This window comes from Phaseolus vulgaris, chromosome 2, assembly GCF_051622355.1.
Source record: "Phaseolus vulgaris cultivar YP4 chromosome 2, ASM5162235v1, whole genome shotgun sequence".
In the NCBI taxonomy this organism is placed as follows: Eukaryota; Viridiplantae; Streptophyta; class Magnoliopsida; order Fabales; family Fabaceae; genus Phaseolus; species Phaseolus vulgaris.
Window position 1 is genome coordinate 27,984,623 of NC_143499.1, and position 72,089 is coordinate 28,056,711.

Genomic DNA, 72,089 nt, shown 5'->3' on the forward strand with positions numbered 1-72,089 from the left:
CAGCAGCAAAATCAAAGTACCATAGACCCCAAAAATTTCAGCAAGGAGACCACAGTTTCTCCCCCAATCTTTTCTTCATCCAGCAATTCAAGTTGGTTAAATGATTGCTCAAGACATGGATTTGGTAGACACATTCTCTCTTCTGTTAAGAGCAAACCTTCCAGATAATCCAAAGATACATTCACAAATATTCATCAACCCCAAGACCACCAATGTGGTTGCCATTCATAAAAAGCTTTGAATTTCAAGGAAAACAAAGAATATATCTCTTTATGATCTAATTCAGAGGCACAAAGAATGCATATTTGACTCATAATGGGCTATGAAAGAAAAGAAACAGTTGTAATCATGCATAAAAAAAAAACATGACAGCTTTATTCAAATGTTCCAGAGGTAAAACAATCGGTTGTTTTTCTGAGACAACAAGAAAATGTTATTTTTCAAAGCAAATCATCTTTCAAAGTGATGGGAAATGCATAATGAAATACATTCATACCTTTGCATTACCTCAAGCATGTTTAGAATCTCATTTGGTCTTATGAAGCCAAAAGCATAGGATGAACATATACAACTTACTTTACATAGGTCATGAATTTTGACTTGTCAAGAATTTGAGTAAGGTGTATGCTCTTGAACCATAAACATTACTTTGATCATTCTTCATCATAACACTTGTACTTGAAAGGTCCTGTAACACATAATTGATGCATATACAAAGCAAGTATAGCAGCAAGATAACAAGACACACACAAACCAGTTTTCTGCATATACAACATTAGCAAAAAAACCAGAAAAATTGAAGTAATCAAGTGCTTTCAAGTGCAGAGAAGCAACAACATAATGCATCAGTTTTAAAGCTATCTTATACAACCAAATCAAGCATAAACAGCTCCCCCTATTTGATCTACAAATAGACAATGAGAAGGGTTGTACAAAGCAGAAATCATAATGATAATAGAGTAGTCCAACAATACAAACAATTTTGACATTTCAAGAATATAACATGTCAAAGAGCTTTCAAGAAAACAAGTGGATATAATCTTTTATTATCATACTCTGAGGCACACTCAATGCATATTTGTCCAAAAGCAAGATTTGAAAAAGAGAAATAGGTTTAATCATGCATAAGCAAACTTGACAGCATTATACAGAGGTACAGAGGAAAAACAATCGGTTGTTTCGAAAAAACAATCGGTTGTTTTACTGTGACAGCAAAAAGAACATTTTTCATAACCAAAAATTACCTTTTAAATTGATGAAAATGCAGTATGCAATTTGTTCATACCTTTGCATAGAGAACCCCAATAGATTCATCTTTTTATTCTTGAAGTTTCTCTCTTAAGCACCCACTATGCATGTGCCAAGATGTCTCTTGACATTCAAAGAACCTTGCAAGACATATACAATTGAAAGTGTAGGTACAAAGATTGACTTTACTCTTGTCACTTTTCCCTTTGACAGTCATTCTTCAAGCCCAAAGGTGATTCTTGGCTGCCAAGGATACCTACAAGAAAAGATTAAGATGCAAGATTTGGTCCCCTTATGAATTTGGGTCCTATGATGTTAGTAGGAGTCTTAGGAACCTTAGAAACCTTAGGAACCCATTTCAAAATACCTTTAGGAACAGAAAACCTTCTTACTCTGCAAAATCTAATAGTGTGGCCCCTTTTCATGCAGTAATGACAAATTTCAACCGGTTGTTTCAATAAAACAACAGGTTGTTTTTCAAAGAAACTTGAAAAGGGTTTTGAAACAGATTTGTTCTTGCTGTTTGGATTAAACCCCAACCCAGCCTTGCCAAAAACACATTTTTGAGAAGCAATAACAGTTTCAAGATTGGATTGGCCTTTGGAAAACTTGTCCATGGTTTTTAAAAGATATTGAACCTTCTTTTGAAGAGATTCACAATTTTCAAAAAAACTTGAATCAACACACTTACAAGAAGAGTTTTGGTAAATCATTTCCAAATTTTCAAAATCAGTTTTTGAATTGTTCAACTCTTCTACCAAGATCTTGACTCTATTTGCCAATGAGTTGTTCAAATCTTTCAACCGTTTATTCAAAAGGGCCAACCTATTAGCTTCTTCATGAGTCTCATTGAAGGCCTCAAGAAGTTGGCTATAGTTTTCAACATTAATGAAAGAGCTTGAACTTACACTGCTTGTGTCACTTTCTTGTCTTGTCATTTGACATAAGATTGCTTCTTCTTCATCACTTGAAGAGGAGCTTGATGAGTCATCATTATAAGCTCTTCTTGATTTTCCTTTCTCCTCATGCTTCTTAAGTTTTTCCTCTTTTTGTTGGGACATTCAGTTTTAATATGACCCTGTTCACCACATCCAAAGCATGTATATTTGTTAGTGTTAAACTCAGTAGGTTTCTTATTATCATACCTGTTGAATGAGTCACTTTTGTTGTTTCTCTTCTTTAGGGACTTGTTGAATTTCTTAAACAGCAACCTAAATGTTTCCTCTTCACTCTCATCACTTGAGTATTGACAGTTTTTGTTCCCTGCAGCTTGACTTGATCCAGATTCTTCTTTTGTCATAAGACAAACCTCTTTTCTGGATTTTGAAGAGAAAGATTCAACAAAAGATTCTTCTTTGTCCATCAAGGCACTCCTTGGATTCTTGTGATACTCTTCAAGGGTATTCCACATTTCTTTGGCAGAACTACATTCTGAAACCTTGAGCAATTCATTAGAATCAAGTGCAGATACAATGATGTTCATAGCTACACAATCAAGATGTTCTCTTTCAGAAGAAACATTTTCAGATATAGGCATGAGATAGCTATTTGTAATAACATTCCAGATTTTTCTATCTATAGATTCAACAAAGAATTTCATTCTTATGCACCACAATTCATATTTCATACCACAAAACAAAGGTGGTTTGCTTAAACATGCACCTTCCCCAAAAGAAAACTTTTCAGCCATTTAAAAAAGATTTAGGATCAAAACTTGAATATCTTTCAAGAACTTAGCTCTTGATGTCAATTGTTAGAATATATGGCCTTAAACAAGAGGGGGGTGAATTGTTTAAGAGAGATTTTCGCAAACTTTGAAGGTATAATGAAAATCAATTCTGAATTACAGAGAAAGAAATCAAAGAAACAAAGAACCAAAACTGTTTCAAGATGATATCAGAAAAACAATCGGTTGTTTCTTCGAAACAATCGGTTGTTTTTATCAGCAGTTTATAAAAACAACTTAAAAACAAAATTTAAAGAGTAAAGGGTAAGAGATAAGCACGCAAGCAATTTATACTGGTTCACTCTTACACCAAGAGCTACATCCAGTCCCCAAAAACCACTGGGTATTCCATTATGCAATCAAAACCAGATTACAAACACCACACACCAAAGTAGTGACCTTGAACCCCTCAAGGAACACATTACCTTTGGCAAACCACACCAAGAATGTTGATCTTGAACACCTCAAGAACACACAACATTCCTTGGCAACACAACTACAGAAATACAGTAATCAAGGAAGAAGGGAATAGAATACACCTGGGTATTACAAAGCTTAAAGATAAAAAATACAACTCAATCTTATTCCACACACTTAAGAATGATCCAAAGCTCTTTTCAAATCTTGGAAAAACTGTTTTGATAAACTCTTTCTGTTACTCCAAGATTAGGAGCGTAAAACCACCTTTATATAGACCCAACAAGTGGTCAAAAGCATTTAATAAAGGAGCCAAGTTAGTTAGGATCATTTAAAACATATTAAAACCGCTTAATAGAATTTTGTTAAGGTTTGCAGGAAAACAATCGGTTGTTTTGTCGAAACAATCGATTGTTTTGGTTTGACAGCAAAGTCAACCAAGTTTTTCAAAAACAGCTAAGGCAAAACAACCTGTTGTTAGGTAAAACAACCTGTTGAATTTTTGACAGCTTTTTAGAAAACACATCTCTTCAAAAGGTTAAAGATTCAAATGAACTTGGATCATCTTAAGGAGTGAATTAACAAGTTTCAAACAACTAGACAACACACACACCCAGCAGCAAGGTCTTCAAGCTTTCCTCTTGGATTTGGAGACATCAAAGCATCTTGTTCAACAATAGGTAGTAAGTAAGATGCAAGTTATAAACACGCCGGAGAAGGATGTCTGAGGCGCTTGTGCCATAAATCAGGGTCGGTCGAAATTTGAGATGCGTGGGCTTGGTTTGGAAAAAGCATGCGTGTTGTTTACCCAAGCCAATCATCCTCCCCGTAGCCAAGTCCTGCAAAACGCAACCATGTACAACAATTTAGTGAACTGGTTATCTCACTAACGGACATGAGATTTAAATTAAAAGAAGGAATGCAAAGAACATCTTTGAGAATGATATTGTCATTGAATTTAATTGTGCCCGTAGATGAGATGGACGACGCAGTTGAGTCTGTGGGCAGATTAACATTTGGAATAAAGGATGATGAAGTGTGTGTGAAAAATTGTGAATCAAATGCAAAATGATTGGTTGCTCCGTTATCCAAAATCCATGGTTTCGTAAAAGCAGAATTAATAGACGAGTTATGGGCGAGCAGACCTGCAGCGCTAACAAACGTGTCACTTTTACCGTTATTGTTAAGCGAGTAAATAGCATTTGTCAATTGCTGAATTTGCTCGGCGGTGAAGCCTCGTATGAGGTTTCTATCGGACTCATTACTGGTGTCTTTTTTTCCATACATGATCTCTTATTTAGCGGATAAAAATGGAGAGGCTGTCAGAGCACCAAGATCGATGCTCTGATACCATATCTTCATGTATAGGAAATATATAGGGAGACTTTCTCTCTCCAAATTACAATCTAATTAGTACACTAATCATGATTCTATCATTATTAAATTAATTGTATATAGTTGGGTACAATATCGTACAATATTACATATAATAAGTGCATATAATTTTATAATTATTATTTCCTTAATAATGCCAGCACTAAAAAGCAGAAAAGTATGGCTCCCTTGGCAGTGTAAGCGGCTACAACTTCGACAACCCTTTAGACATTAAAATCAACAAATTATGCATAAATAGACCACCAGTGATGATATATGATATACTGCTACCGACAAACACCCTTCCAAATCAAATCTACATAATTTTGAACCCAACATGACAGATACATCAACATACATATATTGAGTTGTTGAATTAAGGTCCTATTTGACAAAAAGATCACACCTCTGGACCCTTTATAATGCAATAACTAGAGAAATATTACAAACATAGCAGCAACTACCAATTAAAAAGCACCTAGCACATAGCACCTAACAAAAAGAACCGGATCAGATGGTGAGGTTTGGTTTAGGACATTTTATCTGCAGCTCACAGCTCCAAAACTACTTCCAGCCCCTACCTTGTTGTTACAAACCAGCACCTAAAAACCAACACTTACTACATCTTGGGCTGCTACTATAACTTTTGGAAGAAGGCTAGCTAAACCAGAGCTTGTAAGTCATCACAAAAACTGCCTTTCCTGCTAGACCTGCATCAGCAACTCCGACACCCATCAAAACTGAATTGGCATCAAAGTAGTTGAAAATATCCCCTTCAGAGGTTTAGTTACTCATTAGGACGTCTGAGACCCACAACACCTGCTTCAAGGACTGAAGCTTAAGCCACAAAAGCAACACAGACCAAAGCATAAAATATGCTCCATTCAAATGACCTTTGTGCATTCAGCTTCCTATAAGACTACACCATCCCTAGATTGTAAATGATTAATTAATCTTGATTAAATTAATATATATTTTATATTATAATTGAAATGATATTTATTATAACTATTTTTATATATTAGGCATAAGGAAGTATTCCTAACGAAGAAACAAATGATCAACATCAAGAATCATAGCCGAAAAATGTTATTAGTAGGAATTGTTTTATTATTTACTTTCTCATATTTCATAGGTTTTAGTTATTTGTGGGCACTCTTTTGTTTGTATGGTACACAAACAAGGTACTTTACTTTTTCTTCCATTTTGCATAGTCACTTGAGAGAAAAATGAGACAAAAGTCTCTTTAAGGTAGAAGACAATTTCAACTTTCCTTTTTTCTAATTTTAAAATAAAGTATCATGCTTCTTTGAAGTACTAGCTCATTCAGTTATTCGGCTCAATGGATTCACTTTTCTAAAGAAATCTTAATCCCAAAATAAAGATTCAGATCATTGGTATATAAATAAAAGAAAGATTATGAAGGCGAGTTGAGAATAAATTTGTTGTCCACTAAATCAGCAACGTAAGACATTACCTCAACTTTCAAATATCCGTATTGTTCAAGTTACTTGGGAGCATCATTAATAATAGGATAACTATTACAATTTCCTTATTACAATGATATTAGTTAAGTGTGTTTAACAGGTTTATTTAACAACATGGCTTGTAGAGGAAAATTATTGGGCTATTTTAATTTACTATTTTTATTATTTGTCACCTACCTTTTATATATGCACATGCTAAAAGTATTGGGGTTTTCAAACTGCTAAAAATAGCAGGGATTTTCAAACTGTCGAGAATAACGAAGATTTTCAAACCATCGGAAATAACGGTGGTTCAAAACTGTCGGAAATAACGAGGGTTTCAAAACCGACAGAAAGTGATTATTTTCAAACTAGCGAGACTGGATCTATCAAGAAAAAACAAATTGTGGATAATGCATTTAACGGGATTAAAATCGCTAATAACGCCAAATATAAGTCCCCTTAAAAATATATTTTTTAATAATAAAATCTTCCTAACGGTATTCCACAATTTTGAACATATTCTACTTTATCAAAAATTATGAACTAGGACATGATACTTTAACCACCCTCAATTTTATTATTTTAATAATTTTTTACTATGTAAATCACTTTTAATACGATTCGTTTAAGAAAAAAAAAGCATATATTTCGGGGAGTTGTAGACAATTTTAATAAAATTATTTTAATAAAAAAATTATAATTAAATAAAAGAAAATATGGTTAAAATAATAATATTTTAGACTTGTTACTAAGTGTAAAAAAGAAATGGGTTATTAATGTATTTTAATATATATATATATATATATATATATATATATATATATATATATTAAAGTATTTATGTATAATTAGATGAGGTAAAAGATTTATTAAAATAATAGTAACAAGAGTTTTTGAGTGGATGTGAAAAAGAAAGGGTTATTAATGAAAGAAGGTCCAATGTGAATGGTAATATAAACTTTTGTAAAATTGCATGGATAAACGCGACAATTTATGGTGAAGTCTAGCGTGCACCTTTAAATTTTCAGTCCAATATAAATAACATTTCCAATATTAATTAACAACTGTGGATATATGCAAAAAAAATATTTAACTAAAATATAAATTGAGTTATTGGATATAAAAGTAATAAAAAAAAGGTCGTAGAGTGAGAGTAAAAAGATATATAAGATGTCTAATAGTTTTTATGGTTGTTTGGAACGAGGAGAAAGATCGAAAGAGTGATTTGGGAGAAAAATATGAATAAAGGGAAGTTGGTTGAATTTAAGTATGTTAAAATGAATATTTGAAAAAAATTATTGAAGTTTGTGAGTGATGTAGTGATTGTGGAAGAATTTTTAATTTTTTTTAAAAATTTAAAATTTAAATTTACAAATTTATCTTTGTCCTTAAAAATATTTGAATAATAAAAATAAATATTATTTATATATTTATATATCTATTTTTATAATTAATAATAATATTTATTATATAAATTTATTTATTTTATATAAATAATTATATTTATTTTATTAATATATACTTTTATTAATAATATTAGTGGTATTTTATCAAACTGGATTGTGTTAGTTTAAAAATTAAAAATTAAAAAACTACACGTTGTTTTGATCTTTGTGTGAATATTCAAAAGTAACAAACATCGATTATGTAGTCCAAAAAATCGATTTTCAACATAAAGGTTAATCGATTTTGCATGGGGATAATTGATTGTCCCTACAAATTTGTATCGAAATTGATTATGCATTCCTTCATCACGGATTCTCCATTCAAAATACATTGAGAATCGATTTTTCTTCAAGAATATCGAATGTCTGATTGAACGATAACTTCGTAAAAGTGCTCCTATATTTCTTCGTTATTCATGGCACATACGTGAAGATTAGAAATTTCAGTTTTTTTTGTCATTCCGTGTCACCAATTTCATGCCAATATCTTGACCTAAACACGCACATCAATCGCATTTCCATCCGAATGAATAGTAATAGTTATTCAAACACAATAACACAATGTTAATAATTATTGTGTAAGTGAATACAACATTTACTGTTTTTAGTAATATTTTCCTAATTACATTATATATTATAATAACATCTTTCAAATAAATTTTACCATAAATAATATTTATAGTAAAAAGTAAATGTCACTATAGATTAAAATAAATTTATTGTATAATATCATATTAATAAAATGTTATTAAAGATTATTATTTTCTTAAATCATAATATTATTAATTTTTTTAACAATAATACTAAGTCATTTATTCCTTCAAACGATTTATTTATTAGTCAAATAAAGTAATTAAAGAACTTAAACAAAATTACCACTTCCTTTTTTTTTCGTTTCTAGTTTATTCTCTCTCGTATTTGACACTTCACTCATATTTAAACATTAAAAAAAATATGACAAACACCTCACTCATATTTAAACATTAATAAAAAGGACAAGATAGATTAGAGTTTACGGAAAAGGAGAGGATTATTTATTGATTTGATTAATTTACTAATTAAAATAATGGATCAAATTTTTTAAAAATTCAATTTAGATTAAAATTGTTGGATATTTTTCAAAAAGACAAGTGTAAAAATAATCTCTAAAGAATTTCTTTTTGCCTTTCTCTTCTCACCAAATCCTCATACATGAAATTAACAATATCTACTATAGATTGTTCAGACGTGTCACTAATTTTTACAGTGAATACGTGTTGAAAGAATTTAACGTTTTTCGTGTATACTACACTATTACGTTCAATTATAATATTATTATGAACAATAAACATATAGATAACATTCTATTCATCATAGTCTAAAAACATACAATCAAACGTTTTAGAACTTATTTTTCTTTTTTTTACCATGTCACTTTAGCTAGACATCCTCAAATTCTTTGGTATTAATGAGGTTGATAATCTTTCTACAACTCATAGGGTGTTTTAACGAGTTTTCTTATGTGATATCATATTTTGTAAAAAACCATGTTGTAAGAAGTGTTTCACCCCAAAAATTATTTGGAGCACTAGAACTAATAAGTATAACATTCATCATTTCTTTAAGAGTTCTATTTTTTCTTTTAACTACTCCATTAAATTCAGGTGAATATGATGAGGTTACTTCATTAATAATACATTCTTTAACACAATAATTGTTAAAAAAAACATATTCACCATTTTTATCTGATCTAATCCTTTTAATTTTCTTATTTAATTGATTTTCAACTTTCGTTAAGTTAGAAACATATCAAACACTTCATCTTTATGTTTGATTAAGTACACTTTGGTGTATCTATATAATAATCATGTACAAAAGTTACAAAATAACTTTTACCACTTCTAGTCATGGTTTGTTTTAAGTCAGCAGGATAAGAATGAATTAAACCTAGAAGCTCGATTTGACTATCTACAAAATGACATGTTTTCTTTATTATTTTAGATTATACACATATATTACATTTACTACTTTGTTTGTCATGCAAATTAGTTAATCCTTGTCGTAATTTAATAACATACAAAGAATTTACATGCCCTAATCTAGCATGTCACACATAATAAGAATCAACAATATAAGTAGAAAACCCATATATAATAATTCCAAAAATGTTAAGTACAAAGAGACCTTGATCACAATATCTATTCCCCATCAAAAAACATTATTATTTTTTCATAACAATGTTGTCAGATTCAAATGATACTTTAACCACAACCTTTCCCAACAGTGCTACGAAGTTAGATTCTTCCCATATGTGAGCCTTAAAAGAACTTTTCCTTTTTATAGGACAAGAGTTGTCCTATAATCATCGAGATAAACTTGTTTTTCTCCATCCCCCACACTCGTGTAGGAGGAAAACACATTTCTATTTGCACATATGTGTTTGGTAGTCCCAGAGTCTACTACTCATCTGCTCACATTGGTCAAAAGGTTCATTTGTGAAACAATCACAACAATTGTATTCCCCCCTTCAATTATATTTGCTTTAGGAACATTGTCATTCTTGACCATATGTTTGCACTGAGGTGCATGATGACCTGACCTTCCAAGATAAAACAAATTCCTTTTTTCTTGAAGGTGGGGTTAGATCCATTGGAACCGATAAATTTATATTTGTTTTTGTGAACAAGTTTTTTCTCATACCTTTTTGGAGTTGGTTTATCTTTTACCATATTTACCTCAACAGATAAAGCCTTAGCCCTTGTAGCAGCACATTCCTTTCTATTGGTGCCTTCAATGATGATATGAGTGATAAGACTTGACAGTGACATTTGTTTATGTATGTGCTTTATAGTTGTTGTTTGTAGTTAGTTCTGGATTGCAGAAGTTTTTCAATCAGAAGTTCTGAAACAAATTCATTAGGTAAGACTATGTTCTCTGCTTTAATATCTTCAAGCAACTTGTGATATTCATTGATTTGAATCTTGATGTCCTTGTTTTTTATCATCTCCCAACTGTAGTAGTTTCTGATAACAAACATTTATCTGCCGAACGATAGTATATTTGAGAATAAGATAATTTCAAATAGTTTTTGCTTCTTTGTAGGAGCAATAGACATCAAACAAATTGTTAAGCAAAGTGTGACGACATACCTTATTTTCATGAGTCCAATCTTCAATTTTTTTATAGGAGTACTAGAGTTGGGTTTGCAAGTCATAAGAACAAAAACAACTCCATACATATATAACAAAATACACACACATTCTTGTCAACGTCGAAATTTTGACATGTGAAAACTTTAATTTTTGAAACATGTATATCAATATGTGCATCTCTCATTCTTTTTTTTCTCCATTTTCTCAACCATAATCACCACACAAAAATTCAAGAATTTAAAATCATCACAAACCAACCAAAATCAGCAAAAGAATTTAAAAAGCAAAAACATTTCAAGAATACTACTAAAAAACATTAAAGTTGCTCACAAATATAAAAGCAAACATTCAGACGGTTCAAATATTAATATTAATAAAAGCAAAAAAGACACTTAAGATCCTTTGGTAATGACTAAATTTTCTTCTTCTCCTTGGATTCTTGTCTCTACAACTTAATATGCTTATTCTTCTTCTTCTTCAATGAGCTTTTCAATTTATTCCATTTTTCTCTGTTGAGCTTCTTCTCTACTTCTCAACCATTATCCCATTATCCTTCTTCATTGTATTTCAACGTTGTTTCCTTTAGTGGGCTTGGGAGAAGAGAATGACATTAAATAAGAAAATAAATTAAATAATATATAATTAAGAGAATAACGTTAAATCACATTAAAACACACTGAAAACGAATAAGGGCACGAATCAATAACATGACAGTAAATTTAAATTCACTTTACTTTTAAAAATTTAATAAAACATAAAATAAAATCATTCTCCATTTTTTCTCTAATACTTTCATGACCTAAAACCCTAATTATCGCTTCTTCCTCTTTCATTGCCCGATTAGCTTCCGTTGTCGCTGCTGTCGGATTCCCCGGTTGGAATACATGGAAACCAATATACTTCTCCACGATCTCCTCCACCGAAGCTTGTGCGAGGTTCTCACAGGACAACCTTAGATCTAGAGGATTTGTGCACATCTCCAACTCGTACACAAAATACTTGAGCTTATATCTGTCGGCGTGGTTCCGGAAATCGACAAAGGTGTGGTTAAGATCGTTTATGAAAGTACGAAAATCAGTTTCAGATATTAGCTTCTTGCTTCTAGTTCTGTAAAACTATAAAACGTAAAATAGTATAAAACATAAAACAAACTAAAATCCATAGATGAAACTTCACCTCTATGATTGAGAAATGATATGAAACTGAAAATTCCTCTCACTGAAGATCCATGTGTAAATTTAAAACATGAATAAACGTAAATTGAACACATACAATAATGTTCACATATAGATCTTATCATATCATGATTCTCACACAATCATACAATCAAGAAGGAATAGGCACTTACCTTGATCCATGAGTGATCATAATTGAGCAGTTACTTTATCTCCTTTGTCCCAATCTATCTCTTAGCAATTTCGTTCTTGTCACACACTTTTGTGATGGTTATCAGTGAGACAACTATTATTTGCAGAGACAGAACCCTATAGTCTTTAGTTCCTAATCTCCATCAGATGTCGGTTTTTCATTAGGTATATCATCAGATATATATTTCTCACGTTAACCAATGGGCCCTTTATTCTATTATTATTATTAAATCATATTTGGGCCCAAAACCCAAACTCTAAGTCATGTGAGTCACTTTATAGAAATTAATTTACATAATTTCTTACATTCTCCCACTTGATTCATATGAGTTATAATACTTTCATGATTTAATAATTACATAAATGCGCATTTAAAAGGCCTTACGTAAATTGGTTCTATCATTAATCAAGATCAAGGATACAAAAATAATAAGAGTCATGGCGGTTACATGTCATTTCAATCAACACATTTCCTTCCATGTACTACTATATCATTCTTTCTCCTTAATATGACTTTATAGTGAGAAATCCATAATAGGTTCAAACATAATGTCATTTTTCATCAATAACAACATAATTTATTTTCCACAACATAATTTACATGCATATACATAAAGTAGAAAACATAAATTTCAGAAAATTTATTTATTCAATGAGCTCAGAGTGTCAAATAAGCATTAATAACAACATTCATCATTCACTAGTAGACATAATGCCCATATTTACAACATGACCAGTAAATGTTTTGGGCGGTAACCCTTTTGTTAAAGGGTCAGCAATCATAAGATCAGTGCTAATATGTTCTATTGACACTCTATGTTTCTGAACTTCTTCTTTAACGACAAAGTATTTCAATTCCATATGTTTAGCACCTTTGGAATACTTGTCGTTTTTAGAAAAGAAGACAGCTGCGGAGTTATCACAATAAATTCTCAGCGGCTTGGCAATACTGTCAACAATTCCAAGTCCTGAAACAAAATTCCACAACCAATTAGCCGGAATTGTGGCCTCAAAGCATGCCACAAATTCAGCCTCCATGGTGGATGCAGCAATGCCTGTCTGCTTCGCACTTTTCCATGAAATCGCTCCTCCGACTAAAGAGATACACATAATCAAAAGTAGACTTTCGTGTATCCACACAACCAGCAAAATCTGAATCTGTATATCCAATCACCTCAAGATGATCAGATCTTTTATAAGTAAGCATGTGATCCTTCGTTCCTTGCAAGTATTTTAAAACTTTCTTTGCAGCTTTCCAATGATCCAATTTTGGATTACTCTGGTATCTACCAAGCATACCAACTGCAAAACTAATATTTGGTCGTGTACAAGTTTGAGCATACATTAAACTCCCAACAATAGATGCATAAGGTATATTCTCCATCTGTTTTCGTTCCAAGTCATTCTTTGGACATTGCATGAGACTAAATTTGTCTCCTTTCTGTATAGGAACAGGAGATGTCGAACATTTATCCATTCTGAATCTCTCTAAAACTTTATTAATATATGCTTTCTGAGACAAACCTGACAGTCCTTGTGATCTATCACGGAATATTTCAATTCCTATCACATAGTATGCCTCACCCATATCTTTCATCTCAAAGTTATTAGAGAGAAACTTCTTAGTCTCACTTAATAGACCAAGATCATTAGTTGCAAGCAAGATATCATCAATATACAGAATCAGGAATATAAACTTGCTCCCACTGACCTTCAGGTATATATACCGATCAACGATGTTTTCCTTAAACCCAAAGGACACAATAGTATCATTGAACTTAAGATACCATTGCCTAGAAGCCTGTTTAAGCTCGTATATTGATTTCTTAAGTTTACACACCATGTGTTCCTTTCCTTCTTCAATGAACCCCACTGGTTGGTCCATATAAACATCCTCTTCTAAATCCCCATTCAGAAAGGCAGTTTTGACATTCATCTGATGCAACTCAAGATCATAATGAGCTACTAATGCCATGATAATTCTAAAGGAATCTTTCTTAGAAACAGGTGAAAATGTTTCCTTATAATTAATGTCATCCTTTTGAGTAAAACCTTTGGGAACAAGTCGGGCCTTGTAACGTTCGATATTTCCTTGAGAGTCACGCTTAGTCTTAAAGACCCATTTACACCCGACTCTCTTGCATCCTTCTAGCAATTCTATAAGGTCCCATACATCATTCTGTGCCATTGATTTAAGCTCATCTTTCATGGCATCTAACCACTTATCAGAATTATCATCATTGATGGCGTCTGAAAATGAAACTGGATCATTATCAATACCTAAGTCATTTTCTGACTCTTGTAGATAAACCACATAATCATTCAAAATAGCAGACTTTCTTTCTCTTTGAGATCTTCTTAATACTATTTCTTGTGGTTGTTCTACTACAGGTTCATTGTTAACTTCACGATCATTAATTTGTTGTTCTTCTTCATCGTTGAGTGACTCAACTACATTAGGAACAACAATACTTGAAGTAAAGGTACTAGTTAAAGGAACTTGTACTCTAACTTCCTTAATCTCCACATTTTGTGAAGTATCACTCCCACTGGTTTCACCATTTTCAATGAACCATGCATTTCCAAATTCAACAATTCTTGTGCTATGGGTAGGACAGTAAAACATATACCCTTTTGACTTTGTTGGATAACCAATGAAATATCCACTGATTGTTCTTGCATCCAATTTCTTTTCTTGCGGATTGTATATTCTGACTTTTGCCTGACATCCCCAAACATGCAGGTGTGTCAAACTGAGTTTCCTTCCTGTCCACAATTCAAAAGGTGTCTTTTGAACTGCCTTACTAGGAACCCTGTTCAACAGATACATGACAGTTTTTAAAGCATACATCCACAATGAAATAGGTATAGTTGACTTACTTAACATGCTCCTAACCATATCCATTAAGGTTCGATTATGCCTTTCTGAAACACCATTTTGTTGTGGTGTACCTAGCATTGTGTATTAAGCACACATACCACGTCTCTCAAGGAACTTAGCAAATGGACCAGGGTGTTGTCCACTTTCATCATACTTTCCATAATATTCACCACCTCTATTTGACCTGACAATTTTCACCTTTCTGACTAATTGCCTTTCCACTTCATTTATATAAACTTCTAAGGCATTCACTGCTTGCGATTTTTCATGCAGTAAATAAACATAACCATAACGTGAAAAATCATCAATAAAGGTGATAAAGTACCTTTCTTTATTAAAAGAACTTGCATCAAAAGGTCCACATATATCAGTGTGTATAATTTCAAGAAGCTGAGTACTTCTTGTGGCTCCCTTCTTTGTGTGTTTTTTTTGTTTGCCTTTAATACAATCCACACATACATTCAGATCAGTAAAATCCAAACTTGGAAGTATTTCATTCTTTACCAATCTCTCCATCCTCTCTTTGGAAATATGTCCCAAACGTTTGTGCCACAAGAAAGCAGAACATTCATTCACTAAACTACGTTTAGTGCCAACATTATGATGCAAGGTCATAAGAGTTTCAGCATATAAATTATCGAGATTCAATCTATATAATCCATCATAAAGAGTACCAGATCCAATCAAATAGGTACGCTGATATAAACTGAAACATCCATTCTCAAATTTAAAAGAGTATCCGACAACATCAAGTTTAGACAATGAAACTAAATTCCTAGATATACTAGGTACATAAAAAGTATCCATCAAGTCTAAATAAAATCCAGTGTCGAGGATTAAAGGATAAGTCCGGACTGCTTCCACTAGAACCTTCTCTTTTTTCCCCATGAAGACAAACTTTTCATTTGGCTTTATGGTTCGGGTTGAAAGGAATCCTTGCACCATGTTAGAAACATGAGTTGTGCATCCAAAATCAATCCACCAAGAATTATGTGGAACTTCAGTTAAGTTTGATTCAAAAGATACATAATAAGCATTCATGGTGGTTGTTGTACTCATTAATGTCTCAGCAAGAGACTTATCATTTGTTTGGGAGCGCTCTTCCACATACTTCATGAATTCTTTTGCATTCTCGGTTTCGGGAAGAGCAGACTTAATATTGTTTACTATGCTCATCCGCATAAACATCAGGCTAAGTCTGTTTGACTTTTCCCAAGCCCTATAATGAGTTTTCTCCTCATTGCTACTATCATCAGTAATAGCAGCAGGTTTCTCAATTCGAATGACCAAATCAAGATCCAATACACCTAAGTGAAATTGGACTTTTTCACTCCAGTCAGAAAAATTTAGACCATTAAAGACTGGAACAGACATAGCTTGCGAATGTAAGGCTACAGGAACAGATACTGCAATCACACATGCTTAACATTAATACTTCGAGTCATAAACTAAACATACAATACAGATTCAGAAAACATTCTATGTATATTAATGTTCTCCTTTGGGAGATTCATTAATACACAAAACATAATGATGCTAATAGTATTAACTTTATTTGGCAAGATATATGCATTAACTAGAAACACTTGTTATCTTTGGATATACAAGCAAAACTAAAAACACATACTCACTACCAACAATCATATCCATTAATTATAAGGACAACTAATCAACATTTGGGCGATCCAAAAATGTCTTATAATAACGAATTTCCATTTACCCATATTTAAATAATTTAGCATCCATTCTATAGGTAATTGAAATAAAATTTATCAGTAATCTGAAATTAAATAAAACTTAAAGATTTGATCACTTTGGTGATTAACAAATCTATCATACAAATAATTTCAGAAATTATATCATTAATTGAGAGAAAAAAAATCATCCATAATTTGGAATTAAATAAAACATAAAGATTTGATCACTTTGGTGATTACAAATCTATCATACAAATAATTCCAAAATCATATCATTAATTGAAATAAAATTCATCCATAATTTAGAATTAAATAAAACATAAAGATTTGATCACTTTGGTGATTACAAATCTATCATACAAATAATTCAAAAAATTTAATTTAAAGAAAAATAATACATAAAGCGGAAAAAATTAATTTTCCATTCCTCACTTTTCAATCAATTAATTAAACTTTAATTTAATGAACATAATAAAATTTCATTAAAACTTTAATTTAATGAACATAATAAAATTTCATTAAAACTTTAATTTAATGTAAATTAAATTACATTAAAAAATAATAATACATAAAACTCTTCGCTTTTCGTTCTCTCTTTCTTGCTAAAAAGCTAATTCTATTATTCATCCATCATAGTCGCCATCACCCTGCACCACGTAATCTCCTTGCCGCGTCGCGCAACCTCCTCGTCGCCGCACCCCACGACGCGAACCACCGCTCCGCGCGCAGGTAAGAAAACGTAGTCGCACCGCGCCGCACCACTAGCACTGTTGTAGTCATGGGTGGTGACAGAAAAACGCAGGTTGACAGCAGCGACGTTTCCACTAATAGGTTCATAGGGTGCTTAACGCCGTTAATGGCATTGGGTGCAGATTAGGGTTCTTGAGGAATGAAAACTTTGATCCATAAACCCTAATTTTAAAATTAGGGTTCTTTAATTGGGATTAATTAAATTGGGAACCGAATTAGGGTTCTTAAAATTATGGAAAAACATTAATGGAGAATCACAAAAATGAGCAACAAGGCTCTGATACCACATGTAAATTTAAAACATGAATAAACTTAAATTGAACACATACAATAATGTTCACATATAGATCTTATCATATCATGATTCTCACACAATCATACAATCAAGAAGGAATAGGCACTTACCTTGATCCATGAGTGATCATAATTGAGCAGTTACTTTATCTCCTTTGTCCCAATCTATCTCTTAGCAATTTCGTTCTTGTCACATACTTTTGTGATGGTTATCAGTGAGACAACTATTATTTGCAGAGAGAGAACCCTATAGTCTTTAGTTTCCAATCTCCATCAGATGTCGGTTTTTTATTAGGTATATCATCAGATATATATTTTTCACGTTAACCAATGGACCCTTTATTCTATTATTATTATTAAATCATATTTATGTCCAAACTCTAAGTCATGTGAATCACTTTATAGAAATTAATTTACATAATTTCTTTCACTATGTATATTGAAAACTTAAGTTCAAATTTCAAATTCAAATTTCAATAGACTCATGTTTTCTGCATCTCTTAGTTCATTGTTTATAATGTAAAAAAGTGTTTTTTCATAATAATGTCAGAGAAAAAAAACCTCACAGTGAACAGAGAAGCAAAAGCCGACAGTGTGGGTGAGAGAGAAAGTGTAACCTAAACAAAAGTGTCAAAAAAAAAAGCTACAATAAAACCCTATAGATTAAGCTACATAACAAAATGTTTAAACCGTACAAAAAATGGAGTCAAAAACTCTAATACTGAAATTGACTCTAACAAGAAAAAAGTTAACTTAATCACTCAAAAAATTATTAAAAGCAAATATTAACTCTAATAAGAAGAGATCTATAAGAGAAACACTTCGAAATACGATTAAAAAGCCGATTAAGGTACTGCAAAAATGTCTAGAACAAAAAAAACTAAAAAAAAAATGAATGATTATGAACCAGAAAGATCTTACTGCAAAGAAACACCTAGAAAATATGTAACACAGTCTGGGTACCGTGTGTTGACACGTGTCAAAAATTTCTCTAGAAAAGAGCTTCATTTGTAGTATAGATAAATAATATATTTTTAATTCCATATACTTTGTCATATCCCTCTATTAATATATTATTTCTTTACTAATAAAATATTATTAAAAAATATTTTTTAACTCATTAAATCTTCAAATACCTGAATAAAGAAAGAATCTTTTGGAGTGGGAAGGGAGTAAGTGAAAGAAGGAAGAAGAGATGGGAGACATCTTGAGTTTATTATCACTTCGGAAACAATAGAAAATTGATAATTTTTTCTAGTTTTCCTTATTTTTCCTATTTCTGCTATATATATATCATGCAATGTTTTTTAATTGAGTTATTAAAATATTTAGAGCCGTCACAAATGGTATTGTGATGATTTTTAAAATAAATTTCAAAGATTTATTATTTTTGTTTAAGATTTCAATTAAAAAAACAGTTCCAGGACGTGTGAGAATAATTCTGAAGGAACAAAAAAAATTCAGGAACTTCAGTAATTAAACCTTAATTATCTATCTTTTTTTAATTAGATGAAAACCAAAAAGAAAAATAATGAGTAAGTTAACTTCTGTTAGATTTTTCATTTGGCCAACCAGGCACGATTTTAAAGACAAAAATGTCGAGATTATTTAATATGCATAAATTATGTGACAGGGTTAACTAGTTTTATTTTCTTTGAATATAAAACTCCATTCCCAATACAAATTATTTTAAAATAATACTTATGTTAATGAAATAGAAAACAAAATACGTTAAATGACACAGTGATTTTATTAGAAGGATAATTATATTTATTTAAAAAATTTACTACATTTTTTATAATTAATAAATAACAAAATGACAAAAGCAGAGTAAGAATAAAAATATAATAAAATAATTATAATCTTCGTAATTTCATTAGAAGAATAATGAATTATTATAATTTATTGCAGTTCACGAGACTTGTTTTTTCCCAGGTAAAAGTCAACGTACTACTTGTTTTATTGAAATAAAAAAACAAGTTACCATATGAAAGGAGAAAATTACGAGAAATGATGCAGATTAGTAGATAAACACTATTCTGATTCCCTAATAAACATTAAGTTTAAAATTTAAAATTCATCCTTTCACAGTTTAAGAGGTATATTAAAAAAAAAAGAGCTATACAAGTTGTTAATTTAAAAACCTTCGGTTTAACTTTATTTCTACCTAAACATTGACCCACGCGTGCGACACAAGCGTGACTAATAAATTAACGATGATTAATACCCATACACTTCTTATTGAGTATTTAAAAGTGTAGAGTTTTATTTATATAATATTTATTAGTTCTATAATGTTAGATTCATAAAAATATATATTAAATACGTTCTTTTTAATAATTATAATAAAAGTAGTTTATTTATATTTAGTTAGATGACAAAAGTAAAAAGTGCTTACTATATAATAACTTACAAAGTAGAAGTTAGTAACACGGGACAGTTAAAAATAATGAATGTTACTTTGTCATTATAAATTATAAATTAGAATAACAATTATTAGTGCTTTATCTCAAGACTCAGTACATAAATCCTGTTTTTTATAGGCCCAATTTCTCTTACAAAATAATCCACTAGTTTTGGGTTTATTGGTTTTGTAATGAAAAACTTTACTGTGTGTTATTAGTTTTGTATATTTCATTAAAGAAAAAGAAAATGTACTCACTTACATTTTATTATTGAGTGTCTTATTTATATAGCACATAAAAGATAAAAATTAAAGATAACTAATATTATGTTACAACTCAAAATCTAAAATATTATATGAAATCATATTTATATTTTAATATACATAGCTTGACTCGAAGAGTTCAATTATATATTTTGGGTCCATGTCTGAGTGGATAGAAAATTTATAGCACAGTTGAATTGATCAGATTATTAATAGTGAGATTGATAATATATACGTACCATGTGTGAGCCAGTTGCACCACTTGCAATAGTAAAACCATGTTTGTCTTTAACTCCACACTTGTTCTTTTTTTAAATATTTATTAAAATTAAATTCTGATAATTTAATGAAAGAAGTACTAGGTTGTTCCTCCAGCCTGTCTCCTATTTAATGAAAATCTCAAAACTATGTTATTTAAAAAATTGCAATTTTTTTGGCTTCATTCAATTCGTACAAGTGATCTGAATTATCTAATATTTAGCATCACATATAGATTATCCGTCATATTAAAAAAACGAAAAGGTTTTTTTAAAAAGTAAATAAATAATCCTTAACATAAAAATAACTTTATTGCAAAACGATTAAATTCAAAAGCTCCTTAATATGTCATGTTTCAAAATAGATCTGGACTATAAAATTAGGATCCAAATTAATTTGGCCTGACACATAATAAACTAAACAGGGCAAGCAAAATTAGTAAAATTCAGATTCAAAGATTATCGACCATGTTTGATTCATATGTTTTTTAACTTTTGTTCCTTTTAAAATTAATACGACAAATTTAAACAGTAGTGAGACAAGTTATCCTATACGGTAGACAAAGAAAAGTAGAAATGGAGACGATTGCAAGACTAAACAGGATAATGAAAAGAAATTCCTGTTTCAATGGATCATGGTTCCTGTTTTGGGAAGATAAATGGAACGAGGAAAACATTGGTGGTAAGGTATACAAGGATATTTAGTAATAGTGATTGCAAGTAAAGGAAAACTTTAGATATGGATCCTAGGAGAATCACAGGTGGGTATGGAAGAGATAGTGGTTCTAATGGGACTTACAACTACTGAGTACTAGTGATGGTTTAGAATTATGCAGAAAACTTTTTCTGCAGAGGGGAATATCTTCTTCTTCTGCAGAAAACCAGTTAAAATCTTGCTTTAGATTTTAAAACTTTCTCCAAGATTTAAATATGGCAACCATATTGTGCTAAATCTAACATAAAAGATTTTAAATCTTGCTAATTGCAATGTCAAAAGAATGGAATTTTAAAAACTTGACTTGACTTTCCTTTTTGCCAGGTAAACGTTAAGTATATATGTTACTTATTTTATTGAATTAATAAAACAACTTACCAGACGAAAGAAAAAAAAGAGAGGAGAAATGGTGCAGGATTAGCATATGATCACGAATAATCTGGATCCATACCAAACATCAAGGTTAATTATTTAAAAAAACCATTTTTTCACACGTTAAGATGTGAACTAATTGTAAATTAGAGTGACAACTGCATCCTCATAAATATGTTTTCAAAGTATATATTATCATAAACCTTTTTATTTAACTTCATTTTCGAGCAAGCATGCCACGTGATCGTGTTTAATAAATTTTGAAGTTTAACTGAAAAGTAAACTAAGAAGAATGTATAGTAGAGTATACCATGTTAGAACTCCTCTCAACTATTTACAGAAAGACCAAGCTTCTCATATCCTATATAATATAAGCTCACACTCTTCTTCCCACATTAGACTCCAAGCCACTCAAATCTTTGTTCTTTCTTCTTTCTAGTTCCATTTTCCCGACCTTTCTTCTTTGTTTGCATTCCACTGGGAAAAAAATGATACTGTCCAAAATCAAGAGGGCTGCGGGGAAGCTCGAAAAAAGACCAGCTGAGGCGCCCAAAACTTCAATGGACATGGTCTTCACCTTAGCAGAAGCCATGAGGTTCGGTTATGCAGAGACACTTGGCAAATGGAACCTCTTGGACTTGCCCAGGGCCATCCTTTACTCTATCATGGAAAAGGTACATCCATTTCCAACTTTCCCTTCTTTCAAGGTTTCTTCATTAGTTAATGTCCCTACTGGGTTCTTATAGGGTAAGAAAACAGTTGTAATCGAATGTAAAGAAAGAGATGATTGTGTACAACTGACAGACCCCGAAATATTAAAGGAGTTGTATGAGCTCAAAAAATGCTTGACACGCACCATGCTCTTCAGCAAAAAACGCTTTCGTGCCTTTCTATTTGCTGCTGGATACGTTAAGGGTGATGTTCTCCTAAGGAAGAGAAAAGCTCGGGTATTTACGTTTGGCTTCTTAATTGTTTTACCTTAGTTATACTCTTCAGAGGAGGCAAATCTATCAAATGCCACTTTAGCTAACAGTATTTTTTTTGGCAGATTCTGAAGCCTGCTTTCACAGTGATACGTGATAAAGAATCAAAATGTTTGTTTGTGTTCATCCGGGGAACTCGTAGCATAAAAGACACTCTGACAGATGCAATCGGTGCTCCCGTTTCCTTCAATCATTTCATTTGCAGTGATGGTGAGCTGAAGAAGAACAACGTGATTTCAGGACATGGGCACCGTGGTATGGTTGCTGCAGCTGGTTGGATCAAAAAGCACTGCACTCCTAAACTTCTTGATGAACTTCGTCAATACCCCGATTTCCAAATCAAGGTATTTATTAGCCTCTTACTCAGTTTTTTTGGAAGAACATTAATATTATAATGTTCCTTTTTCATCCAATACCCAGATTTCTAAATCAAGGTATCATGTTTTACTTTCCACACTGCTTCAATTTTTTCATGAACTGAAATTATATATTGTTTTTATTTAATCATGCATGTCAACAAATATTTGACCTTTTTCTATTGTTATACCTATAATAATATTTATTTAATAGATAGTTGGACACTCACTTGGTGGTGGTACCGCTGCACTGTTGACATACATGCTTAGAGAAATAAAGCAGTTCTCTTCATGCACTTGCGTCACCTTTGGCCCAGGCATGTGGATATATGACTTCTTCTTTAGTTCGCATCTAAAGTTTTTTTCTTGTCTTGATTAAGTAATTAATTTTCAATAGGTTTTTGTTATAGGTGAATTTATCATCTCATGATCTTTAGTTTAACCAGATGTAGAATAGTATGAGTTTTAAATTCCAGATCTCTTCATATTTGGTTTTAATGCAACAAAGTGTTAGTAAATTTATATCTATATTTATAAAATAAGTGAAACTTTGAGGTATTTATTAAAAAAGAGATGTAGATAATATTTCAACCCTAAGCATGAGGTACATAAGTTTTCATGTCTTTTATCTGTCATTGTTGATTAATTAATTAGTTGTTTTGCTGTTTCAATAATATTTTCATGCAGCTGCTTGTATGTCACTGGACTTGGCGGAATTCGGGAAGTCCTTTGTCACTTCCATTATAAATGGTTATGACATGGTGCCTACACTGTCAGCTTGTTCTGTTCATGATTTCATTTCCGAGGTGCTCAAATTAGTTCTTTCAACATTACATGGTTTTGGCAAATGTGTTTTTTTATATGTTGTCAATATTTTTTTGTTAATGGTGGTTGGTTCTTTGTTGAAGTTGGCTACTCCATAATAAATACTGATTGCATGATTTACAGGGTCTGATTAAGCGTAAAAAATTCATAAATTCTGCTTTCAGTGCAATTGGATCTCGCATACCATTTGCATCTGGTGCAAAAGCCATTGCAGATCGTGCAGTATCCCGTGGCACCGAGGTACCTACCTTCAACCTCCCTTGTTTATGTTTAACCGTGGTTTTACATTGTGGTTGTGATCATTATGCTGTTACAGTAATGAAAAATAACTTTGCATTACAACAAAATTAATTACTGTTGCATACGAGCGAACCATAATAATGAGGGAACCATATTTGAACCATTGATCTTAACAAACACACTTTTTTATACGAATTTCTCATATAATAATTATCTTAATTACATTGAGATATTTCTTTATACCTAAAGGTTGTGATGAAGAGTAAACAAAGAACTCGGTCACTGATAACCTGGCCCCGACGTGAGAATGCTGCGGCATTGTCAAGTTCTAAATCTGCAGACTTGGCTGAAGCCTCTCAATCATCAGACACAAGTTATGAAGTGACTGAAGAGTTAATAATCTCCGAGTTTACGAGTGATGAAGACGATGGATCTAAATCCTCCAGTGAAGGATCTGATAATGATGACATGGATGAAGAAGAGGAGCAAATCATATCTGCTACTCACAACATCGCTAACGATGAATTGAATCAATATTTGAAGGAGATTCAACTTGAGGCACAAGATGACTATCCTAACACTAATGGCGCCAAGGAAAAAGAAGCAGCCACAAAAGAAGGCGCCACAGAAGCAGAAATGAATGATGAGGTTGTTCACATTGAAGAAAGAGAAGGTAGTACAGCGGCAACATCAGACAAGCTGGTCAGACATCATCTTTATCCACCAGGAAGGATCTTGCATATTGTCCCTGTACTTTCCCATGAAAATTCTAAATCAAACCACAATGATGATGGTGATGAGAAACATGTCGTCTTGTATGAAACGGGTAGAGAGGTGTATGGAAAACTCAGACTTTCAAGAAGGATGCTATTTGATCATATGACAGGGAAGTATCTGAAGGTGCTACAACAATTAATCAATCAACTAGAGAAAGAGAAGTCCCATTATGGTGCCTGAAAATCCAAATAATCAATATCAAAGGTTATAGCTAACAGGTTTGTGGAGCCGCAGAATTAAAATTGGCCTCTCTATGTTTGTTGTGTGTATTGAAGTTGTAATAAATCTGAACTCTGACATTTTTATATGCAATATTCGTTGAATGGTGAGGTTGATGATACTAGGACAAGTGATACTAGAACAAGTGTGTTGGGTGGTTATGTCTTTTTCAAGTATGACAACTTATGACTTCTTATCACTATCATATATCATCCAACAATTAAGGGATAAAGTTTTTTTTTTTATAAAAAAAAGTTATATAATAAGAAAACACAAGGTGTTTCAACCCATTAAAAAAATAAAAGGAGGGTGAGAAGAATTTAAATTGTGTATTGGGTCAAATATTTCTGTAAAATATAATTCAATCAATGGAACTAGATGGAATTAATGGTTGATATAATCAAATTCACGAAAACTAACTCTTGGATCAATACTATTCTACTTTTAAGAAGCATTAGAAGAATATTACAATATTTTATTTGTGTTAGATATTTTACATTGACTAAAGATAAATACTTTTTATAGTATATAATTTGGTGAAAATCTCAACTTATAAGACGATTTTGTAAGATTGAATTATTTTTAAAGTCTACTTCTTAATATAGTATGAGAGTCATTTAAAGTTTATTATAACAAGAGTTATATGTATGAAAAGACTAAAATTTGAAATTAATTAAGGTATGGAATAGAGAACTTTTTGGGAATGTAAACCAACAAGGTGAGTCTATAAAAAAAAGGGTGTTTAAGCTTAATGGAAAAGACGATGAGAATCTGTTAAGTGATGAAAAATGTGAAGAGAGGAAGACTTTATTAGCTGAATTGAGTAGGATTAGACTTAAGCAAGAGGCTTTAGCGTTGCAAAAAGCTAGGAATAACTGATTAAGGTAGGGGGATTTGAATACAAAGTTTTATCACTCCGTGATTAAATGGAGAAGGTCACTTAATGGACTTAAAGGTCTCAAGTTAAATAGTCTGTGGTGTGAGGACCCGCCAATTATTAAAGAGATGGTTAAAGATTTCTTTATGGATAGGTTTAGAACTAAACACTGAGTACTTATTAGACTAGATAATGTGCACTTTAAGTCTATTTCGTGTGAGGAAAATGCCTTGCTAATGGGAAGAATATTAGAGAAAGAGATAAATGAGGCAGTTTGGAACTGCGAAGTAAGAATCCCAGACCGGATGGGTTTGATTTTGGGTTTACTAAATGATGTTGGGAGGAGTTAAAGGGCAGTATATTAGGTGTAGTAAGAGACTTCGAGGAAGGAGGGAAGTGGCCAAAGGGGGCGAACGTTTCCTTTATTACTTTAGTTCCAAAGTGTGAGAATTCACAACATTTAAATGAGTATAGACCTATCTCCTTGGTCGATTGCATTTATAAGATCATAACTAAAATTTTGTCTATAAAACTGAAAAAGGTTTTGAATAAGGTTTTTTTTTTTATCAGCAATGAATAAATAAAATTAAAGGGGATACTTCAGGGGTATCCCAACCCATATACAGTACCCAGAAGTGGACTTCCTATAAAATCCACAAGCGAAACTCTTCTTTATGGTTGGAGCAGAACAACCTTAAAGTGAGAAAACCCTACCCGAAAAAAAACCAACATCGGCGACCACCGATTACACAATGGTGAACGCCGCTTCATCGATCGGCGATCATATAGATCTTTGCATGCCTACGGCGACCACCGACTACGCACATGGAGATCGCTGTTTCTTAGACCGGCGATCATATTGACCTATGGAGAACGCCGATTCATACCAGCGATCATGTTGATCTTTGCATACCGACTACGCACACATGGAGATCGCCGTTTCAAATCGACGACCACCGATTACGCACTCATGGAGATGGCCGTTTCATCGACCGGCGGTCATGTTGACCTTTGCAACCCTTCAACGACCACCGACTACGCCCGTGTGGAGATCGCCGTTTCAGCAGGGCAGCCAAGGCCATTTCCGCTATCCTTCTGCTATCTACCATGCCTACGCTCTTCATACTACAGCACCCTCCGCTGGGATTTTCATCCAGTTGCCATCAGTTTTGGCCCTCCTTCCTTCTCTCATTACAGCTACTCATACACAACCTTGGATTCATCATCCAGTCCGCAAAACAGCAAGCACCAACCTGTTCTTTATGTTTAAGCCATAACCAAGATTTGAGTTGTGCCTTGTGGAAGATTTCTTCCGCGTCTGCCACTCCATTATCAAACACGATCAAGTTCCTTTGTTCCCAAATGCACCGAACTATAGCTGCCCATACTCCTCTCCAAATCAGATTATGTTTGTTGCTGCCTTGAGCCAAGTAGAAGCTTTCAAAGTGAGTCATAATCTCATTATGTTGAACAGATAAAATCCCAATCCATCCGTGGCACAGATTCCACACTCGTATGGCATGATCACACTCCATGAATAGATGATGGCATGATTCTTCTATTGTTTGACACAAGGCACATAGAGTGTTCTGCATCACCACCCCTCTCCTATTTAAGCTCACTCTAGTAGGAATTCTACCTAAAAGTACCCTCCAGGCTGTTATCATCACATTGGGAAAAGCCTTAGCCTTCCAGAGATTCTTAAAAGCTTGACACTGAGGGCCCCTATCAGGTTTGTCTATGAGATCATAAGCTGATCTCACAGAGTAACTTCCTGATACATCACCCGTCCATACCTGGGCATCGTTGACTTCCTTGACAACATGAGCACTAGCCAAAAGCCCTCCGAGCTCAAGTTCTAAAGGGATTTCCCACTCAAATCTATCTCGCCTCCACCTTAGGGACCACCTCCACTCCAGATCATCCCATACTCCAACCTTTTGTACCTTCTGGCCTTGGTTTAGAGATAAGGAATACAGTCTAGGAAACAAAGATTTGAGGTTGGCTCGACCAACCCATGTATCCTCCCAGAACCTAGCTTTGTCCCCAGCCCCTACTTTCCAAACAACTGCGTCCTAAAACCACCCAACTCCACCTTCCTCCCCACATACTTTCCTTAAATCTCTCCACCACCATGATTGATACTTCAGGGGTATTTGTACAGCGTCTTGCTCCGTTCCGTACTTTGAATCCAGGCACTCCTTCCATTTCCCTTTCTCACTTGATATGCACCGCCATTTCCACTTAGCCAGGAGAGCTACATTGAACTTGCGGATGTCTCTTATGCCTAGACCTCCCTCTTCCTTTGGTTTACATAAGTCTTTCCACCTAACCCAAGATATTGGTCTTGTCTCCTTGCCCCAGCCCCACAAAAATCTCCTTTGGACACTGATGATAATTTTACAGACCGAATCTGGCACTTTAAACAGGGATAGGTAGTAGAGAGGCAGCGTTGATATAACAGATTTTATTAGACATATTCTGCTTGCCATAGACAGGAATCTTCCTTTCCACATACTAAGCCTGGATTTCAGCTTGTTTATAACAGGTTCCCAAAACTTTTTCTTCCTTGGATTGCCCCCCACTTCTAGACCCAAGTACAGGAACGGAATACCCATCTGTGCACAATTCAAAGTCTTTGTGTAGCACTCGATATTTCTACTAAGGACATTAATACCAGCTAAATTTGACTTATTGAAGTTAATCTTCAAACCCGATGCCAGCTCAAAGCCCCTAAGGATAGCCTTCAGAGTAACCACATTGGCATAGGAATCCTCGCACAGGAACAGGGTATCATCGGCAAACTGGAGAAGGCTCACCTCGACCTCCTTCCTTCCTATTTTTAGTCCGCTTAACAGATGGGCTTTCACTGATTGCCTTACAAGCCCCGCCAGACCTTCAGCTACTACTAAAAAGAGAAACGGTGCCACAGGGTCACCCTGCCTCAGTCCCCTAGACGGAATAAACTCATCCGTAGGACTCCCATTAACTAACACTGAGACTGTAGCACTTTCAAGGCATCCTTTGACCCACATAATCCACCTACTATGAAACCCCAGCCTTTGCAGCATATAATAGAGGAAATCCCATCTTACAGAATCGCATGCCTTTTCAAAGTCTACTTTTAGGCACAAACCTCTTCTCCCATCCCTCCTTAGGTCCTCCACCATCTCATTAGCCGTGAGCACACTATCTAAAATACCTCTGCCTCTAAGGAAAGTCGACTGACTTTCATCTATAACAGACGATAACACTTTTTTGATCCTTTCCGCCAACACCTTTGCTATGATTTTGTACATGGCACCCACGAGGGAGATAGGTCTATATTGCTCTAGATATGCCGGATCCCTTACTTTTGGTACCAAGGCTATGAAGGAGGCATTACACCCTTTTGGAATATACCCCGTTTCCTGGAAGAGAATCACTGCTTCCACTATGTCAACCTTAATGGTTTCCCAACAGCTCTTTAGGAAGTTAAAATTAAAGCCATCAGGACCTGGGCTCTTCGTGCCTTCACACTGCCACACCGCATTCCTTATTTCTTCTTCAGAGAAAACAACAATTAGACTCAAATTTTCTTCATCAGAGAGAGATTTGAATTCCACCCCATCGAGTATGACTCCATAATCCCTTGTCGCTTTGAACCTTTTTTCAAAAAGGTTCTTTGCTTCTAACCGAACTGTACCAGGCTCCTCACACCATAGACCCCCAACCTCCACCCCTTTTACTTCGTTCCTCAGCCTTCTCCATCTCAGGGTCGAATGATAAAACTTAGTACATGAATCCCCATTCTTAAGCCATTTAATTCTAGCTTTCTGACACATAAGAGAGTCTAGTTTCTTGTCAATTTCCCGCAGATCACAGATCAACTCATATCTCTTCACCTTATCGCAATCCGAAAGGCTACCAACACAGTCTTGGTCGTCTAGATCCTTGATAGCCTCCAAAATATTCTTCTTCCTAGTGTGAATGTTACCAAACACATCCCTATTCCAGACTTTTAAATCACTCTTCAGCCTCTTAAGCTTCTCCTTAAGCCTAGAGAAACCACTACCTTTAATAGAATAAGCGAACCATTTGTCTCTCACCATCTCACAGAAGCCCTTCTCCGACAACCAGGCATCAATAGAACAAAAAGGCCTAGGACCCCAGTCTTTGACCACAGATTTCACTACAAGTGCACAATGGTCCGACACCTCCCTTTGTTGCACATATTGTTTACAACAAGGCCACTGAACCAGCCATTCCTCAGAAACAAGAACTCTATCCAGTCTACTCTTCGCCAAACCATTAGAATTAAACCAAGTGAACCTTTTCCCCACAGAAGGGATTTCAAACAACTTATTAGATTCGATGAAATTGTTGAACCCTTCAATCTCTTTTGACTGGTCACCCCGTACCATACTACCCTTCCTTTCACTTGGACTTCTGACAGCATTAAAGTCACCGCACAAACACTACACAACTTTCCTGGAAGGAAGGGCTCCTGGACAGTGTGTTGGTGACAAATGAGTTGATTGAGGAAAGAAAAATGTGTATATCTTAAAGTGGACTATGAAAAGGTCCATGACTCTATTAGGTGGGATTTTATTTATTATATGTTAGGAAGATTAGGCTTTTGTAAAAAGTGGATTGGGTGGATTAAAAACTGTTTAAAAATGTCTTCAGTCTCGATTTTGGTGAATGGTAGCCCAACGTCTGAGTTCTTTCCAGAGAAGGGGTTGAGACAAGGTGATCATTTGACACTATTTTTCTTCCTTATTGTTGCAGAGGGTTTGGTAGAAGTGGTAAGACAGGTAGACGAGAAGGCCCTGCTAGGCAGTATTGAGATTGGTGATATGAAGATTAAGGTGAGTATGTTGTAATATGTGGAGAATACATTATTTTTCAGTAAAGTGAATATGCAGAGTGTGATGGTAGTTAAGGCTATTTTGATGTGCTTTGAGTTTGCTTATGGGCTTAAAGTGAATTATTCTAAGAGTATAGTAGGTGGGGAGGGTATTAGCTCTAATCATCTTTTCAGGTTTTCCTCACTTCTAAATTGTGGTATTATGAAAGCCTCTTTTACTTATTTTGGGTATGAAAGTAGGTGGAAACCATAAGAGACTGGGTTTTTGGGATGTGGTGTTTGAAAAGATTGGGAGAGATTGGGGAGGTGGAAATGAATTTTTTTGTCAATGGCAGGGAGAATTTGTGTGATTAAATATGTCATGACTTCTATCCCCTTGTGTTTATATCTCCTATTTTTATATGCCCATGTCGATTTTGAAGGATCTGAAAAAATATAATGAAAAATTTCTTGTGGGGATGAAGATCGGAAGTGCATAAAATAGCTTGGGTGTCTTGGAATAGGATTTGTGCGTTTAAAGAGGAAGGTGGACTTGGGGTAAGAGATCTAAGATCATTTAATATTTCGTTACTAAGTAAATGGATCTCACATCTCAAAACATATGAAAGTGGTCTTTGGAAAGAAATTTTGGAATTGTTGGAGGGTGTTAAAAAGTACAACTACAAATAATAAGGAATCTCTCTAGGTGATTTTTAACCGGTTTTGTTTTTCCGTAGGATGTTTAGAAAAGTTATTCTAATTCTTTCATGTATAAGGTTTGAACACTCCTTTGTGTTTGTTTATATTATATTTATTTGTTGATTAAAAAATAAATAAACTCAAGAAGTTGTCTACATATGGTTAATTTCATGCAGATTGATATTTCTTTAATCTTCTTTTATGTTACTTTATCCTTATTATAATAACTTTCTCACCAACTATTCAGCTTCAACTAAAGTTTGTTTTGTAGATCATGGATGGACTGATAACTTTGCTGAAGAATTGGCTTGAGCCACTCCCTGATGGAAGCTTGCCGAATATAACTATACCCGCAGAAATATTTGAAGATTTTGAATGATGTAATTTGAGTTTACACCACTATAATATCTCAGGTGATTATTTTTATCAAGATTATTCAGAATCTCATTTATTTGTCTCTTATACAGTTTCCTATAGACCTAGAACAGTATGATAGAAGAGAACAACTGAAGAAGAGTGGCCTTGGAAAGGTAGGGTTTCCTTTGATCATGCGAGTAATTTTCTTTTCTAGTAGAGCCTAAAATATGCCCTCAAATATTTGTAACCTATTGATAATTTGAACCTTTTTACTGTGTTGACAGGTAATTATGTTTTTATCAAATTCTGATGAAGAAATCAGTGTAAACAGAGTCAAAGAACTGGTTGACAAGTGAGTAAGTAAAAACACGATTCAAATTTTGCTCCATCGTATATTTACTTTTCTTTAAACCTTCTTGATAAAAATCTAGTCATGTACTGTTTTAAATGCCCAAGTAAAAAACTGATAGTTTTGTATATTGTGTCTGGGCACTATGGTTTGATAAGTTACTAAATATGACAAATTTTGGAAGGCATTACTTTTTTGTGCATATTTTTTGGTCCTATGACTAGTTAATCTACTTTAAATATGTTGAGTTTTACGTTGTTCTATCTTTACAAATAACCACTTTTGACCAACAAACTTTCGTTCCGTCTTGTTTCTCCAAGCATATTGAACAGAGTAATGTCGCCTTCTGGTGCAAATAAATGGCTGGAAAGAAAACACTAGAATTCTATAGTCATTTCATAGCAAACTATCATAAAAATTTTAATATCTTCTGTGGTGTCTTCCTCTAATAATTAATATGAAAGGAACTGATGCTAGGATGACATTAATGTACAGCATTAAAATGTAGGACTATTGCTATGCTGTCTTCGTACAAGTCTTTAATTAACAGTCTGGAGCACATGGAAGTAGTAAATGTTTAAAACATGAAATTTGAGAGATAAAGGGGAGATGTGAATGCTATTATAAAATACGTCTGTCTTTAATTTGATTCCTATGATTTTTTGTGAAATAACAAATGTAAAATAATTGTAATCAATGAATACATTGTTTTTTCGATAATATAAAAAAAATCCATACTCTAAAATGGATAAACCATTTTACAGAGGGCTACAGTTTTATAACTGCATGGGAATTGGGTACTTGTTTCTCCTCTTATGACTCTGTCGTAGCTTTCATCAAATTTAAAATCTGAAAATCAAAACATTCTAATATCAGCACAGTGTGTACATTTTACACAAAGGGAGAGAGAGAATTGGAAAGAAGAAAAAATGAGTAACATGGATTCAATTTAGCCGACACGGTAATCACTTAACAAATTATTAAAGTTTAGAAATTCCTCTTAGATGATTTTAGAGATGTAAAACACACATACTTATCCAATATTGAATACCGTTGTAAGATACGTATTGAAATATCAATGATTTTAACATAGTTTCAACATAATTTTAAAAAAACAAATACATTAATTTTTTAAAAACTCAAATTTATTGTATAAATTTTTATTATGATTATAAAAATAAAAAATAATTTATTTTAATGAATCAATAATTCGATTGGGTCAATACACAAAGATTTAAAAGTATTTTTTCAAATTGTTCTCTATTTCTAAGTTCGTAGTTTTCGCAGGAGCTTCATCGATATTATCTACCAAATAAAAGGCTAGTTTGGAAGATCGTCTAATTCTCCTGAAAAAAAATTAAACCCTCTACTTGTTTCTACATACTAACATATTTTCCAGCCGAACCGAATGAAAATTATTTTTCTGTCCCAACAAAACTAAAAACTGAGACATAAGTATAATGTAAGTATAATGTGTACATTCATATTCTCCTGTGTCATAGATATTATTCTATATCATATTCATGATATTGAAGAATCCGTTTGCGTAACTTACCAGTACCAGTGTCCCTGGACGATTGTGAGTGAGCATATTGATAACTTTTCTTTAGAATGATATCTTTGATATGACCAATTTGTGGCCAATCATCCCCCGTTTCAGGTTGACACCTTGGCGTTAACAGGGGGCAGTCCGTAATGGACAACGTATATAAAGACTTGATCTTTTCTATTCCTTTTGGCAGCGAATCCAAGTTTTCACATTTAAAAATAACTAGTTTAGTAAGGGAAGTGAGGTTGCTTATGGTTTCGGGTAGATTAGTCAAGGCAGGGCATTCATGAAGCTGGAGCTCTTCCAGAGAGATAACATCCTCAACACCCCATGGAAGGGATTTGAGCTTCGGAATTTCCTTTATGGTCAGAACACGTAGGTGTTTCAGACCCTCCCATTCACTCTTGGATCTGTCAAGATCAAGTTCCGCACATCTCTCAATGGTAAGACTCTGGAGTGAGCTCAAAGACTTGAAACCTTGGGGTAGAGACACTAATTTAGAGCAATCACGAATTTTAAGGGTCTCAAGGGAAATGAAGTTTTTAAGCCATCTCTCTGGTGGAGATTGAGTGATACGTGCAATTATCGTGGTCTTCAATTTGGATAAAGGAAGGAAGTCCTCTGAAGTTCTTGCATGCACTGTATCCCTCATTGACTTTACGCTTGAATCCACAAGGACCAACTCTTCACCCAGATAAGGGTACAAAGGCATGCAATGCAACTCAGGGCAACATTGGACGTCAAGTTTAGAAATGCGAGTAAAGAACGGTCTGTTGTCTTCCCACTTGGCAGTTTCCCACCAGCTTTGGAGTTTAGGGCAGTCAGAGATTGTGAGTTCCTTTAACGATGGAAAAAATTGTGTACTAGAGGAAGAGGAGGCTTCGGTGTCAGCACTAGTTTGGTCACTGTTCTTTGAAACGAATTCAAGGGACTCCTATCTCCTTAGTTCAAGAACCCTGAGGTGTGGGAGGCGATCCAGTGGTGGGAGATATTGGCATTTGTAACAATCATTTAACCTAAACTTAACAAGGCATTCAATTAAAGAAAGCCAGTGAGAAAACGTTTTACCATAGTACCCCACAACGGATAACACTGCCAGATTTGGATTTGGATCAAGACATTCCAGTGTTTCCTTGTCTTTTTCAGCAATACCATTCCTTTTCTTCTCCTCTTCCTCCTCATGATCCCATCTTAAAGTCAAACAATGAAGGTGCTTTTTATCTCTCAAATATTTATCTTCGGCTTCCAATGGTGCACAAAAATTCAATTGCTCCAGATGCAAAATTTCCAAGTGTCCTCTGAGGTCATCGAGATCTGTGAGTTCCCCAAGACCTCCCTTATGGTAGTTCTTGCTGGCCACAAAAAGTGACAATGTCTGCAGAGAACCCAGCTTACCTATCCCGCGAGGCATGTGAGTGAGATCAAGACACCCCTCTAAGTAAAGATGCATGAGGCAACTTAGATTCTCCAAGTCTTTTTGCAATTCCTTGAGAACATGACATTGGGAAAGTTTCAATGTCTGCAAGTGGAAGAGCTTGGTGATTGAACTAGGAAGCTTCTCTATGTTATTATGGGAAAGATCGAGAAGCCTCAAGTGCTTCACGTCCCCAATAGAGCTCGGAACCATCTTGATCCCCAGGTCATGGAGATCCAGCACTCGCAAATACTTGAAAGTTTCCAATATTTTTTCACAAGTTGATAAGGTCATCTTCACCTCGTGTGGAAGCCGCGATTTGATAGTCTTCCCCACCAAGAGAATGCTCCTCAGTTTCTTCGCTTTCTCAAACAAAGCATTTGGGATTCCACACTGAACATCCAACGCAAAATCAAACGAGGATCGCACCACTCTCTCGTGAACTCTAACCCCTTCGGAGTCCACTATGATATTCTCTCCCAGGCCACAGTCCTTGCTAGTTCATGCATTAAACGGTTCATCTTGTACCTCTTCACAACACAAAAATCGTCACTCCCCATTTCCTGGAAAACAAAAGGAACAAAGTCGTTGAAACACGCTAAGCCAAATTCTTCTGGATCGGAATATAGGTTCCTAGAGAGAAACCCTTCTGCCATCCAGAGATGAATCAATCTCCCAGCGTCTATCTCGTGTTCTTGAGGAAACAAAGAACAATAAGCAAAACATAGCTTTTGTTGCGTGGAAAGTTCGTCGTAATAGGTAAACCTTATCTTTCGTAGAAACTTCTCCTTCAACTCTATTTCTGAAACCGGTGAATCAAAATCTTCTAACAACCTTGCTATGGCTATTATCTTCATAGGGACTCCTCCACAATATTCTCCAACTACCCTCCGTTCCACATCTTCTTTGATTTTTCTCAAACCTGGTCCTTGAATTTTCTGAAACAGATACCATGATTCCTCTTGGTTAAGCCCTTGCAAAACACAGGGTTTAAGTTTAACCGTGCCACTTTCAGCAATCTTGTTTGCAACAAGATTGCTACGTGTAGTTACAACCACTGCCCCACCAGCTTCAGCTTCCGTTAACTTGTCCTGTAACATCTCGAGACATCCCTCACCGTTCTCAACTCTCAAATCATCAAGTACAAGAAGAAAGCGTTTACCATTGTTAGCTGTTTCAGTAACATGTGTAGCAATGGACTCCACGTTGAATGTTTCACGGTTTACCCAAATCCGTGACGCAAAAAGAGCTTTGACTTCCTCATCCCCATAGACGAGACGAGCAAGTTTAGTCTTCCCTATTCCTGCAACACCAACAATGGTAATCACAGGAACAGATACAGCAATGCTGTTCACGAACAACTTGAGTTGATCTATAATATCCTTCTTCACATTTTCTCTACCAACCACTTCAACATTCTCAAATTCCTCACTTATACGAGTCAACTTTCTCTCATTCTCCCTGGCTTCTTCAGAGATGACAAACTTTTCTGCCTCCTGTAAGAGGCGTATGAGCTTCTCAGTGGCTTCCTTGATTTGGTGCTTGAATTTGTGGCGACGCGCCATGTTTTGGCTGGCTTTGATGAGAGATAATACGGCGGTATTTGTCTCCTTGTTGTGACGAAGATCCTCCATGAAATCGTTCAAATCGTTGATGACGTCTTTGACCTTTTTCAACCAGAGTGAAAGAACCGAGGCGTCTTGGATGTAGCTGTGCATGGCCTTCTTAACAATGTGGAGTATTCTTTTGAGACTGTCTTCAAAGTTTCGAATGTCATCTGAGGAGAGACGAGTCGCTGGTGGTGGTAGGAAGGTGGTGGCGCATTGAAGGATGTGGGATATGGCTTCCGAAAGAATAGCTATGTCCATTGATTCAACTATGGTGTTTGGAACAAGGCAGAAGAACTCAAAGTATTGTGTGTTGATGAGAAGAAGAGAACTCAAAGTATTAAGTTTTATAAAAATATTCATAATTACTTACTTTTAAAATTGAATTATTAAAGACATATTTATTATATTATTAAAATAAAGTTTTCAAGTCTTCATTTTATATTACAGCAAGCATGAATGTGAGTGTTCAGACAAATGTGGTCCAGAAAAAAGTATTCAAACTAATCTAGTACGGAACGAAAATATTACAGTAAAAATTGTCAATGGAAAATGTGTAAAAATATCATCACCCTTATTTTAATTTTAATTGAAATTTGACATAGACATCACATGTGCCAGTTGCTCTATAAATTGGAAAAAGGTTTGTTAACACTATCACTATTTGCTTCAATAAAGGAATCAAAATCAAGCACCTTAAGAAGTTTAGTCTTCTAAATAAAGGAATCTGGAACCTGCAAAAATCACTCACAAGAAGCATGGTGCAGAAGTAAAAGTCTTTTAATCATTCTTCAGGGGTGCACGAAGCATGTCGAGGCTTATGCATCATGTATCAAAGCTAGTGTTCTCATGCAGATTCTTTCGGGAGTATAGCTAAGAGGAGGGGACCATGGAAAACAGAATTGGAGGTAGAAGATGTAGGAGCAGGGGAGGTTCTGTTTTTTCTGATGATGCAAGTTTTATCTGTAATGTATAACGCATATTTATGCACATCTGATATGCAGCGTGCACTCCTTGGAAGAATTTGTAGCATGATCATGTGGGAATTTTAGTCATGAATCAATACATGGAACAACCCCTTTAGGAACCTTAACCCGTGAAGTAAAATAGAAGGGTGCAGGGCTCTCTGGTTTGGTGCAATCTCTGGTGACTGAACCCTTCAAAGATATGCACCAATAATCAACTTTCTTATGCATAATATGAATGTAGAACCGTGCAGAATTTGTGTGCTTATTATGCAGCATGAATCTTAAGCATAGATGGGTTGTTTCTATTTTATAAGAGTTGGGAAATCTGAAATGTACTTTTTAATTTTATTTATTTATTTTTGATAAAAAAAATCAAACACTTAACATCCTAATAAATTAATATTTTTAGTATTTTTATTTTATATTTTTAATTAAAAATATTATTATATTATTATAACAAGCTGTCGGTGTTTGATTGATTTTAACTATTTGGAGTGCCAAAAGAAAAGTTTTCCATATTCCTATTTTAGTTTGATGTTGACCCGTCAAATAGGGACCATCATTCATTTTTATTAGAAATGGTCATGTCATTATATCCCTCCTAAATACCCATTTCTAACCTCAAAAGACCTATTATTGCTTATGGCCCTACAAATTGGTCCTAGAATCCAAACCTTAGCCATTGCAATTGCTGACATTCAAATTGTACAAGGTCTGCCTAAGAGTCTCACAAGAGATGATAATGTGATGATTGCTGTAAAAACTTTTTGTAGTAATGTAAAAAATAATTTTAACTAAAAGGTTTTTATTTTTTTATTTTTTTATTTCGTTAACATAAAATTATTACTTTATTAGATTTTGTAAAAACTTTTAATTTTAAAAAATTAACTAAACGGAGTCATTCCTTATTTCTTTAACTTAAAGATTAATGTTATTAGGAAATTTAATATTTTCATATGTGGGACTAATAAATCACTAGTAAATAATAACTCTTTAACATTAGAAATACAGAACTTATTTTTTCAAAACTATAGTGGCATGACACTACTTGTACATTATAAATACACGACAATTTTTACTTTCTTCGTTGGAATATATATATATATATTAATTTCGTTATTTACTCAACGAAGATAAATTCAGTATTCTACCTTAATAACCATAAAATCGAATTCGAATACTTTACATATGTAAGTATTTAGATTGATTCTAAGATAAATGTAAAATGTAATGAACTTTTGTTATAAGATTTTTTAAATCGCATTGCAAAATGTAACTGATATAACATTCTCGTGATTCTCAATCCTAATCTCTGAGGCATCCAAGTATATATAAATGCGCTTGATCTAACTGAACCTTCTCTCCATATAGGTCTCAACATGCAAGCTTTTCAAATTAGTTAGATCATTTTTCTTTTCCTATTCATTTTCTGGTGCCAAAGTTCCTGCAAGGTAAATGCTTATCTTTATTTTTATTTTCAACAATAATAAAAGAGTTGAAAGGGACTGTCTCAACCCTTACCCAAACTCCACGATAAAGTGCCAAAAAAGTGTAGGCTTTTATAACACACCTATCATAGCATATTTATGCTGCAGATTCTGCTTTTTGCACTTACAGTTATATACCCCAAATCCATTACAGCACCACTTTCCTACTTATCCTTACATTTGCAAACCCAATTTCCTTCCCAAAAAGAGTTCTGTTGTTGATGCTAAGAGATTCCAAAAATAATACTGCAAAAAAGTTTCTCCATGTCCTGCATCAGGAAACCAGAAGCTTTGTCCTTCTCTACATAGTGCAGAGACAAACTTTGCTGGCCTCTATATCTATAGACCACGAACTCTAACACCTCCATTCTTGAACTTTGACTTTCTTCCACTGATCTGCTTGCTCCATTCTCCTTTTTTCTTAGGTCTCTATCCTCATCTTTTCCTAGTGCTTTCTTCTAGCCCTTCTTCTTCTGAACTTCTTTTCTTTCTCACTTTTCCTGATCTCTCTCCTTTTCAAATGCTTACCTTCATATACTCTTCTTTCCCATTTTCATTTCTCAATTAATTAGTTTTTATGTTCAGGTTGTGGAAGGTGAAGTTTGAATGGCAGTAATAGGTGGTGCAGCGAGTGGAATAGTTCTGGAAGCACTCACAAGAGACAATTACGAGAACTGGAGTGCTCTTGTGAGAAATTATCTGATGGGTCAAGGTTTGTGGGGTTTTGTGACTTTTGTTCCTGAGATTGGTGTGAAACCTAAAACCGTTTCTGTCTCATGGAAGAAGAAGAATGCCAAGGCTTTGCATATCATCCAGTTAGCATGTGGAAGGGAGATTCTAAGTCAGATTAGAGATGTTAAAACGGCCAAAGAAGCTTGGAACAGATTGGGAGCCTTGTACAGTTCACAGTTAAAAGCTGATTCAGATATTGAACAAGGTAATCACTTCCATTCGTGCTTAGTTAAGAAACTTCACTTCTATGTTTCAAGAACAAAACTCTTTTTTTTAAACGAACAAGAATTTTATGAGATAAAATCAATTTAATTTTGCAAATCATTATTTGAGATTTTGTTCATATATATTTCTAAAAAAAATAAACATTAGCTACCTTTAGATTTTTTTTTCCGCATTGAATGTATAACCTTTTTGTGTGATTGCGGATAAAAAAACTGTTTAAATGATTAATATTTGTCCAATGAATGGAAGGATATTTTTGTACATTTCTCAAAAAGGATATTTTTACTCCTTTGAAAACTTAGTATACTGCAAAATAATTCGAAGTTGGTTGTACCAAACTGTTTTTATTATAACTTTATTATTAATGAAAATAGAAGTAGCATAAGTTTCTCACATTATATACGTGCTTGCCAACGCATACACTATTTTATTTTAACAAATAATTGTTTCTCCAAAACGTGTACTCATAATCTTGTAGTTATCCGTCTTTAATATATATAATATAATAATCAAAATAGGTCATTTAATATTACTGTGGATCAAATAAAGTAAAATCATAACAACATGTATAAGTTAACAATTTATTTTAATACATAAGCTAGGCTAATAAACTCGTATACGGATTAAGTTGTTAAATGGAATACTTCACAAGTTGGTCAAATAAATTATGATATGCTAAAATTGAGTTATCAAATAAATACTGGTAAAACTAGTTTCAATAAGTTAGTTTGTTAAACTATAATAAAGTTAAAAGATTAAAGTTCATACAATTCTCAATTAAACTAGATAAAAAGGCACGAAAAAATTTACGTGAGACAGGAAGATTCATCAATGAGTCCCTCTCGTGTGTTGGGATCTTTTTAGGAAGAAACACTGCAAAGATTTTACCGAAATGAGTAAGATGGTTTGTGTGGCAGGTGTACTTGTGGAGCATAGTCTCCTTCAAAATAAACCGTTGTACAGATATGTGGAGAGCGATGAGTGGAATGATGCAAAAGCAATAATCAACAATGACGACACCGCCATATTTTCCACCTCCTTTACAGGAAAAACCGTTCTTCATGTTGCAGTAATAGCTGGCCACCTACACATTGTGAAGAATTTGGTCAAGTTAGGGAAAGATAAGTTAGTTAAAATGCAAGACAACTTCGATTACACGCTCTTTCTCTCGCCGCGGAATTAACTGGAAACGTAGAGATTGCAAAGTGCATGGTAGAGAGGAAGGGAGGGCAGAAGCTTTTAATTATGAAGACCAAAGGTGGTGAAATTCCTATTCTTCTTTCTGCTGCTAAGGGCTACAAAGAGATGACTCGCTATCTCTACTCTCAGACTCCGTTGGAAGCGTTTGTGGACAAAAATTCCCACACTGGAGTTTTGCTTCTTGCACGATGCATCACTGCTGAAATATTTGGTAAGCAATAACTCTTAGTTAACTATATATAATGGAGTTTCTCACACTATTGAACGTGTGGTTGGTGTTGGTTTGATGGAATAGATGTGGCTTTGAGTTTAATCCATCGCATCCCACACCTCCCTCTAACCCATGAATCCGATGATGGACTAAGGCCCTTATATGCATTGGCACACATGCCTTCTGCATTCCCTAGTGGCACTGGATTTGGACGTCTACAACAACTCATTTATGACAGTAAGTTTTATCATTCTATTCCTCTCTTCTCTGTTCTTATCTTTGAAGTTTCTCACAATTTTGAGCACTTGAGCATGCGATCATGAAGTAACATGGGAGAGGTAGCGGAAGTAAGTAATGCTAATTATCCACTTCAATCCATTTTCAGCTTTAAGATTAGAAAGATTAGAGGTGCAAAACTTTCGTAGAGTAAGAGTTAACTTGTTCGGAATAAGCATTGACTATTGCGGAAAGAGCATTGGGATAGTGGCAGATGATACTGAAGTAGAAGGCCTTCGTGTTGCTCAAGAGGAACACCAATTTAAAACATCCATTACAGGTCTGTATGAATATAATTGCACTCTTTCTCTTTTTTAAGAGTAATAAACAAGAGAGGAAATTCTGTATTTGAAATATATGTCTATTTGGGACTTATTTGAAACAGTTATTTTATTTAAATTTAATAAAATTATTTACATGAGTTATTTTCAATTTATTTTGACAAAATTTCTCTTTAAAAGTTTACTTAAAATAAACTGTTTTCATTTTTCACCGAATTAGTATAAATGCTTACCTAATGAGGAGACCCATTTTTCCAATTCATGTTTGTTTTACTATTGTTAAAATCAATTGAAAACCAGAAAAGAAACTCTTCTCATATCTCGATTTCTTACAATTTTACATTAATTTAATTATTTTTATTTTCTACATTAATTTTTTATTATCAATGAACATAAATTTATTATAATTTAAAGCTAATTATTTTTACATGTTTAGTTTGAACTTCTGTACGTATTTTGAATGTTATAAATCTATAAATAATAATTTATTTATTTATAGTGTTATAAAAACTATGATGTTATATTTAATTTAAATTATTTGATGTATTTACTTATTATTATTATTATTGTTATTTTACTTATACTGATTCTACTGTGATTCAATTACGAAGTATTAAATTTTCAACTATAGTGTTTAATTAACTAATTTTTAAAAGTATAACTCACATGTATCATTCTCCCTCCTCATTTCTTCTTTCCATTCACAGACTTAAAAAGTAGTTCGATCATTACTCAGTCTATTTCCTCAATTGTTTCTTTAGGAAGACTCTGTGAACTGGCTTTGAATTTTCCTCCCATAAGGCTTTTAGGTACGTGTGTCCCATTTCTTTCAGGGATCCTGTGCCCTAGCATCAAATATATAAGTGTTTTAGTTCTTTCTTTCTTTGTTTTGCAGGTCGAGTGCTTATATTCGTTTATCTGTTATTTCAAAATCACATACTGTTAAAGTTCTCAGCTGGTACGTCAGCATACATTGAATTTATTTTGTTTCTCATGTTTTCTCCTCATTTTATTAAATTGCAAGGCAAAAATGTTCTTTCATCTTGTATTATTTATTTAAAAAGATTCCTTTTAATTAATATCTTATTCTTATATAATGACTTGATTATCCCAGGAATCAGAGAAATATACCAACAGAAAAAGACCCACCTTGTAGTTCTTGAAATTCTGAACTGCATGTGCGATAGAGTTTCAGAGTACGAGGAATCTCAGCTGCGAGAGGCTTCAGCGTACGATGCAATGTTGCAGGCCGCGAAGTTTGGAATTATTGAGTTCATAGATAAGATGAGGAAGACGAACCCTGACCTCTTGTGGGCCATTGATAGAAACAAGAGAGGCATATTTTCGCATGCAATTCTGAACCGTAGAAAAGACGTGTTCCGACTCATAAACAGTCTCAATGGACGGAAGGAGATAATCAGATGCAGTGCAGACGTGTTTGGCAACACCCTCTTGCACTTGGCAGCGTATTTAGGGCCTTCCTCTGATCTTGATAAGAGAGCCGGTGATGCTCTCCAAATGCAAAGAGAACTTCAATGGTTCAAGGTTATTTTATTATTCACTTCCTCTATTTCATAACTTGATGGAAGGAAGAGATAGATAGAAAACTGATAAATACAATAAATAATGTGAAAAAAGTGAAAAATTAGTCAAATATGTTTGATTATTATAATATGATGATGATAATTTATTAACGCAGGTTGTTGAGGAAATTGTGCACCCCAAGTGCAAGGAAGAGAAAAATGGAGACGGTAAGAAGCCCCGTGAGATCTTCAGTGAAAGTCACGGGGAGATGTTGAAAGCTGGTGAAAAATGGGCCAAGGACACAGCTAGTTCTTTCACCCTCGTAGGTACTCTGATAATCACTATCATGTTCGCTGCGGCTTTCAGTGTCCCCGGAGGAAGCAACCAAGACACTGGGGTACCTATCTTCTTTCGCGACCAGATATTCACTTTATTCATCATAGCAGATGCTGTCTCGCTCTTTACATCTTCCACCTCGGTCCTCCTTTTCATTGGGATCCTTACCTCTCGTTATGCTCAGAAGGATTTCCTGAAGACGTTGCCTTTGAAGTTACTTTGCGGTCTCGTGGCCCTTTTCTCGTCTGTGGTGTCAATGATGGTAGCATTTTGTGCTTCGCTTGCTATGATGCTGCAGGGTAATCAGCGGTTGGTAATAGTAGCTATGTCGCTTGGGACTATTCCTGTTATTGTCCTAGTACCCTCACAGCTTCGCCTCTTTCTTGAGATTTTCAATTCTACAATGCATGCAAGATATATCAAGGGAAGGAAACCTTCATTGTAAGTGCCAAATTAACTGATCTGGGTCGTTGGAGCTGAGTCCTTTAGTGTCTTCACAGATATCATGAAGGGAACCTCCGCTTGAGTACTAAATTTTTTGGTTTCATAATCATGCAAATTGGACCAGCTCAGGTATTTGTTTGGAGTGATTAATTCCGAAACCCAACAATCATTTATCATTATGTTAAAAAATATTATTAAAGAAAAACAAAATATATAGTACACGCAATATGATATATTAGGTCAAAACTCATACATTATAATAAAACATTTGTGTTGTTTCATAAATACATGGTTTGATCTTAATGTTTATTTTTCTTTATAGAGTTTAAAATGATATCAAACTTTTACAAACCTTTCTTCTAAATTTATTTTCATTGTTTCTTCTCTTAGTTTTTTTAGCTCGATAAACCCATTGTTCGGAGGATTTTTTTTGTGTGTAAAACCTTTCTCCTAGGTTCGCTTATACTATCTCAATGCCATCTTTTAAGGTTTTTTTCCCTCTTAGCTATTTTACTTCCACTATTGAGTCACCTAGTGGTCTTCTATTCTCGACTAATTTATCTCTAGAAACATTTGAATTTATCAAATGGTGTCCAACACACGGATCAACTAGTAACTATTTGTCTCTCACTACAATAAATTGTCCATTTACAAATCGAATATTAGATACAAATCCAAATTTGTATGTAAAGTGAACATTATATACAAGTATTTACATATGAATTAAATCCGTATGTAAAAATAAATATGCTTACATACAAAGAATAAAAATATTACATACAGATTTTTCCGTAAGTCAAAAGTGATTATATATGGATATTTAATTCAGTATGTATATAGACATTACATATAATTTTTTTTATGTAAGCCAATAGCGATTACATACAGATTTAATCGGTATGCAATTTTGGTGTCATACGAAAATAATTACATACGAATTGTATCCGTATATAAAGTATTACATACAAAATATTTTTAATAATTGTAATAATAATAATATTGATATTAATGATAATATTGATATTAATATTTTTATTAATATTAATGATAATAATATTAATATTAATGAAAATATCTTGAACGCTAGAGTTCTTGCGAGGTGTATCTGATATGCTGATTTGCTATCACTTTTTTTTTAAGAATACTGATGTTAAAGAGCAGCCTATTAGTGGATCCCGGAACTTGCTGGTTGGGAAAGATAATTGTAGTGTAAATTGGGTGGAAACCGGTTGGGATGAGTGCAAACTTCAAAGCACACTCAAGGCTTATGTTATGTGAAGTTTTGTAGGATACACTTATCTCAATATGGATGTGAGATTGCTATAGAAGTCTTTGGAGTGGAGTCAAGCGGAAGGAGAATAGGCGCTTAATCTGCTTATGGCAGGTTAATTAACCTCAAGTTTGGAGATGCTGGCACAGGAATAAAGCAGTAGAAAAACATGTTTATAGGTTTTTATGTAGTCTGGAGTAGGCTCTGTTGTATTCCCCTGCAATGTCAAGCTCTGTTGAAGGGAACTGGGTAGGAGAGGCATCGTGTGGTCTTGCTTTATCTGGTGATTGGAAGATGAAGGAAGTAAGTGAATCCGTGGGCAGGTGCTAAGCTTTTAAGCAGATAGTTGCAACTACACTTCTGGTTTTGTGTTTTTTAGCAGCACGCTGCAACTGTCCGGTTGGTTATGATTCAGGATAAGCTCTGTTTATTGTTGCAGATAAAGAAACCTTTTCTGCCTTTGGCTTCTGGGATTTTTGTGCCTTTATTGTTGCTTCCAGCTACAAACATTTTGTTGAACTCTATATTATGGACCGGCTATTCTGTAAATGCACCTATTTAGCGATGGTAGCAGTATCCGGTGGCTGCAGCATTATTCATAATTGTTAGTTGGGATTTTTCTCCAATCACATACTTTTATATTCTGCAGAAAGTGCAATCTGGTGTGTACAAGGTAATTATTGAGTAGTTAAGTAGGGAGAGGTGTTGGTGGTTTGGCACGTTCCAGCATCCGTGTTTTGATAATAATCATAATTGTTTTTTTGGCACAAGAGGTGAGACAATTAGAATGAAGACCTATGATGCACTCAAGCTGCATAACTATTGTGTGGTGTCTACGAATTAATGCTAGGTAGCTATTGTCCAATTGGGTTGGTAGAAGCTAATCAAGGGGAATCACGATTGTATAAGTTATAGATCACATTGATATTGTTTCCTTTCACATGTTGCGTTTTAAAAGTCCTAAGCCTTGTATATGTGGAGATGTTACGTATATATGTAAATTAAAACATGAATAAAAGTACAATTAAACAATTACAATAATGTTCACATACAAATCTTATCATATCATGATTCTCACACAATCAAGAAGGAATATGCACTTACTTTGATCCATGAGTGATCCTATTTGAGCAGTTACTTTATCTCCTTTGTCTCAATCTATCTCTTAACAATTCCTTTCTTGTCACACACTTCCGTGATGGTTAACACTGAGACAACTATTATTTGCAGAGACAGAACCCTATTGACCTTAATTCCCAATCTCCATCATCAGATGTTAGGTTTTCATTAGGTATATCATCAGATATATATTTCTCGCATTAACCGATGGACCTTTAATTCTATCATTATTATTAAATCATATTCGGGTCCAAAGCCCAAACTTTAAGTCATGTGAGTTACTTTATAGAAATTAATTTATATAATTTCTTACCTTCTCCCACTTGACTCATATGAGTTATAATACTTTCATGATTTAATAATTACATAAATGCGCATTTAAAATGTCTTATGTAAATTGGTTCTATCATTAATGCACATTTCCTTCCATGTACTACTATATCATTATTTTTCTCCTTAATATGACTTTATAGTGAGAAATCCATAATATGTTCAAACATAATGTCATTTTCATCAATAACAACACAATTTGTTTTCCACAACATAATTTACATGCATATACATAAAGTAGAAAACATAAATTTCAGAAACTTTATTTATCAATGAGCTCAGAGTGTCAAATAAGCATTAATAACAACATTCATCATTCAGTAGTAGACATAATGCCCATATTTACAACATGACCAATAAATGTTTTGAGCGGTAACCATTTTGTTAAAGGGTCGCAATCATAAGATCAGTGCTAATATGTTCTATTGACACTCTATGTTTATAAACTTCTTTAACGACAAAGTAGTTCAATTCCGTATGTTTAGCACCTTTGGAATACTTGTCGTTTTTAGAAAAGAAGACAGTTGTGGAGTTATCACAATAAATTCTCAGCGGCTTGGCAATACTATCAACTATTCCAAGTCCTGAAACAAAATTTCGCAACCAATTAGCATAAATTGTGGCCTCAAAGCATGCCACAAATTCAGCCTCCATGGTGGATGCAACAATGACTGTCTGCTTCGCACTTTTCCATAAAATCGCTTCGGCTAAAAGATACACATAACCAAATGTAGACTTTCGTGTATCCACACAGCCAGCAAAATCTGAACATGTATATCCAATCACCTTAAGATGATCATATCTTTTATAAGTAAGCATGTGATCCTTCGTTCCTTGTAGGTATCTTAAAACTTTCTTTGTAGTTTTTCAATGACCCAATCCTGGATTACTCTGGTATCTACCAAGCATACCAACTGCTAAACTAATATTTGGTCATGTACAAGTTTGAGCATACATTAAACTCCCAACAATAGATGCATAAGGTATATTCTCCATTTGTTTCCGTTCCAAATCATTCTTTGGACATTGCATAGACTAAATTTGTCTCATTTTTGTATTGGAACAGGAGATGTTGAACATTTATCCATTCTGAATCTCTTTAAAACTTTATTAATATATGCTTTCTGAGACAAACATAGAAGTCCTTGTGATCTATCACGAAATATTTCTATTCCTATCACATAGTATGCCTCACCCATAACTTTCATCTCAAAGTTATTAGAGAGAAACTTCTTAGTCTCACTTAATAGACCAAGATCATTAGTTGCAAGCAAGATATCATCAACATACAGAATCAAGAATATAAACTTGCTCCCACTGACCTTCAGATATATACACCGATCAACGATGTTTTCCTTAAATCCAAATGACACAATAGTATCATTGAACTTAAGATACCATTGTCTAGAAGCCTGTTTAAGCCCGTATATTGATTTCTTAAGTTTACACACCATGTGTTCTTTTCCTTCTTCAATGAACCCCAATGGTTGGTCCATATAAACATCATCTTCTAAATCCCCATTCAAAAAGGCAGTTTTGACATCCATCTGATGCAACTCAAGATCATATTGAGCTACTAACGCCATGATAATTCTAAAGGAATCTTTCTTAGAAATAGGTGAAAATGTTTCCTTATAACCAATGCCATCCTTTTGAGTAAAACCTTCGGCAACAAGTCGAGTCTTGTAACGTTCGATATTGCCATGAGAGTCACGTTTAGTCTTAAAGACCCTTTTACACCCGACTCTCTTGCATCCTTCTGGCAATTCTATAAGGTCTCATACATCATTATTTGCCATTGATTTAAGCTCATCTTTCATGGCATCTAATCACTTATCAGAATTATCATCATTGATGGCGTCTGAAAATGAAACTGGATCATTATCAATACTTAAGTCATTTTTTGACTCTTATAGATAAACCACATAATCATTCGAAATAGCTTACCTTCTTTCTCTTTGAGATCTTCTTAATTCTATTTCTTGAGGTTGTTCTACTACAGGTTCATTGTTAACCTCGTGATCATTAATTTGTTGTTCTTCATCCTCGTTGAGTGGTTCAACTACATTAGGAACAACAATACTTGAAGTTGAAGTACTAGTCAAAGGAACTTGTACTCTGACTTCCTTAATCTCCACATTTCGTGAAGTATCACTCCCACTGGTTTCACCATTTTCAATGAACCGTGCATTTTCAGATTCTACAATTCTTGTGCTATGGGTAGGACATTAAAACATATACCATTTTGACTTTGCTGGATAACCAATGAAATATCCACTGATTGTTCTTGCATCCAATTTCTTTTCTTGCGGGTTGTATCTTCTAACTTCTGCCTGACATCCCCAAACATGCTGGTGTCTCAAACTGAGTTTCCTTTCTGTCCACGATTCAAAAGGTGTCTTTTGAACTGCCTTACTAGGAACCATATTCAACAGATACATGACAGTTTTTAAAGCATACATCCACAATGAAACAAGTACAGTTGACTTACTTAACATGCTCCTAACCATATTCATTAAGGTTCGATTACGCCTTTCTGAAACACAATTTTTTTGTGGTGTACCTAGCATTATGTATTGAGCACAAATACCACGTCTCTCAAGGAACTTAGCAAACGGATCAGGATGTTGTCCACTTTCATCATACTTTCCATAATATCCACCACCTCTATCTGACCTGACAATTTTCACCTTTCTGTCTAATTGCCTTTCCACTTCATTTATATAAACTTCCAAGGCATTCACTGCTTGCGATTTTTCATTGCAGTAAATAGACATAACCATAATGTGAAAAATCATCAATAAAGGTGATAAAATATCTTTTTTTATTGAAAGAACTTGCATCAAAAAGTCCACATATATCAGTGTGTATAATTTCAATAAGTTGAGTACTTCTTGTGGCTCCCTTCTTTGTGTGTTTTTGTTTGTCTGCCTTTAATGCAATCAACACATACATTCAGATCAGTAAAATCCAAACTTGGAAGAATTTCATTCTTTACCAATCTCTTCATCCTTTCTTTGGAAATATGTCCCAAACGTTTGTGCCACAAGAAAACAAAACATTCATGCACTAAACTACGTTTAGTGCCAAGATTATGATGCGAGGTCATAAGAGTTTCAAAATATAAATTATCAAGATTCAATCTATATAATCCATCATAAAGAGTACCAGATCCAATAAAATAGGTACGCTGATATATACTGAAACATCCATTTCCAAATTTAAAAGAGTATCCAGCAACATCAAGTTTAGACAATGAAACTAAATTCCTAGATATAATAGGTACATAAAAAGTATCCATCAAGTCTAAATAAAATCCAGTGTCGAGGATTAAACGATAAGTCCCGACTGCTTCCACTGGAACCTTCTCTCTATTTCCCATGAAGACAAACTTTTCATTTGGCTTTATGATTCGGGTTGAAAGGAAACCTTGCATCATGTTAGAAACATGAGTTGTGCATCCAGAATCAATCCACCAAGAATTATGTGGAACTTCAGTTATGTTTGATTCAAAACATACATAATAATTATTCATGGTGGTTGATGTACTCATTAATGTCTCAACAAGAGACTTATCATCTTTTTGAGAGCGCTCTTCCACAAATTTCATAAATTCTTTTGCATTCTCGATTTTGGGAAGAGCAGACTTAATATTGTTTGTTATGCTCATTCGCATAAACATCATGCTAAGTCTATTTGACTTTTCCCAAGCCCTATAATGAGCTTTCTCCTCATTGTTATTATCATCAGTAATAGCAACAAGTTTCTCAATTCGAATGGCCAAATCAAGATCCAATACATCTAAATGAAATTGGACTTTTTCACTCCAGTCAAAAAAATTTAGACCATTAAAGACTGAAACAGACGTAGCTTGCGAATGTAAGCTGCAATCACACATGCTTAACATTAATACTTCGAGTCATAAACTAAACATACAATACAGATTCAGAAAACATCCTGATGCTAATACACATATGTATACTAATGTTCTCCTTTGGGAGATTCATTAATACACAAAACATAATGATGCTAATAGTATTAACTTTATTTGGCAAGATATATGCATTAACTAGAAACACTTGTTATCTTTGGATATACAAGCAAAACTAATAACACATACTCACTACCAACAATCATATCTATTAATTATACGGACAACTAATCAACCTTTGGGTGATCCAAAAATGTCTTATAATAATGAATTTTCATTTACCCATATTTAAATAATTGAAATAAAATTTATCAATAATATGGAATTAAATAAAACTTAAAGATTTGATTGTGATTAACAAACCTATCATACAAATAATTCCAAAAATTATATCATTAATTGAAATAAAATTCATCCATAATTTGGAATTAAATAAAACATAAAGATTTGATCACTTTGGTGATTACAAATCTATCATACAAATAATTCCAAAATTTCAATTTAAAATTGAATGCTTTCAATTTAAAATTGAATGCATAAAGAAAAAAATTAATTTTCCATTTCTCACTAATTAAATTACATTATAATATAATAAAACTTTAATTAAAATTTGATAAAATCATTAATAAAATAAATGACGACGTAAGGTGCAGGAATGAATTCATGCATTTCATTAATTGAATTCTTTTCATACATTCATTTCATTATTTTATATTATAATATAATAAAATTTGGAAAATAATTTAATTAAACTTTAACAAAAACATTAATAAAATTGATAACGTAAAGTTGAAGGAATTAATAACCTAAGGTGCAGATAATTCATACATGAATTTAATTATATTATATTATAATATTTTGAATCCAACATTTGGTCACATTCCAATTCCGTGAGAACCTGGACCCTCCCTGCCATTACATCATCCATGCCAAGGCTGATATTTCCACACACCAAAAAAAAAACTGATGACATAAGGTGCGGTGAATTAGCGGTGAATTAATTCATACATGCATGAGTCAAGTGCACCATCATTCACCGTATTGCAAACCTAGAACCATTCTTGAGTCAAGTGCACCATCATTCACCGTATTGCAAACCTAGAACCATTCTTTTGGAAGACAATCATGCAACCAAAAGCATATGTTTCTACATTAGCGTAAAGGGTTCACTTTCCCTCTTCAACCCCAACGTCGCACCAGGCCGTTTAGGGAGACCACCATCGCGCCTCCCGCCACGAACCATCGCGTTAGCCACTACACGAACAATCGTGCGAACCACCGTGCCGCACCAGACTTCAACCCCAATGTCATCGTGTCCTAAGCCACGTTCACTGCACCCTGGGCTTAACTCGATCCTTACACATCCACGGTCACCGCACGAACCACTATGTTCCTTGACGACAACCAGGTCGCGGCCACCTGCGTTGTCGACTACAAATATGGGTGGTGATGGAGAGGTGCACGCCGACAACGAGAGAGGCTGCGCGAGCGACGGTGCCTTGCGGTTCCGCGTCGACAACGACTCCAATAATGGGTTCGAGTACAGGGTGTTAACGTCGTTAATAGCGTTGGGTGCATATTAGGTTCTGTTATTGAAGAATGAAAACTTTGATCCATAAACCCTAGTTTTAAAATTAGGGTTCTTCAATTGGGATTAATTAAATTAGGAACAAAATTAGGGTTCTTAAAATTATGGAAAAACATTAATGGAGAATCACAAAATGAGCAATTTGACTCTGATACCATATGTAAATTAAAACATGAATAAACGTACAATTGAACACATACAATAATGTTCATGTAAAGAACTTATCATATCATGATTCTCACACAATCAAGAAGGAATATGCACTTACCCTGATCCATGAGTGATCCTATTTGAGCAATTACTTTATCTCCTTTGTCCTAATATATCTCTTAGTAATTCCTTTCTTGTCACACACTTTCGTGATGGTTAACACTGAGACAACTATTATTTGCAGAGACAAAACCCTATTGACCTTAATTCCCAATCTCCATCATCAGATGTTAGGTTTTCATTAGGTATATCATCATATATATATTTCTCACATTAACCAATGGGCCTTTAATTCTATCATTATTATTAAATCATATTCGGGTCCAAAGCCCAAACTCTAAGTCATGTGAGTTACTTTATAGAAATTAATTTACATAATTGCTTACAATATAAAGTGAGTTTTAGATGTAAAGTGAGTTGTTAATGTGACCCATGAGTTTTAGACGTAAAGTGAGCAGTGAGTGTAACCCACTGCTTTCACCACTTAGCTACATACATATAAATACATATTGTAATCATGGAAAGAAATAATGATAATACACATTTTACTCACCTCTAGATTCTTCCTCTTTTTTCTCTTCTATATGCCAAACCGATTCTCGATTCTTCTCCTCTTCTCTGTGCGGAAACCCTGATTGGGTTTTCTTCCTGCAATCTTTATCTTCAGTGCCCTTTGCAAGGAACCCTAGATCCTATTTTGTTTCTATCAATTGGTATCAGGTTGGTCTTTTGGAGGACTTGTGACTATGGTCGATGCTACACGTTCCGCTCAGGCCATGAAAGACATGGAAGATCGTTTGTCAACACGCATGGATTCTCAGTTTATCGAATTAGCTAAGTCAGACACCATCCAAGATTTGATGAAACAAAATAAGGATGCCAAAAACCTCAATTTGGAACCAGAGTTAGCCGCGCACATAGGGCGTCATTCTTCTTCTTCATACGTCTGCGGTACCTGTTTGGCTAGAATCGACTTTCCTAGATTTAATGGAGATAACGTCATCCCTTGGATCCATCAATGCGACAATTATTTCTTGATCGATAATACCCCGGACGAATTTAAAGTGAAATTGGCTATTGTTCATTTGGAAGGTAAAGCTTTGCAGTGGCACACGACTTTAACTAAGACTTTTCCCCATTCTTCTTTATTGTCGTGGTCTGATTTTACTAAACGATTGATCAAACGATTTGGCAATATATGTGATAATGGCAGAACTCATGAGGCTACGATAAAGGAATTTCGTGACTGAGTATCATGAAGAATTTGATTCAATTATTACAATATTGAATCTTTCTTATACTTATGTTTTAAGATGTTTTCTTGGTGGTCTCAAGAAAGATATACAAATGATTGTCAGAATGTTTCAGCCTCCAACTGTGAGTCGGGCTTTTGCCCTTGCAAGGATGTATGAGGTTGCTACTTTTGTCTTTAATTCTAACAAGAATCCAAGAGGAGTATTGGGTCCTGCACCGACGTCTCCAAGGGGGTCTCAACCAAATTCACATACCCAGCACAAATTTCAGAGAAACCTTACACCGGCATACATGTCAGAGAGGATAGTGAAAGGACTATCCTATTCCATGTAGCATAGTTTGGTTCATAAGAAATTGCAAATTCATGTGATGGAGATGGACAACGATGACATTACCGTTGAGGACACTGCCGGTGAGGAGGGGGAGCCAACACAGTCGGTTGAACCACAAATTTCTATTAATGCTTTAACGGGGGTAACATGATTTCGAACCATGAGAATTACGGGATATTATCAGAGAAAACCAATGCACATTTTGATTGACAGTGGCGGTACCCACAATTTCTTATATGCTCAAGTTGCTAAAAAATATGGGTGTACAATTGAACAAATGCAGCCTTTGAATGTTGTGGTGGCGGATGGATCTAAAATCTCAATTTCTTTTATGGTCAAGAATTTCAAGTGGACTATTCAGCATACCACTTTTATAGCATATATGTTTTTACTTCCCTTGGGGTGTTGCGACTTGGTATTAGGCATTGAATGACTAATACAACTAGGAGATATCATATGGAACTTTGATAACCTTACTATGGAGTTTAGAGGAGCGACAAAAAATAAGGTAAAAACTGTTAAGAAACAATAGTTTTGTAAAACATTAACTGATGGAGTGCACCTCTCGTTGATGCAAGTAGCAGATGAAACATGAAATTTATCACAGTCCTTAACAACCCATGCCCACGCCCAGGTGGACCATTCAGGATTACCACTTGAAGTAGAATACTTGAAGAGTTTCAAGATGTGTTTCAAGAACCCACTCAATTACCTCCATTCAGGACAAGACATGATCACCAAATAACCTTGAGTCAAGGAGTAGACCCAGTAAATAGGAGACCATATAGGTACCCAAAAAGACATTATTGACAAACTTATACATGAATATTTGAGGTATGGAATCATTCAGAACAGCAGTAGCCCTTATGCAAGTCCAGTAGTGCTAGTGGGAAAGAAAGATGGATCATGGCAATTATGCGTGGACTACAGGGAGTTAAATAAGGGTACAGTAAAAAACAAGTTTCCTATTCTCTTAGTTGATGACTTGTTAGATGAACTTAAAGGCTCCACAATCTTTTCGAAAATTGACTTGAGAGCAGGGTTCAATCAAGTCAGAATGGACCCTGCATATATATGGAAAACAACATTTAGAACACACTCAGGACATTATGAATACTTGGTAATGCCCTTTGGGCTCACGAATGCACCTGCTACTTTTCAAGGACTCATGAACACAATATTTCAATAGGTTTTGAGGAAATTTTTATTAGTTTTTGATCCTGCCTGTTGACCAGGACGCAAGAAACTTGCCTCGTCAAATCTGGATCGACTTTGCACCGTGTTAGCTTCCGTCCTTCACCTTGATTCACCTCAAGAACCTGCAAAAGACAGAACGGCGCCGCTGCGGCCGATCACGCTCCGACGCCCAAGTCAGCGACTGAACCACCAAAATACTAAGAGAAAACTAAGAACTTCAGGAACCGTGCAAAATTCTCTCTCAGCGTACTCAAGTTCTCGCAAGCGTAAAAGAAGTATTCTAAAACGCGCGTACCTCAGAAGTTCGTTAGGATCCCTTATATACCTGTGCATTTTCTCTCTCCTGACAGTTACACATCTGGACACGTGGCTCGTATCCAGCTGTACACGTGTCACCATCTGGAGCATCCTTGACTTGGGCGTCACTTCTTACTCTTTAGGCTTATTCGACTAAGTTATCCATGCAAGGAGTAACTCGGTGTATAGCTGCCTTGGAGCGCGATCTCTTCTGTGTGGCGAGTACGGGTGTCTTCATACACACCTTCCCTATGGTCTCGCCGGCCGCCATCATGATCTACTTCACTTGCTTCATCGTGCATGCTCGGGTAAGCTGTTCCTCGACCTCAACCTCTGGCTAGCTAGGGAATGACCATCTGACGACTTCATCCTCTGCTTCGAAAGCCTGGAACAAGCTTCCCTGATCCTTCGGCGATGTCCTCCTTTCGGCGATCTCTGATCACTTGGTCGTCTGGGTTTGCATCCGGCGACTTCATCACAAACCTGGTGACCGCCGGTTTAGGTATGCTAGAGATCGGAGCACGCCAACTTAATGACTAACGACTACATGAGCCCCCCGACTTCCTTCCCTTCTGCCAGCCAGGTGCCCCGTTCAACACGCCTATATAATAGCTTGCTGCCACGTCATCACTTCCAACTACCTGGGCGGTACAGTTTTCTTGGATGATATTCTCATTTATAGTAAGAATTTGACGGAACATCTCGAACAACTGCGACAAGTCCTGGTAACCCTTAGACTCAATTCTTTATTTGCTAAAAGATCTAAGTGTTATTTTGTGGTGGATAGTGTGGAATACTTGGGACATATCATATCGGGTAAAGGTGTTTCTACTTATTCTAATAAAATTGCAGCCATTGTCAACTGGCCTTTACCTCATACCCTAAAGCAGTTGAGGGGTTTTTTGGGGCTAGCTGGTTATTATAGATGATTTGTTAAAGGCTATGGAGTCATCACTAAACCCTTAACTAATATGTTAAGAAGAGACAACTTTACATGGACTGATATAACTGTACAAGCTTTTGACAAGCTGAAAACATTAATGAGTAGCACACCAGTTCTGGCCTATGAGGCTCAGACACTTCTCTTAAATGGCGTATCCGTGTCGGACACACGTATCGGTATCGACACTTGTAGGACACTTATCAGTGAAGTATTCAATTAAAAAAATATTTGTTGGATTTTTGAAAATTCTAGCACGGTTCTAACACAATTTTAAAAGGTATAAATACAATAATTTTTTAAAAACTCAAATTTATTGTATAAATTTTTATTGTGATTATAAAAATAAGGAACAAATTCTTTTGAACCCGTCATGAAAAATATATTCATGCTCCCAAAAGAATCTCAAACATACTTTTGCACATAAATATTTATTTTCAATTTATATAATTCAAATATAATATATAGATCCGTATCCCCAGAAAATAAAATAAATTTTGTAGTGGGTGGGAATCGAAACCAAATTCCTTCAGTAACTACACTAGCCAAATTCTTTAGTATTATTATGATTTTTATAATACTTATTATTATTAATAATATGAATAATCTGAATAATAAGAATAATAAGAATAATGTGAATAATATGAATAATAAGAATAATATGAATAATAAGAATAATATGAGTAATATGAATAATCTGAACAATATGAATAGTATAAATAATATTTAAAAGATAAATAATATTAATAATATGAATAATAATATTAATAATATTAATAATATTAATAATATTAATAATATTAATAATATTAATAATATTTATAAAATGAATAATATTAATAAAATGAATAATATCAATAATATCAATAATCTATACTTATATATAAAGGGGATTTCCTCTTGAACTGCTCTCAAATTTTTTCCTATTTTATCTTTAGATTAATATTTGGTTTTATTTCATTATTTTGGTTATTGCATCATTTTCTACTTTTTAAAAATATTTGAAATAGATTATCAATTTTGAATCGAAAGATATGATTTATTTTGAAATTGTATAAATGAGGGAGTGTATGTTAAAATTATGAGAGAGAAACAAATATTAGGAAACGTGAGTAGTGGCCAAAGTAGTGGCAACAATTTTGAAATGTAACATCTTCTTTTAACTCCCCACTTCTTGTGTTAACCTCCACGATTCCCCTTTAACGGTTAACTCCTTATTTTAAATCCTTTAACAATGCTCCCCCTTTAACTCTTTATTTTAAGTCACTAACACCCAACCTTCTCAAGAGAAATTATTACTTTTATTACTTTTATTCTTTTTGTTAGTATATTTCCTCTTAACGGAGAGTGACGAAGACGAAGAAGAGTTCCATGGACTTATTGGAAAGAAGGCTTAACATACGCAATTCAGAGGTACCATCACTGAGTCAGCCACCTAATTGAAAGGGAGACACGCGAAACTCCGTGACTCGATCATTGGTGCACGCTACTCCGCTCCAATCGGTGCACGCTACTGCCGCTTACTAATGTCATAACAACTCTCCTTTCTATTTTTTTTTTGTTTCTGTTTGGTTCTTTTATAATAATTTATTATTTACATCTTTGTATTCCCTTTCTATCTTTTTTTCGGTTCGTTTTTCTATAATAATTTATTATTTACGTCTCTCTCTTCTCTTCCCTTTTTATCTTTTGTTTTCTTTCTGTTTGTTCTTCTATAATAATTTATTATTTACGCAAGACTTAACATACGCAATTCAGAGGTACCATCACTGAGTCAGTCACCTAATTGAAAGGAGATAGGCACAACTCCGTGTTGGTTATTTAGATTTTATTATTATTAATTCTGATTTTATTACCCTTAAACTATTTTACCGTTATATTGCATTAATGGTCATTTTACAGGCCTGTTAGTATTTCTATCTTATAGCTTCCAGTAATTGTAATTTTATTATATATATGATTGAGTAAATCAAAATGAATAAGATGAGTTTTGCAATTTTGTGCAATTACGTTCAATCAGTTGCTACAACATTTTGCCTTCTCTTATTTCCTTCCATTAATTCCTACAATTGGTATCAAGAGCTAGTCTGTTATCATGAACTTTACCCAATTATCAGTCCCTATCCTTAATGGAAAAAATTACAATCGGTGGTGTGTGCAAATGAGAGTTTTGTTTGATTATCATGAGTTATGGGATGTCGTTGAGAGTAGAGTGTCTGCATTAGCTGATAATGCAATTGAGGCGCAACGAGTAGCGCATGGTGATCAGAAGAAGAAGGACAATAAGGCTTTGTATCTCATCCATCAAGGGATGAATGACGAGACGTTTGAGCAGATAGAAGGAGCAACAACTGCTAGTGAGGCTTGGATCATTTTGTCAACCAATTATAAGGTGATGACAAAATCAAGAGGGTGCGTCTTCAAACCCTAAGACGCCAATATGAATTACTGCAGATGGAAACCACAGAAACTATTGATGTCTATATAAATAAAGTTATTGCCTTGACAAATCAGATGAAGACCAATGGTGAAACACATTCGAAGCAGGCAAAGGTGGAGAAGATTTTGAGATCTTTAACTCCCAGATTTGAACATGTTGTTGCCGGAATTGAAGAGGCCAATGACATTTCAAAAATGACAGTAAGGTTATTGTCTGGTTCTCTACGAGCGCATGAGCAGCGGATGAATGACAATAAGATTGAAAAACCAATTGAACATGCTTTACAAGCACAAGTCTCAATTGGTAGCTCCTATCATGAACATGGTAGCTATTTCAGCAAAGGTCGTGGTGGCCAAAATCATGGAGGTGCTTGGCGCGGGGAACGTGGTCGCGGAGGACGAGGAGGCATTTATAATAAATCAAATGTTGAGTGTTATAATCATGCTGCCAATTGTGCTCAAGAAGAAAGTAATCACGAACAAGATGAAGAGGATCATGCAGTACTAATGGCAACCACATCAAATGAAACTCCAAACAATCAGACTTGGTATTTGGATACAGGTTGCACAAATCACATGTGTGGTAAGAAGGAGTTGTTTGCAGATTTGGATGACTCATTTCGCACAAAAGTGAAATTCGGTGATGGCAAGTTCGTTCCGGTGACTGGAAAATGGCGAATTCTTATCACATTGAAGAATGGTGATCACAGGTACATCTATGATGTTTTCTATGTACCTAATATGAAAAGTAATTTGTTGAGTATGGGGCAGCTGGCCGAGAAGGGTTATGTGATGCACATAGTTAAAAATAAATTATCAATTTTTGATAAAAAAAAGGTAGTTTGATTCTTAAATCTTTTTTATCAAAAAATCGCATGTGTCCAGTAGATATTCATATGGGTGATTTCAAGTGCTTGAATGCAATAGTGAATAATGAATCGTGGTTATGGAATTTACGCTTTGGGCACTTAAATTTCCAGAGTTTGGAAAATCTTTCCAAAAAAAATTTAGTGAATGGTTTACCCCATATTCATCACCCTGATCAATTGTGTGAGGCTTGCATTTTTGGAAAGAATCACAAGATACCATTTGTTAAGGAGTCTTGGCGTGCAAAATTTCCTTTGGAGCTTGTTCATACAGATGTTTGTGGCTCGATGAACATATCATCAGTTGGAGGTAATAAGTATTTTTTAACCTTTATTGATGATTTTTCAAGGAAAACCTGGATTTATGTATTGAAGAGCAAGGATGAGGTATTCTACTACTTTAAAATATTTAAAGCATTTGTTGAAAGAGAGAGTGGCAGACAAATTAAGATGGTGTGTAGTGCTGGAGGAGGTGAGTACAAGTCTAATGAATTCAAGAGGCACTATGAAGAACTTGGGTTGCAACATAACATAATTTGCCCTTACACACCTCAACACAGCGGAGTTGCTGAGAGAAAGAATAGAACAATCATGGACATGGCGAGGAGCATGCTTAAAGCGAAAGGTATGCCAAATTATTTTTGGGCTGAGGCCGTAACATGTGCGGTATATTTGATAAACAGATCACCCACTCGGAGTGTTGCTAACATAACTCCGATTGAGGCATGGAGCGTAATCAAACCCAATGTGCAACACTTGAAAGTATTTGGGTCCATTACTTATGCCCATGTCCCTAAGACAACAAGATCGAAGTTGGATGATAAGGCAGTGAAGACCATTTTCATTGGTTATAAAAATGGAGGATACAAACTGTATAATCCAATGACAAAGAAGGTGATTATTAGTCGTGATGTTACATTTGCCGAAGATGAGGAATGGCAATGGAATGCAACAACTGAAATGGATTCGAAAAAAAGATATATTTACGTTTTGAATGATGATGTGGAAGATGGAGTCACTCTTGAAGCACCTACAGTTCAACCTGAAGTTGTAGTTCAACCTGAAGCTGTAATTCAACCTGAAGTTGCAACTCCAATTGCAACTATGATGGAGCGACCAAGAAGGCAGCAGCGACAACCTGTACACCTTCAAAATTGCGAAGTAAATCTTGATGATGAAGTTGATGACAATGGAGATTTGGTTCATTTTGCTTTTCTTGCAAAATCAGAACCTGTGAGACTTGCCAATGTCATTCAACACCCTAAATGGCAAAAGGCTATGAATGAAGAATTGATGGCGATTGAGAAAAACAATATCATGACTCAAATTGGAAAGGTTGTTCCAAATCAGAATTAAGGGAGGATGTTGGTTATTCAGATTTTATTATTATTAATTCTGATTTTATTACCCTTAAACTATTTTACCTTTACATTGCATTAATGGCCATTTTACAGGCCTGTTAGTATTTCTATCTTATAGCTTCTAGTAATTGTAATTTTATTATATATATGATTGAGTAAATCAAAATGAATAAGATGAGTTTTGCAATTTTGTGCAATTACGGTTCAATCAGTTGCTACAACCTTTTGCCTTCTCTTATTTCCTTCCATTAGTTCCTACACTCCGTGACTCTCCATGACTCGATCATTGGTGCATGCTACTCCGGGTGCACATTACTGCCGCTTACTAATGCCATAACAACTTTCCTTTCTATTTTGTTGTTGTTTATGTTCGTTCTTTTATAATAATTTATTATTTACATCTTTGTCTTCTCTTCCCTTTCTATCCTTTTTTTTTCAGTTCATTATTCTATAATAATTTATTATTTACGTCTCTCCCTTCTCTTCCCTTTCTATTTCTTTCTGTTGGTTCTTCTATAATAATTTATTATTTATGTCTCTCTCTCTTCTTCCCTTTTTATTTTTTTTCGTTCTTTTATAATAATTTATTATTTAGGTCTCTCCCTTCTTCCCTTTTTTATCTTTTTTTGTTCGTTCTTTTATAATAATTTATTATTTACATCTCTCTCTCCTCTCCATTAACTATACCAACCTTTTTAAAAAATACCATTATCTTTGAGTTGATCTGAGTTCTAATGGGATCATTCATTTTTTAAATTGTTTTTGTTCAATATTTCTGTAATATAAAAATGTGTATATTTAATTGTTGTATAATAACAGAAACGGTTAGTAGATTTTAACAAATAAATAAATAAATCAATAGATACAAGTTTATTATTTGTTTTTTTAATTTTTTTTATTCGCTATTATTTTGGGATTTTATAGAAAAAGGGTGTTGATTATTAAGGTAGTGTTAAAAAGGGTGTTGATTATTAATGTGTTAAAATAAATAATTAATATATTTTGATGTCATAGATGAAAATCTTTTATTGTTAAAGATCCACTTTTTTTTGTGAGTATCATTTAAAAGTAAAATATTGGTAGGAGAGTGGAGAGATTGGTTACTTTTCTGTTTTAAACTGATATTCTTTTTTATTAAATAAGTATAATTTTAATTTTAAAATTTTATTTTATTTGTTATCACTTAACTGACAGGAAAGTGGAGAGATTAATGCCTTTTATTAGGGAAGAGTGGAGAGGGAGGGGTGAAATGTGAATTGTGAGAGAGAAATAATATAAAAACATCTTAATGTCTCCAAAATTCTAATTTTGAGATTCTGAAATTGTATGGTTGTTCTTCATCACACTTCATCACCCCAACTTCACCAGGTCATCGGTCTACTCCATGCTTCAAAATCCCTAATGTTGAGATTCTAAAATTGTGTATTGCTAATTTTCTTCATATTTCATCTCTTTTATTTATCTTATTTTGCTTTTCTTATTTATCTAATGTATACATTTTATTTTATTTTATTCAATAGAGATGTTTAGTTTATTTTATAAATTAATAACTTCAATTTCTTTACTCATTAAGAATCACATTGTTAAAATATTAAGTTCTTCAATAATATTACATTTGATTTATTGTGATAAAAAAATATAATTATTTTAAACATATTTAATTAAAAATTAATATAAATATAAGTAAAAAAAATTAACACAAATAATAATATATTATTTAATTTGATTAAATTTTGTATTTAATTATATAAAAATAAAAAATGCGGATACACATGCGCGAGAGCGCCCGTGTGCCCACTAGTATTAATAATATCAATAATATCAATAAAATGAATAATATTAATAATATAAATAATATTAATAATATAAATATAATATTAATAATATGATTATAATATTAATAATATTAATATAATATTAATATCATTAATATAATTTATATTATTATTATTAATATAATTTATATTATTATTATTAATATAATTTATATTATTATTATCATTAACAGAATTTATATTATTATTATTATGAAATGAAATGATTGCCTTTTTCCTATGGAAAACAAGTGATTTTTGTGGTTGTGGACATAGTGAGCAAAGGAAGTAGCACAATCTTATTTTGGCAAGAACTGATGGCGGTGCAAGGAGTTAAGATCCAACTATCTACGAGTTATCATCGACAAACTGATGGACAAACGAAAGTAGTGAATCGTTGTCTTGAGACTTTTTTTAGGTGTATGTGTGCTGAATCACCACAAAATTGGGTAAAATGACTATCCCTGAATGAGTGGTGGTATAATACAACATATCATATTGATACTAAGGCTACACCATACGAAATTATGTATGGAAAACTCCCCCTATACATCTGTCATATTTGCCTGGGAAATCTAATATTGAACTGGTGGACAAAAGTCTTGCAAAAAGGGAGGAAATGCTAAAAGTAATCAAATTCCATTTGAAAAGGGCGCAAGAAAGAATGAAGCAAGTGGCTGATAGACACAAATCTGATAGGAAATATGAGATTGGTGATAGAGTTTATGTGAAGTTGCAGTCCTACAGACAAATTTCAGTGAGCTTTAGGCCTAATGCCAAATTAAGCCCCAAATATTTTGGGCCTTATCGAATTTTGGATAAGGTGGGAGAAGTATCCTACAAATTAGGACTTCCTGTAAACTCAAAAATTCATAATGTGTTTCACGTATCTTAGTTGAAGAAGTATGTGAGAGATATAGTAGTCACTACTAAATTTCCTTATCAAGATGAGGAAAGGTTGTGAAATGGCAGCCACCAAAATGCTTGTGAAATGGAAGCATAACCTTCCAGAATGGAGACTACATGGAGTTTTACTATGACTTCAACAGAAAATACCCTTCATTTACTGTTTCTATCAGGAGATGAAATTATAAGAAATGAAATACAGTGGCTTATTTATTTCATTTATAAATTCTCGATAAAAAAAATTCACAAAAGTATCATGTCATATCAAGTAACGATTAGATGAAAACAAACGAGAATTGACATCCTCAGCACGGTGTCGTTCCCAACTGCACCGGAACGACTCGTAGTCCACGAACACTGTGTGCTAAAACCCTAGAATACCACGAAAAATAATTCTGGTGCTAGTCGTTTGATAATTTTGTATATTATATTTCTTTTCAATATGATAAAAATTATCTAATAAAAATTTAATATAATACTTTTATAAACGAATGATTAATCATATTTCTAGTTTATGATAGTTTTTTATAGAATATTTATAAAAGATAAATAAAAAATGTATTAGTTTTAATTCAATAAAATGCATTATCTTTATTTTATTTATTTATTTAATTAAAAAGAAATTTTGTTAACATTTTAAAAAATGCTACTATATAATTAGTTTAATGTTATTTATAGTAACATATTTATCTGCAAATTGTTACAATATTTTGTCGTGATATTTATATGAAAAAATATTACTATACTAGTTAAAATTTATATATTGTAATATTTTAAATAAATATGGTTATAAAAATACTACTAAATGTGATAAATGGTGTAGGGTAAATGGAACAATTGACTAAACAATTCACTATTTTAGAGTCGAAAATGTTACATTTAACCAATCATCATTAATTTATTTTTTAAAATTAATATTTTAATTAGAATAGAGTTAATTAACCAACTATATATATTGTATCTTTTAATTTTTATTTAAGCGTCTCGTTAATATTTTTAAATTTTAGCACCTAATGTTTTATTTTCACGCTTTATGATTGAGTGTACAATAATATAGTGGGAAATTTAATGCTAAAAAAATAAGAAATATATCAAGAAAGTTGTGCAAATATTTTTACCTTCACATAAATATATATATATATATAAATATATATATATATATATATATATATATATATTATAATAGGTGGGTGAGACTCGAAACTAGATTTCTTGAACTACAAAAAAAATTTATAACAATTTTATACCACTTAAATTTTGTTGTCATTTTGTTGTCATGATATAATTATATTTATTAGTATGATTATCAAATATTAATATAATTAATAATATAAACATTATCAATATTATTAATATTATTAAATATTATTAATATTGTTAAATATTTTTAATATTGTTAAATATTTTTAATATTGTTAAATATTATAATTATTATTAAATATCATAAATATTATAAATATTGTTAATATTATTAATATTATGAAATACTATTAATTTTATTAAATATTATTAATATTATTAAAATTATAAATAGTATTAATATTAGTAATATTAATAAAAATATTAAAATCATTGATATTATTTATATTATTATTACTAATATTATTAATATTATTCATATTATTAATATCATTAATATTATTTATTATTATTATTAATGAATATTAGTTATGATTTTATAATTATTCATATTATAATAATATTATTATATTATTAAAAAATTTAAAACTATTAAGATTATTTATATTTTTAATATTATTAATAAAAATATTTATATTAATGATATTAAATTTGTTGATCAAGAGTGATCAAATGTTTTGAGGAATCCAAATCCAAGTGTTTGATGAAAGGCTGGTGTTGTTGCTGTTTCTGGGAGGGATCTGGGTATAATAGAATGTGATCCACTCCTTTATTGAATCTAAAACTGATGTGATTTGAAACCTTTTTGAAATCAAGTGTTTTTCTAACTAAGTGAAAAACAACCTGTTGTTTTGTCGAATCAACTGGTTGTTTTACTCTTAGGAGTTTTGAAAAGGTTGAAAACTGTTTTAGTTTGGTTGACTTAAATGTCAAGCCAAATAATCGGTTGTTTCGTGGTTTCAACCGATTGTTTCTTTGAAAATCCTAACAGAATTCAGTTTTGTTTGTTGAATCTGCTTTAAATGTTTTTTAACTGAATACGCTCCTTAATTAATTGCTTTGACCAATCTTTGGAAAATATAAATGGTTTGTTTATGTTTTCAAACAAGCAAGAGAAATAGATTTGAGTTTTTCAGTTGTGAAAAAATTGATTCTAAGATTTGAACATTCACATCAAGTTTGGGTTTTCAAAGAGAGTGGAATAGGATTGCAATTGTATTGATTTCAGTTTGTACTGTAAACAAGTGTAATCCCTTCTGAATCTACTGTATTTTTGGTGTTGAGTTGCCAAGGAGTGTTGTGTGTTCTTGAGGTGGTCAAGATCAATACTCTTGGTTTGTTTTGCCAAAGGAAGTGTGTTTCTTGAAGGGTTCAAGGTCACAACTTTGGTGGTTTGTGTTTTGTAATATGATTTGATTGCTTAGTGGATTACCCAGTGGTTTTCTGGGGACTGGATGTAGTTCTTGGCTTAAAAGTGAACCAATATAAACTATTGGTGTTTCTCTCTCTTACTCTGAACTCATTTAAATTTTGTCTTAAGTTTTGCTGATATAAACAACCGATTGTTTCAAAGAAACAACCGATTGTTTTTCTGTTGCTTAGCTGTTTAATTGCTTATATTCTTGGCTAACTTGATTCTTGTATTGGATTCACACAAAAAAATTTATTAAATCTGAAAAAGTTTTCAAAAACTCTCCTTAAACAATTCACTCCCCTCTCGTTTTAGGTCATATATTCTAATAGAATTTACTTTTGAATATAGATTTGTGGGTAATAATTTGTAGGTAATGTTGAATTTACCTACATATTCATATATGTGGGTAATATCTATATGTAATGTTGAATTTACCTATGGATTCATATTCATGGGGAATATCAGTAGGTAATGTTGAATTTATCTACGGATTCAGGTCTGTGAATAAAAATCCGTAGATAATACTGATTTTTTTGTGTAGTTTAATAATAATAAAAAACAACAATCATAATAATAAAAATAATCATAATACTGATGGAAACCATCCAACCACATACATCCCCATAATAATGAAGAAGAATAAGCATTGGATTTGAGGACAAATCCTTTTCAAAAGGGAGGGGATGATGATAGAGTCCCAAGCCCATGATAGAAGAAGCCCAAACCCAAGTCCAAATACAAGTTCAAGCTTCAGCTCAAGCCCAACACATAGAAGATCTGAGCCAACTCAGCATCATTGGATGTCTCGTTTTGTAATTACTTTTGAGTAATTTTTAGTATGACATAAAGGGAGGTGTATATATAGATATAAGAGGTGCAAATGTATAAAGATAAGTCACACCTTCCATGTGACATAAAAAGAAGGTGTAGGTGTAGATTTAGGAGGTGCCAAAAAAAGAAACCAAGTCATACTTCATTTGAATTTCCCTCCACTTTCATTTGAATTTTAGCCCTCTAAACACTATAAATAAGAGGGTTTGACTCATGTAATTGCAAGATTAATCTTATGAGTGAATTGCTGCCAAATTTATGCCAATTACACTCTTGTCTCCTAGTCTCCCTAGGATAGACGTTTGATCTTCATTCTTCAACCTCCAAGTGATTAGGTCTCACCTATCACTCACCATACATCTCATGCACCTTCAAGGATACCACACCTCTTAGGAGATCCTTGCACGCCTCTTTCATATGCTTCTGCCACCATTATTCAAGTTTCGTCACACATGAAGGCACTTCTTCCATCATTTGGTATCATGAGTTATGGTCTTTAAGAGATAAGTGCCTTATCTTGATTTTACTTTTGTGTTCTTCTTAATTCCGAGTTGTTTATCATATTCCTTACATGTCTTGTTGTTTTAATTTCGTTTTTGGTTCATGTTGATGTTTGAACAATTTTAATCGGCGCATTTGGCTCAAATTGTTCTTGAGTTTTCAATTTACAAACTGTTTTTAGGTTCCTAATTGTGGTGTTGTTCTGTTTTTGCTTTGTTTGAGTCTTTATTGCAATTTTAATTGGTTCATATGGTGTTGATTTGAGTAATTTTAATTTTGGAATCCAATTGTGTTTTGTCAAGTCATGTGTTTCCAAGAATTGTCATCAAATCCTAGTAGTACTTTTCTTGATTGATTTGGTTTCTTGATTTGATTTTGACTCTAGTTTATAATATGAATTGTTTGATCCTTTGGTGCATTTTTCTTTTAGATTTGAGTTCATGCTTGAGTGATAAATCCACACAACTTCTTATATATCACTTCCATTGTGTTTTTGAAGTTTCTTAAAACTGTTTTTAATTCAAGAATTAGGCTTCCTCTGTTTTTGATTTTGTGCTGACTGTTTTAGCTTATGAAATTAAAAATTCGTTGGAGAAAAATTATGAAATTCTGGATCTAATTAGTTTGAATTGTTAAATAAAAGTGAATCAAAATTCAAAATAGAAAAAAAAATGATAAATCAAATTCAAAAAGTGTGCATTATGGCGCAAACAGAAACAATGATTTGGCAACAGATTTGAAAAATTTATCACAATTAATTGGTGTATTGTTTTGGTGTGATTCCAACGCCAAAATTTTGTTAAGATCTTGACTGTTTGTGATTTAAATTTCAAATTGAAATTCAAAATACACAGCTCAATATAAATATTTTAAGTCATGCATTTTGTGCCTCAAAATTCCAGTAGTACTGTTTTGGTTTTATTAATCAATTCTAGTGTCATTCTTTAGGTTCAATTTGTGTGTCACCTTTTGTTAAGTGCCTTATTTTTTGATTGTTATATTCATTCAATACTCTTTCAAGTTATGTCATATAATTACTCCCTTTGTTGTTGTCCAATTCCAAATTAATTTGTTTCTTTGCTTTGAAATTTGTTGACCTCTTTGATTGGTGAAATTTGTTTTCAAAAGCGGTGCTAGATTAAGTTGGAGGTAACCTTTGTGGTGAGTCCATTGTCACTTAGTAGGTGCTGTTTTAAAGATTTAAATTGAATATTTGTGGGAGGTTGAACAAGAGTGCAACAACAAGTGAGTTTACAAAAATACACAAAGAGTGGGTGCCAATAAAAAAGAGTAACAACAAAAAGGAGTGCCAACAAGCAAAAGAAGAACATAGAATAGGATTTCTAATTTTTGTCAATTCAATTTTTCATTGTATTTCATTGAGTTGTAATTGCATTAAACTTGATTAATTAGTGGAATAATTACGCATTAGACGGTGAGTGTGTCTTCAATGGTTCTAAGTGCCTAGAAGTCTCACCATAGGATTCGTCTAGCTTAAAAGCTTTCTAGTTAGCTCCTTTAATTGTGTTTTTGTTAATTGCTTTACAATGATTACTTGCTTTGTATTGTTTAATTGCTTTGCATTCTTCTTGCATAAAATTGTGTTTTTCATCCTTAATTGTGATCTAAGTGAATTACTTAGAAAAAGATTTGTGAAAAGTCTTGAGGGATAGATTTTGGAAAGGAAAGGCTTGGTACTTAAGAGATCCAAGTGATCCACCTCCCTTTCCTGGGAAACTACCTTCATTACTCTCATTCTCTTTTTTGGAGTAAATTACTTACAACACACAGCGTTAACCATGTCTTCTCATTCTCGTCATTCTAATGAAAGTGAAGGAGAGTCTGTCAAATCTCTTTTGAAAAAAATAGCACAAGACGTTCAAGCACTTTCATATAGACAATTGCAACATGAGACCCTACTCAAAGAAAGGGATACTCAATTTTCTTTGATACAAGATGAGTGGAAAATGGTTAAAAAGAGAGATGAAAATACCAAATCCAAAAGGAGTTCTCATGCATCTAGCTTTAGGGGGAAAGAATCTTTTAAGGAACAAAGCCTTAGAATTAATGAATACTATCAACCATCCCCTAGGAAAGCTAGAAAGGAAAGGAAAGAGAGCCCAAGAGAGGTTAGGGTAGAGCTACCTCATTTCTATGGAAAAGAAAATGTTGAAACATATCTAGATTGGGAAATGAAGGTAGAACAATTGTTTGCTTGCCATATAGTAAGTGAGGAAAGAAAGGTACCCTTAGCCACCTTAAGTTTTCAAGGAAATGCTATGTATTGGTGGACTGCCCTTGAGAGAGAAAGGCGTCTTCATAAGGATCCTCCCATTAAATATTGGAATGACCTTGGGGGAGCCTTAAGACGCCGCCATATTCCCCCCTACTGCAATAGGAAGTCAATGGACAAACTCCAAGGACTTCATCAAAAAAATCTAAGTGTAGAAGAATATTGGCAAAAGATGGTGTTATATATAATAAGGGCAGGGATTAACAAAGACAACCATACCACCATATCTAGGTTTTTAAGTGGTCTCAAACTTGAGATAAGAAACAAAGTTGAACTTTTACCTTATAAAGATTTAAATGACTTGATTCAACTTAGCATTAAATTTGAAAAACAAATTTTGACAAAACAATCAGGTCAAAAACAAAGTTCATACTTTGTATCTTATGACAAGGAAAAGGTCCAAAGAGAGGAAGAGCATATAAAATAAACATCTCTAGAACCTTCTCAAAACCTACCCAAATACGAGCATATCTCACACACTCAAACTAGAGAAATTCAATGTTTTAAATGTCTTGGTAATGGTCATTTAGCATCTCAGTGTCCCAATGAAAGATCTATGATCTTAAGGGACAAAGATGACAATAGTAGTCAAGAAAAAGAAACTAGTGACAGTGAAGAAAATATAAAAATAGAAAATGAAGAGAAAGTCCTTAAGGACCAATCTGAGGTGTGGGAGAAGAGTGTTCCTTCCCACAAGGTTATTCAGAAAGAAGAAAAATTTGAAAATATACTTCTATCTGAACAACCTTCAGACCTCCTTGCTTGTAAAGGAACACTTGCATGTGCACTGCCACACTTGTTGAAATTTGTGAGCTATCTCCTCAAGAATTTATTTATTTTTAAAAAGAATCTGATGATATATTCCCTAATGAAAACCTCATTGAACTTTCACCTTTTAGAGGTATAGAACATCAAATAGAGTTTGTTCTAGGAGCTAGTCTACCAAATAGACCAGCTTATGGAACTAATCATGATGATACTAAGGAGATAGAATCTCAATTTCGGGAATTGTTGGAAAAGGGCTGGGTTCGCAAGAGTCTAAGTCCTTGTGTTGTATCTATTTTGTTGGTGCCAAAGAAAGATGGCAAATGGAGAATGTGTTATGATTGTAGAACCATCACTAATGTCATCATCAAATATAGGCATCCAATTCTTAGACTTGATAATATGCTTGATGAATTGCATGGGTCCATTACATTTTTCAAAATTGATCTTAAAAGTGGATATCACCAAATAAGAATCAAAGAGGGTGATGAATTGAAAACTACTTTTAAGACCAAATTTGGACTATATGAGTGGTTAGTGAAACCTTTTGGAATCACTAATGTACCTAGCACTTTCATGAGGCTTATGCATCATGTCCTTAAGAATTGCATAGGTAAATATGTAGTAGTTTATTTTGAGTATATTCTAAGAAATCACCAACAAGTGAAGGTCGAGTTATCTATAGGCATCTACAGAGATAAAATTTTATGTGATGT

At 33.5% G+C, this 72,089-nt stretch overlaps 2 protein-coding genes and 2 pseudogenes across 5 annotated transcripts; 3 read left to right on the top strand and 1 right to left on the bottom strand.

Annotated features, from left to right (window-relative positions):
* Nucleotides 1-22,190: 22,190 nt before the first annotated feature.
* On the top strand, nt 22,191-25,409 carry LOC137811216 (uncharacterized). Of its 2 annotated transcripts, none has more exons than XM_068612864.2 (7): nt 22,191-22,485; nt 22,558-22,758; nt 22,860-23,138; nt 23,365-23,467; nt 23,838-23,956; nt 24,099-24,215; nt 24,465-25,409. In XM_068612864.2, exons 1-7 carry the CDS (start codon nt 22,300-22,302, stop codon nt 25,170-25,172), a joined length of 1,713 nt encoding a protein of 570 aa, XP_068468965.1. In that variant the 5' UTR covers nt 22,191-22,299; the 3' UTR covers nt 25,173-25,409. The 2 variants fall into 2 exon arrangements, with proteins under 2 accessions (XP_068468965.1, XP_090154615.1); XM_090298489.1 differs by having other exon boundaries at nt 22,212-22,485; nt 24,477-25,409.
* A 7,528-nt stretch (nt 25,410-32,937) lies between these two features.
* LOC137811217 (putative disease resistance protein RGA4) lies at nt 32,938-37,225 on the bottom strand (annotated as a pseudogene). The gene is made up of 2 exons (XR_016518597.1): nt 33,877-37,225; nt 32,938-33,170 (listed from the first exon to the last, which is right to left on the bottom strand). The product of XR_016518597.1 is annotated as a putative disease resistance protein RGA4 (transcript).
* A 2,225-nt stretch (nt 37,226-39,450) lies between these two features.
* On the top strand, nt 39,451-44,785 carry LOC137811218 (uncharacterized; annotated as a pseudogene). Its single transcript, XR_016518598.1, has 9 exons — nt 39,451-39,771; nt 39,932-40,283; nt 41,221-41,714; nt 41,799-41,951; nt 42,100-42,270; nt 43,033-43,080; nt 43,167-43,229; nt 43,386-43,816; nt 43,971-44,785. The product of XR_016518598.1 is annotated as an uncharacterized LOC137811218 (transcript).
* An 8,966-nt stretch (nt 44,786-53,751) lies between these two features.
* LOC150029089 (uncharacterized) lies at nt 53,752-54,610 on the top strand. Its single transcript, XM_090297931.1, is given in 2 exon segments — nt 53,752-54,224; nt 54,226-54,610. Coding segments are annotated over 2 exon segments (840 nt in total). The 5' UTR covers nt 53,752-53,769.
* Nucleotides 54,611-72,089: the final 17,479 nt, after the last annotated feature.

Bases quoted from the DNA above. Each gene is read 5' to 3' on its own strand.
- LOC137811216 (XM_068612864.2), top strand. From the start codon at position 22,300: ATGATACTGTCCAAAATCAAGAGGGCTGCGGGGAAGCTCGAAAAAAGA. The intron at 23,468-23,837 runs GCATGTGGATAT...ATTTTCATGCAG, and splicing joins TTGCGTCACCTTTGGCCCAG to CTGCTTGTATGTCACTGGAC. The intron at 24,216-24,464 runs GTACCTACCTTC...TTATACCTAAAG, and splicing joins CAGTATCCCGTGGCACCGAG to GTTGTGATGAAGAGTAAACA.